Source organism: Amblyomma mixtum, chromosome 3 (assembly GCF_055824585.1).
Source record: "Amblyomma mixtum isolate Tamu chromosome 3, ASM5582458v1, whole genome shotgun sequence".
Taxonomy (NCBI): Eukaryota; Metazoa; Arthropoda; class Arachnida; order Ixodida; family Ixodidae; genus Amblyomma; species Amblyomma mixtum.
In genome coordinates this window covers 240529249-240600636 of record NC_143014.1, presented here as the reverse complement: position 1 = coordinate 240600636, position 71388 = coordinate 240529249, and the positions used below count along the sequence as shown (strand labels likewise).

The 71388-nt window shown below is 45.5% G+C and overlaps 2 protein-coding genes and 1 long non-coding RNA gene across 6 annotated transcripts in view; 2 read left to right on the top strand and 1 right to left on the bottom strand.

Annotated features, from left to right (window-relative positions):
- Window positions 1–2444, top strand: part of LOC149354147 (uncharacterized) — a 15149-nt gene extending 12705 nt beyond the window's left edge. For both annotated transcript variants that reach the window (XR_016291182.1, XR_016291181.1), the window contains 2 exons: window positions 343–436; window positions 2101–2444. This is a non-coding gene — a long non-coding RNA (uncharacterized LOC149354147). The remainder of the gene's footprint in view (window positions 1–342; window positions 437–2100) is intronic.
- Window positions 2445–15574: 13130 nt separating this feature from the next.
- Window positions 15575–24396, bottom strand: LOC149354146 (uncharacterized). 2 transcript variants are annotated; one of them, XR_016291180.1, is made up of 4 exons: window positions 23987–24396; window positions 21746–22072; window positions 17783–17868; window positions 15575–17696 (listed from the first exon to the last, which is right to left on the bottom strand). XR_016291180.1 is itself a non-coding variant. In XM_089583087.1 (3 exons), exons 2-3 carry the CDS (start codon window positions 21852–21854, stop codon window positions 17332–17334), a joined length of 474 nt encoding a protein of 157 aa, XP_089439213.1. In that variant the 5' UTR covers window positions 21855–22072; window positions 23987–24391; the 3' UTR covers window positions 15575–17331. The 2 variants fall into 2 exon arrangements, 1 of the variants encoding a protein (XP_089439213.1); XM_089583087.1 differs by lacking the exon at window positions 17783–17868 and having other exon boundaries at window positions 23987–24391.
- An 816-nt stretch (window positions 24397–25212) lies between these two features.
- Window positions 25213–66116, top strand: LOC149354145 (translocon-associated protein subunit alpha-like). Of its 2 annotated transcripts, XM_089583086.1 has the most exons (8): window positions 25219–25529; window positions 30719–30816; window positions 33813–33918; window positions 35482–35609; window positions 51550–51681; window positions 60474–60553; window positions 64032–64125; window positions 65775–66116. In XM_089583086.1, exons 1-7 carry the CDS (start codon window positions 25469–25471, stop codon window positions 64123–64125), a joined length of 699 nt encoding a protein of 232 aa, XP_089439212.1. In that variant the 5' UTR covers window positions 25219–25468; the 3' UTR covers window positions 65775–66116. The 2 variants fall into 2 exon arrangements, with proteins under 2 accessions (XP_089439211.1, XP_089439212.1); XM_089583085.1 differs by lacking the exons at window positions 64032–64125; window positions 65775–66116 and adding an exon at window positions 61355–63015 and having other exon boundaries at window positions 25213–25529.
- The last annotated feature ends 5272 nt before the right edge of the window (window positions 66117–71388 follow it).

The window sequence follows — 71388 nt, the reverse complement described above, 5'->3', positions numbered from 1 at the left end:
ACTGCTGTAATAATGTAATGACAGTCGGCGAGCTGAAGACACTGTGCCAGGAGACTAAGGTTGGCGAGGTGGCAGGGCCTCTTGGTCTCCAGTCTGCACACAATGTGTGTCCATAGCAGCGGAGCAATATTGCCAATATGTGCTGTTGAAGACATTTTAGCTAACTCCGCTTATACTAGCCAAGCTTGAAATAAGTTGCTGACAATTGTGCAAAGCCTTTGACATTTCTGTTATTTCAACTTTCTGGCTTTTGCAAATTAGCTTGCATGCAGCTGCGAACCCTGTTGGTAGCACTAAGCTAGAATATGCACTCTTTTCTCTGCTGTTTGATTTTATTTACAGAAGAAGCCAGCCAGTAAGCAAAAGGTGGAAATGGGTACTACAAATGCCAGTGATGTGGACTATGATTGGCTCCCCAAGGAAACTCTTGACCCGAGTGAGTGGAGGTTTTTTGTGCAGTTGTGTAGCCCTAAAATGGTTCACCTACTGCAGTAATATGAGGTTTTGCATGGTGGCACTGCTTTCACACCAAGTTTCTCTCTTGTTTCGTTATTGTAAAGGCAACATGCAGCGTGCCGCAGTTCAGCTCTCTGTGTTGCGAATGCTGTCTCGCTAAGCTGAATGTTGTGTGCATATAGCGTCGCATCAGGTGGCTGTAGCTACTTCTTCGACAGTGGCCTTAGTTTTGTTCTTTTTGTGCTACAGCTATTGGAACTGCTGTAGTTTACCCAACATGTAAGCGACAAGAAATACAGCATTGATTTGAGTGCTCTGCCAGTTCCACCGAGAGGTCAACCCTGCAACTTGCAGCTGAATTTTGGCAAAATGTATTGAAGTTATTCCCACCTTCTTTGTGAGATTACCGTTCCTCCATGCTAAGCCCACAATCACCACTCTCTAGCATCAACAAATGATGTGCATGCAAAGAAAGAAATTTTGGTCTCTCAGGCATTGGATGCAGTTCTCTTAAGGGGGGACGAGGGTCTTAAAACTGACCTTCTTGTTTATGGCTTGAATCATGAAATTTTGCACATAGATGCGGTTTTCTCTTCTGATTCCAAAAATATAGTCATAATTGAGCTGGTGGTCTTTGATCAAAAGTTATCTTAAATTCTAGAGTGTAATTAGGTAATTTCTTGTGCAGCTTTAATGAACTTTCTCACTGCATTTTGTTGATCTTAATTCGTCAATTGATAGCCAGCGAATTCCCATACCCGATGACATTCTTCCTTTTTTTGTTTAGGCCACATGTAAATTGCTAATTGTAAATTGCTATTTATGAGTTGCAGCGTCAAATACTGCGACCTTTTACTCTCGTCATAGTATATCACGATGACATCCCTTTAAAAGTAAACAAAGAATGTCACCAGGTATGGGAACTCTCTGGTTATCAATTCATGTAAATAAACGGAACAAAAAGCAATGAGAACATTCATAAAAGCTACATAAGAAATTACCTAATTACATTCTAGACTTTGTAAGATTTAAGACCACCAGCTCAAATATGATTACGTATTTGGAATCAGAAGAGAAAAATGCATCTGTGTGCAAAATTTCATGAGACTATATCCATAAATAAAAAAGTTAGTTAAGACCCTCGTCCCCCCTTAACCACAGAGCAAAGTGGAACTAATAATTCGGCGCACAAAAATTGGCTTACTCTAGCTGTTGTTCAAGCCGTATTTAGCTACCACATTGAGGCAGTATCCTTGACTGTCACACAGTTACTGTCACAAAGCGGCTTTGGCATAAATTTTTGATGCAATGAGTTGTGAAGATGTTGAAAAATCTGAGTTTTAAAACACCTATATAGTAGACACTCTTGATGTTAACGCCGTTGGGGTTCCTTTGGGACTGCACTGCTGCCACACCGTACAGAGTGCTTGGGTGTAATCAGATGATGGTGTATTGAGGGCAGCTCATAATTCGTTGCATGTGCTTTCTCTCTCTTTTCACCATCCTCGTCCCCCCCGCCCCCTTTATTTTTTCTTTTTAAAATCTTGGCTCTCAGTGTTTCGTATCTACTAAGATACAGTACAGCTTGGGTTTTGAGTAATGAAGTAAAACGAGTAACTTGTTACATTGCTTGCATGCGTGCAGACCGGTCACCAAAGAGGTCACCACGTCAGTCACCAAGGCCACGACGACTCAAGAGGGGCACTGGATCAGGAGAGGAGTAGTGAGCCATCGAAGTTATGACTGTTGCCCGTGACACTCATGCTGAGCACCACATCGCATCACAGTCGCCTGTCATATCGTTGCATCTACTGCCACAGGCATCCTCTTTGAGTGCTGAAATTACGTCCAGTCATCGCTGTGGGAGTGGTTCTTCATAATTTTGTTGTATTAAATTTTGGTCCTGACATTGGCTGGACAGCAGCCTGGTTGGAGACAGGAGCTGCAGTGGGCTGTGATAGGCCACTATAATAAAGAACTTTTTTTTACTTTTGTTTTCTTGTGTAATCACCTGTACTTGTCCTTTTTGGCATCAAGGTACACCTCCACTGCATGTGTAGGATAGGGCTACTTATTCCATATCACTAGAATTTTGTGGGCCTTCATTTGTCATCCAGGTAATTTTTCATAACATCCACTAATTTTAGTTACATTAAGTGTATTAAGTGCCCTTCATACAAATGCATCATTACAGTACTTAAGTAGAATCTTGTTGATACGAATTTAGCGGGGCCCTGGAGAATATTCCTATCATCCTGATTTGGTGATCAAAAGCAAGCCAAGTTGAACATGAGAATGAAACACAGTTTATTTGGCTCAATTATTCTCTGTCTAAAAAGGTGGTAATATTTGTTTGCACCTTCTTGGCTTTGATTTCCCTGATAAGCCCAGCCTGGAAAGCATAAAACCGTGCCACAGTTTCGTCTCTCGCACTGCCGGCTCTTGCGGTACGGTGCAGAACATCGAGGGTGTTGAGAGTTTCTGCCCCCAATGACAATGGGTCACGCTCTTCTTCATTGCTGTCCAGTGACGACAGTTCATTTGTTCCATCAATCATCTTCAATGTTCCTCAGCCCGCTGGTTGCAATGTTGTCCGAGGTGACGAAGTCGTGAGAAGCTTGAATGTACAGCATACCCCAGCTTTCGGTAGCCAAATCCTCGTTGGCCTCTTTGTCAATCAGCAATGCGACTGGTGCCGTTGTAAATCCACATTTGCTGTGGTAGTTTGCGATTGTATTTGTACTCACAGTGTCCCAAGACATGGCCAGAAAATGAGCATCAAAGAGACTAGTCTGTAGATTCTTATCTCTGTGATTGATCTTTGCGGAACCAATCTCTCAGAGACCAACCTGGCGGCCCCACGCGCGTTCCAGCTTGTGTGTGCGGGTGGCAGTTGTGCGTTCGTATCTGTGCCAGCCTGAAAAACTTTCCGTACAATCCCGAATCGTAACGTATTCTGTACATACTAGACCATCCGAGACACTTTCTAAATCAGATCAACCGTAATCGTATCATCGAGGTTCTAATTATTTTGAACGTGTCTAGCTTTCATGCGAGGATAAAGGAAATAACGCAAGCTTTGTGGATGCAAGGTAATTGATATGCACGTGGTGAAGTAGTGGTTTTTCTAAGGTGCTGTACAGTGTGTGTTGGTGCACCAGTGTACTATTTTTTAAATTTTACTGAGAACTAAAAAAAGGTTTTGCTTAGAGGGTTGTTTCACATGATGGTTTGTAACGTTCTAGTTACAGACAGCTTCACCTCATTCTGTGTGAACTGGTGTAAATACACAAATGTTTTGAGCACTTTTGCTAAGCTGTGGAACAAAGGATGTGATATGGAAAGGAGGTACAGTTCTTGAGAAGTTTAGCAAGGTCTCCAGAACAGACTGGGGCTGTCACACTGCCCCCTTCTTTCATACTCTTCCTAACCCTTCCCTGATGGAGCATTACCTTTCGAAACAGACCTTTGAGGGTTACTGGAGCCTTGGTATTTGAAACAATGTGCACCATATGTGCATCAAAAGACTTCAGTGCTGGTAGGTTGTGAATGGCTGGCTAGAATCAATTGCCACACAATCTCGTGTGAAAGCTGCACTCAAGTATGGGCCGCACTCTGTGCTCTGGACCAGATAATTGGGAAAAATATAGAGTTATATGTTTTTTTTATTTGTCTATGGGACACACCTTCAAAAGTTCACACCTGGATTTTTTAAAAATTGTGGCCATTAAAAGAGAGTATATGGTAGCTGTGCTAACATAACTATAGGTTCAGTAATTTTCCTCTGTATACAGATGAGATGATTCTATACCCGTTGCTTTTGAGGCACGCATATTGGCAGTCACGTAGGAATTACACCAAGAAGAAACTACGACATTCAGATGTTCTATGTCCTGCGCGACCACATGACCATATAGAAAGTGCGACCGGAGGCTGCAGTTCACTGCCAACGATCGTACGAGACCAACGTTCGTGTACAGGAATCTGCCTTCGGCTCTACGCGGCGGCACGACCATGCTCCTCGTAGAATGCTTTGATCAGGAAGCATGTTGAACGTTAACGTTGATTGGCGTGATGCATACCGATCTCAGCTTAACATTCTGATGCAATCACCACTTCGCGAGGCACCGGCATCGACTTCGCGTTCGAGAACATATGCCATGCACAGTGCACGAAGTAAGGCACGTCCATATGCTACTACGATCGCAAGGCGATGCTACTGTAGACCAACTGCAGGGATCTGCCGTCGCCGGAGCCCATGTTGGCCCATGGGCGACGACGGCGACGAACAAGATGCAACGTGCTTCAGGTACCCATCGGACGACGACTACGCCATATCCCGGCTATGAGGTGGAGTTCGCGCCTTCGAATCCGATGAAGAAATGTGGCAACATCATGGTGCTGCTCGGAAAAGTACTCTAATCGCTCGGTAACGTGGTGTCATCGAGAACACTACTCTAATGAGAACTCCGCATATAAAACTCGGCTGAGAGAGCGCAAGATGGCCGGTTCGTCGTCTTGCGTTTCGCGACGCCATCAGCAGCAACATTACACTCGGAAACACAGAAGCACTTAACTCCAAAACATTTCTTCGTAGCGACAGGTAATGTACTTAGACGCATTGCGTATACAGTGCTCCCGTAAGTATACACTCGCATTCCCATAATCCCGAGGACTGCAGTTCACACTCACTGGTGTTCAGCTACGCGGCGCCTGAAATTACTTCGCCGATTCGTGCACCGATTACGAGCAGCATCAAAAAGAGGTTTTTTAGTTTCGATTGTAGGTAAAAGGTAATACGTGCTACGGTTACAAGCAGTACCGTAAAAACGGCGGTCTTCATTTCACACTCAATGCCTTACAAAAACAACCCACGGTGTAGATGTGAATGATTCTTTTTTTGGATTGAATATAAGGGCTCGTATGCCCACCACTTGACTTTTTGTATTGAATATAAGGGCACGTATGCCCACCGCTTCACAAAATACTTCTCATATAAAGGCACGTATGCCCACCATTACTTCGTGCTTATTCATCGTGTCACTCACTGCCCTAACCCCGAACCGGAAACTGCAACCTGTCAGCACCACACCCAACATGACCACAGTTGAAGGCGTAAGGCTAAATGGAGGAAGACGATCCTCATGTCACGTGACTTTTAATGACGTCATAACAAAATGGCGTTTGTTTAGGTACATTTCTGGGTACTTTTTGTTGCAAAATTAGGTAAAAATGGCGTCGCAAAATTTTGAAACGTCCCTAGCCATAGTTTCTAGGTCGCTGGCGTCTCCACGGTTGCCACGGTGACCATCGCTGTCATCGCCAACGCCACGGTGGTTTGTTGACATGGCTGCGATGGCTGTTTACCGCGCGGTGCATTGACGCGTGGTGTAAGTGCTGCCGTGAAAGTCATCAAAGGTTGGTGCAATGGCGAGTAATATTGACCGCGCTAACGTCCGGACTTGTACCCCAGTGCCCTAGTGTTGTCTTTATTATGCAAGTTTGCAGTGCGACCTGTTCCAGCCGTGGTATGATATCGGAAGCCCCTAGAGACGTTTTGCAAGGCGGTGCTTGACTGAATTTGAGGTCACTTCAGTTCTCTTCGGCACCTTTCGGTATTGTATCTCGTGTTTGAACATTGCCTCCTCTAGAAGGAGGCAATGGTTTGAAGCATTGGATGAGTGTCGAAAATTATGTTTCCTAGTGTTGCGCGTAACTGATTCTGACCTGTACGTACGTACTGATAGGATGAGCTCGTATGCATAAAAATGGTGGATACTGCGAGCCATTTGGCAGTTGCGGTACATATAAACTATGTTCCTGGAGTCCTGCATGTATGCCCACTGGCGACAAGCTATGCTAAAAAAAATTAAAATGCGGAAGGAAGGCGGACTGGACGTACTACACGCTAGCCTTTGAAAGGACAACACATCTTCCGTCTTAAAGTTTAATATGCCTGCAGTGTCTACCCACCAACTAGCCAAGCTGTAATGGATTACTTCGCGTTGACACCCATGTTGCGCAAAGCACACGGTAGGCCACAGCTGCTTTGTACGACGCCGTAACGTTGCCCACGGAGAGACTTAACGCGACGCATCGTGCCACATGAACTATGATCCGTACGCCTCTTTCTTCGCTGATATATGCATTTAGCGAATGTCGTAGTATAGTCACACCACCGAACCTTTGAATATGTAGAAAGCTGCTTTTCTTTTATCTATTTGGTGAAGTGTTTTTATACTCATTAAGTAGAACGTGTGGTTCTTGGTGTATTTCTTGGAACGTTCAGCATTGGAATAAAGCCAGACAAGGCCGAAACTTGTTTTGCTTGCTCTGTCATTTCTGTAATGGTTTGTGATGAAGTGGGAGGCTTGACTTAGGCTTTCAGCATCCGCGTAGCCAGTGTGGCCCTTGGGTTTGTTTGGGAACGATGTTGGGTTATTGCGGGGTAAGTAAAACACAACACAGAGAGAAACGTAAACACTCGGGATGATCAGTTTCTTGCACCTTCTGTGTGTTACATTTTCTGAGCTTCAATTTCTAGACGCCATGAATGCATTCCAAATTTCACAGCTAGCTGTTTTTTCTGCTGCACCAGTTAGTGAAAACACAGACTGATGGGCAAGTTGGTATGACATAATAAGGCAAAAACAGCACACCTGCATAAGGAAGATGCTGCGTTTTGTCTCATCTTCCTTCATCCTTGTGCAGGTGCACTGTTTTAGCCTTATTAGTAAAAGTATGTTGTACAGGGACGTTGGATGCCATGCATGCCGTAATGCGCTGCGTTAACTTTGTGCTAGCATTTGTAGCTAGAAGGGTTTCTTTTTGACATTAGCATTGTATAAGTGAATATAATTTGTGCGCATACATGAATAGCATGCTGGCTTGGCCTTGTAGGCCACTGCATCATTATGAAGTGTATGAGGTGTCACATTAATTGCACGCCTGCTTTTACTGCACGTTGCCAGTTTTGAGGGGAAAATCTGTTTTGTGTGGAGTCAGCAGTGACTAGGCAAGCGACCTTTAAATGCAAATAAGCTTGCTCCATAGATGGTAGCTCTGTGGGGCAATGGACACACAAAAAAAAAAAAGAGTAGCCATGACCTTTCAATATAAAGTGAAGAAGCAGCATAAACCAAACATCTACACACCATGCATGTGACATGCTTCTCTGCATACAGTGAAGAGCTTAAAAATGCATGAAATGTAAACATGGCTTGTCTGCTTATATTTGGTTGTTCCTTTTAGAGGGAAGCATGTTGACAAATTTTTCTCTGCTTTATGGCAAACGTCTAAAGGAGTGTGAGATTTCAGTAAGGAAACATTTACAGTTGGCCACATAAGTTTGAGGTATTCAAATTAGAAGGTCTGAAAAAGCTGTATGCCTTTTCTTTCTAGCTGCATTCTAATTTTCATTCTTCGCTTGCCATGCTGCTGAATGGGTTGGTCTGCTGGTTCCTGAATTACTGTTTTTGTAATGTGCACAGTCAGAACATATGTATATGCCGCCGCGGTGGCTCAGCGGTTATGGTGCTTGGCTGCTGACCCGAAAGACGCGGGTTCGATCCCGGCCGCGGCGGCTGGAATTTCTTTGGAGGAGAAATTCTAGAGGCCCGTGTACTGTGCGATGTCAGTGCACGTTAAAGAACCCCAGGTGGTCGAAATTTCCGGAGCCCTCCACTACGGCGTCTCTCATAGCCTTAGTCGCTTTGGGACGTTAAACCCCATAAACCAAACCAGAACATATGTATATCACGAGTATGAGGCAACATATTTAAAAGCACAATGTGAAAAGAGCTTGTGGATACATTTTTGAAGGTTGGCAGCTCAGTTCGCTGATATGTTTAGGTGCTTTTTATATTGTCAAGGCCCAGTAGGTATTAAAGGAGTAGAGACAACAAAATTTTAGTTGTTTCTTTCGGTTAGAATGATGCGCAGTACTTTAGAAAGACTAGACAGCTGCATGGATTGCGACAAGAGGCAATATATTTATAATTGCATTTTTTCTCTCGCACTGCTTTAGCTTAAACAACCGAACGACGACTGTGATGTCAGGGATGTGTTCAGGTCATGTGAGGCATACAAAGACAGCAGTATTGTTGCAGCTTTGTTCATTGTTATTTGCATCAACTCGTACACAAACCTGTCTAAGAGTTGGAGTCACATAAAGTGAACAGGCAGAGATTATATCTCTTTTTGCATGCCTCATGTGACCTGAACATGTATCTGACTTCAGAGCAGTCATTCGGCTGTTAAAAACCGAAACCAGATGACACGAGAAAAAAAATTCAATTGTAAATTATTTAGCTGACAAAGTTAAAATCCACATGGTGGCTTGTGTACAGCATTGCCTAGTGCATCAGTGTAAAGAGAAATGCGCATCCAAAAATTTGGTTTCTCTACTCCATTAAAGATGTAGCCCATGACATGCTTGTGGCAGACCTTTGAGTTCATCATTCTTTTATGAGAGTTGTGAAACTGGCTCACTAGAGTGTAGCATATCAGGAGTCAGAGTGTTACTGGAGTACTCTGACCTCATGGTGATTAAAATAGAAGAAAACTAGTTGAGTCCACAAAGAATGAGGTGCTCCTTTCAGAAGCAGAGCTGCTGTGAAGAATGTTCTATGAAAAGATAACCATCAGCTCTTTGCTACATTTCAGTTTATTATTTTCTTGAAGACCTAGTAACGGGTATTACAGAAATGATAAGAGGTACGTTACAGAAATAATTGGTACCTGCATATTAGCATGACAAGGGGTGACTAATAAAATTTTTGTAGGGGTCTATAGAATTTTGCCTCCATCGAAATGCGACCGCCACAGCCGGGATCGAACCCATGTCTTTCGGGTCAACAGCCAAGCACCATAACCTCTGAGGCACCGCGGCGGCCAGTGATTTTCTATTACTGGCCCTCGGTACGGTGGGTTCACGGTTTTGCGGTAGAAACGTTATTGGTGTATGCCTGTTGTGCATATATTGGCTGAATATTTTTGTTCAAAGTGGTGCAAAATTTGTGAGTTCTTTTTTCTCTTAGAATCCACAATTCATACTGTGGCAGCTGTTACACTTGTATGACACCTTGATAAAACTAGCCGAAAATTATAAGCTTAAGTGTGTAGCAAACCAAGAAGGGCATGGGACAATTATAGTAATTTAGATGGAGTGGGGAAGTTGTTATATAAGTGTGTAGCAAACCAAGAAGGGCATGGGACAATTATAGTAATTTAGATGGAGTGGGGAAGTTGTCTATCGTTAGTTTTTAGATTGCAGATTTAGTAAAAGTAGACGATACCTAGGCAACATGTAAGACATAAAGCAGAGACCTGGACTTTTGGTTGCTTATAATGTGGTCAGCCGTTGCCCCGCTGCAATGGCTGAGTGGTTAGGGTGCCCGCTGCTTTCCCAAGGACGGGTTCGATCCCAGTTGCGGCAGCTGCCTATCAGTGGAGGCGAAATGCTAGGCGCCTGTGTACTGAATGACATCAGTGCTCGATAAAGAGCCCCATGTGGTCAAAATTAATCCATAGCGCTGCACTATGGCGTTCCTCATAACCCATGTTGCCTTCGGACGTTAAACCCCATATTCTATACCATACCATAACATTGACGTGTTTTGTGTGCTTGACCATTTAAGCTGCAGTAATTGCTGAGCACTTGTTGAGTTTTCATGAGTATTTTTATGTGTAAATGCACAATGTGTGACGGGGTGCATATCGACAATTACGTATGCATGGCACTCATGCTAAGACTGGCGTGCATGTGAATATTCGTGTCCATCGTGCAAATAAACGGAAGTTGCATAAATAGTGAACTAAATGTAGTGTCAAAATGTCTGTGAAAAAAAACATTCTCATGTTTGCATGTGCTGTTGAGTCATTTTGATTGTAATGGCAAGCGTGGTTACGTTCAAGATTGCAGCAATATCTCGGCACATTATGATTTTGAATGGTAAAATTTTGTCTGTCTTGCATCCGTTGCAGTTTCAAGTAAGGTGGACGCACACAGTTTCAACATTGCTGCCAACATGATTTGTGTGAATGGCTTTATTGTACACTGTTGGGAGTAAGGCTTCTAGCCCATCCGAAGTGCTCTGATGAAAAATACCATTTATAATGGTACTTGTGGTTCTTTCATGTCATTTAAACTAAACTCAAATAATAAATAATGTGAGTTTGAGCTGCATAAGTGAAAGTTATGTGACCGCTTTGTTCATGACAGTACATTTGGTTCGGTTCAATCCGCTACAATGATAGAAGACCGTTCTGCTTTGAAACAGCACATTGACATGCATTCAAGCTTGGGATGAGCAGCAAGAGAGAAAGCGTGCATATTGTTGACGATGCAATGTTGACCCTTAAGTGCCCCTGTTACGTTTTCAGTTTTCTTGCCTTAATTTTCTTATGGTCGCACTGGGCGACCCGATTTAGAAAACTGCCAAAAAATAGTCGCACGTCCTAGCTTTAGTCAAAACCAAGGAAAAGAAAACATGCATATTTATATTTTTGATTTATTTTTATGAATCAATTTTATTGGCGTTTCCTTTGAATGAGTGTGTTGGTTTTCGTCAACTGCATAAATGACTTTCTTATTTATGTTGCAATTTTTAACGTTTAATGCTTTTTTTTCTAGTTTATTGCTGGTTTCGGCTATTTGTATTTAATTTTCTTTGAGGGAGCGCGCGATGATGATGATGCTAGCGCTCTTACAGCGCCCCCTGCAGTCAGTTAGCAAAGAAGAAAAAAACATCATGGCGGTTGTTTACGTACGTTCGAATCGCGGTCGGCGGCTGTTGCGAGTGAAGTATTCGTCGGTGTCTCGTCTTTGTGGCGTGTGTAGTTCTTTAAATTTGCCCCTTTTTTGTTTGTGACCAGTAGACCGCCTATGGAATGCGTGTTTACCTCCCATGCGTCCCTAAAGGTGAGTGAGCAGGACGCAAGCCCGCGCCGTCCAGTACTGGCGTCCCTGATCTGGGTGTTTCCAGCTCATTCTGGAAAATATCTGTGCATATAACTCTTGTTATAATCATCACGATGCAGTGCGTGGGCTGTGATATGTCGTCGCATTGACTTTCTCGTGATGCAAGGGTTGGAGAACATTGCAGCATGTCGTTTCCAGCCAGCCTTCGATCCTTCAAGACACTGATCTGGACACCGAATGGCGACAGTACCAGTTGACGACTGTTGTGGGTGCGAGGTGGCGTAGATCTGCTAGATCACAGAGAGAATCAATTGCCGGCAGAATAATCGCAAGACTAACCCACCTGTGGCTCGCAACCACCTCAGTGGACTGAAAAATGCTCGGGACAGAGCGAAGCAATAAAGCTGCACGGTGCGAACGCTATAGATACGTTGCTTACGTCTCTTGTAGTACCTATCTGAATTAAATGTTCTGGAATGCACTGGCAGTGTGTACTTCTGCTCTTGAGACCGAGTCGTCCTTCATGGCGCAGAAAGAGTGCACTGAACGCATGTGCATACGCTGGGCGGCGCACCTTAAAAATAAAATTGTTTCTATGTTCACTGCATGTTTTCAAAGGCACATGAGTTCTAAGGTAATACTCCGAGTTCTCGTTCTGCTGGTATAGTCATATTTGGTCTGTGCAATCAATGACTCTGTGCCCACATACTGTCAAAAAGCAAGATTTGTCAGATCTTTGTCAGCCAGAGATGATGTGCTGGCATGCGTAAATTGATATATAGCATCGTAACAGTGTGACACTGAACACTTTATTAAGATGTAATAGTAAGTAATTTCGATGTTTGTGTAAGCCAGTGTATTTGCCTTCATTGAAAAAGATATTCAAGAAAGTGTTTTGGTGTTCGTATGAGGCGGGACAGAACTTGTGTACAAAGTATGTGATAGCCAAGTGCTCAGGGCGAAATGTCACCTATCACTGCCTCTCGCCGGGGCAGGTGGCTCTCTGGAATTCTTTACTTCAGCATACTGCAAAACTAAAATATGTGAAGAGCTGCGCTCAAATTTCGCTTTACCGACTGTAGTTATTGGCTGTCGTTTTTTTTTTTTGCACGTGGTTTACTGCTGATACAATAACACACATGGCTCAGTCTGTGCATTGTACTGTGTGCTACTTACTGCATGCAATGTGCAATGCTTCAAAAGCAAGGGTTCGGGCAAGTTGTTTGTTCTAGTTAAGGTTGGTCGCCAAACAGAAAGGGACGACACGGGAACCAGACACACAGCACCGACTATCGAGATTTCTGTCAGTGCTGCGTGTCCGGTTCTCATGTTCATGCTGTCTTTATTTCTTTGTAATGTGACCAACCTTAGCTTCAAAAGCAGTCTTTGCACTATGTATAGGGAGAGTGCACAGAGAGGGCCTGGTAATAAGCGTGTTCATTTTGTGCTTGTGTCTGTGTACAGCACCTGGTGCTAACTGCTCGCTATACTGCACATTTAAATTTAGGTGCCAAATGTACTTCCTTGTGATGCAGTGTGTGCACACCAGGGAATGATCTCGCATTTTGCATGGTGCAGCGAGTACCCTTCTCCTTAACATGTAACAAACTGTAGCTGCCTTTCAAAAATATCATTTTAGTGCATCAGCATCAGAACCCCCTATGTTGGAATAATCCGTCGGTCTGAAGCCTCAGGTGACAGAGTGGAGGGAGTGAAATCCACCTTCACGAAATTGCAAGGAAGAGGGAAGAAGAGAGGGCGGGAGGAGGCGGTTGGCAAGCGGTTGAAAATCTGATTCGAAGGGTGGAGAGAGTGGATGTGTCACTGATGGATGGGATTTCATCGGGTGAGTGGAGTGGGGGTGTCACGTAGTGATTGATGGTACCCATTCGTACAGTCTTACCCTGTCAGTGGCTGCTCCGTCCGGCAGGAACATAATGCTAACTTTGGCTTATGGGGTTTAACGTCCCAAAGCGACTCGGGCTATGAGGGGCGCCACAGTGGAGGGATCCAGTAATTTCGACCAACAGTGGCCCTTAACGTGCTCCGACATCGCACAGCATCTGGGCCTGCAATGTGTCACCATCGGAATACAACTGCCGCAGCCGGGATCATACCAGCGTCTAATGGAATTTGTTTAATTTTGTCGTTACACTCACAGTAAGATTAGTCTTTCCCACGTACAAGTTGTATTTAATGTCAGAGTCCAAGGAAGGGCAGCTTTCCAAAGCCACAGCTGGGCTTGTACGGCGTAATTAAGCAGCATTAACATCCTTTAGAATCAATTAACGTGTTTGTACTATGATTACACAATGGACACGGTATTTATCAAGGCAAACAATGGCAGCGTATATATGCCTGCAAATGTTTAAATCAAGAATAGTATCTGCTAGCTTATTAAAAATATATCATTTATAAAAATGACCGTCCAACTTCTCAGAAGTACCAAATCTGTGGAGAAATACAAATTGCAGATTGCCAATATGCCTAGGAAAATACATTTTGGCTGTCAAAAAAGGATTAGGAGCACTTTATTATTAATTACGCGAGGATTGTGGAGAGATGGGTCGGGTCACACCCAATAGTGCAAAACATGAACCCTTAGAAAAGATGCGAAGTTGTGGCGCCTATGCACTCATATGCTGTGCATAATGGGCTGCCTTGCATTACCATAACCTGTCCAGGTAGACTGCCACAAGTCAATAAAAATCTCCGATATATACAACCGCAGTTTTCAGTTAGGTAGACATTTTATTTGCGACATTCTTAATCTAGCTGGCAGGCTATCACCAGCCCGAGGTGAATGTGACGTGCAGGATGAAACGGGTGCCATATCTGGATACTGGAGTAAATGTGATGTGATGAGCCTTGGGAGCATTCCTCTTCACATGGCGCCAGGCAGTCTTGCGGCCACATAATACGGCTGACAGTGCTTCATTCTGTAACCTGTAATACCGCAGTTACTTGCATCATGGATGCAGTTTCTTGTGGGAAAAAATTAGAATGGTAAGTTTGGTGCATTTATTACATGGTGTAAAACATGGTGTGGTCAGTTGAACTTTCCCCAGATTTTGATTATTGATGTAGGGAAAGCATTTATTATGCAAATGCATCCATTATTTAAGTAAATATGGTGTACAGAAACCTGGAATGGAAACAGAAATCAGCATCTGCAGGATTGAAACAAATTCCTAACAACTTTGCCACAGCACCATACCCATGACTGCCAAGCCACATTTTAGCCCCTAGCCTTTCACTCTACACTGTCCTTAATCTGTTCATTCCCAATGGGCCAGACATGAGGCCGTATGGCACTCGGGTATCCGTATCTGCCTATATGGACATGCCACGTTGTCTACTACACAGCTTTTTAAACACTTGTAGCAACAGTGTCAGTTTTCTCAGAAGCATGAAACTTTGTTATGATTAGTTTTATGACACACCCAGCACATTAACAGGCATTCTAGCCAAATTATAATTTCGTTGCAGTTGGGCTTTGAAGCATTTTTCATTAATGAGTAAAAAGGAAATGACATTAACTGGGCACTATATGTTTCATCTAAGCTGCCTTCTCGACAAATAGGGGCATTTTAGAATTTCTAGGCAACAAAATTCGCACAGTGTTCCCATCACACAACAGAAGGCTCATTGCTTGGAAGGCTGGTGGAGAGACACTGTGTAAGAGCCAAGCAAGTTCATTTATGAAGTGCTTTATCATGTGAGGGAAGGCTATTCACAGCTGTTTCTACCATGGCAATATAAGTTCGTGTCACAAATTGCACCAGCAATGCTCTGAAAAATGAGTAATACTGTTTTTCTGTTGCAGCAGTATTCTCTTTGCAACATAAGATGAATAGTAGTTTTGCGCTGCAGCTTTCAGTGTGCAAGATGACAGCTACGGCTTAGCCTTTTGTCAAGAATACTTTTTCTCATATGCATTGCAGAACTGTAGAACCACATATTGTCAACTGTCCTAAAAAGGCAAGGTGTGTTGCTGGGCGAGTTGGTTGGGGTACATCTTGAGAAAAACAGCGCTTGCAGACAAAGGAAACGAGAAGGACACACAACTGCGCTGTTTTTTTTTTGTGTGTCCTTCTTGTTCTGGTCCTTTGTCTGCAAGCACTGTTTTTCTCAAGATGTCCTAAAAGGGCGGTGCACTGTGATAGCACGACGCAACAAAGAGGAATGCAGCATGGAGCGACACTTCATACTAATTTTATTGAAGAGCGCATGCCTCTCTGAGTGCATCACATGCAGACAAAATGAAATCAAGCAGGGATGACGAAGAAATAAAATTATAGTGAATGCAAGGCAGGTATGAACAAGAAAATGAGTGCACTAATTTCCCAAAGATGAAAAATGTTTGCCAATTGTCAGAAGTTCTCTGTTGAGCAGTGCCAGAGAGGGCGTACTCACACAAGCAGATTCTGAGTAGGGAATGAGGGGCCTGAAATATCTCCATTTCTTAATTGTCGGGTTTAACATTCGGGAGCGACACATGGGCTATGAGGGACACCATAATGGAGGTCTCTGGATTAATTTACACCACCTGGTGCCCTTTAATGCACGCTGACTTTGCACAGCACATGGCCATCTTTGTATTTTGCCTCCACTGAAATGTGGCTGCCATGGCCGGATCAAACCCACAGCCTTCGGGTAAGCAGTCTAAGAATGCCAGAGCCACTGAGGCGCCGTGGCGGGATGAGTTCTCCATTCCTAGGAGGAAAGTTTCGGGAAAAAGGAATGACTAGAAAAGAAATACCAGAGGCCTGTAGTGCACCCTCAATGGTGCTGCTTGATATGGGATATGATGGCGCACCTTTCTCATGACCATGTGGGCTTCAAGAAAATTAGCAAATGGCACTCCTCTTCCCTGCTGTGTCTTGAGCTTGCTATGCTAAAGCACTTTGTCAGAATAGCCCGCCAACTAGCTCATAACATAATCCTAATCCCTCACCTGAAATCTGCCATCTTCAGCTGGCAGGGCCTACAAACGCCAGCACAGTCAGATGCTACTTTCTGGCTGCTGTGCATCTGGCACGAGTGTAGCTCCATTATAGCAACAGCATGCATGTGCTTGCACATGTGCACATGCGTTGCATGGTCAACACGTACATGTGTACATGTTGTGGCAAGCCTCGCACTGCTCACAATGAAGCTCGCAGCCACTGCACGATTTGCTAGTTCTTTCCACTGTGTGCTTGAAGTTCACCAAACTTTGTGACTTTACATGCCACTGGCCATCTCCCACTCTCTCAGTACTGGACTTAGAAAGCTCAATCCCCACTTTATGCTTCCTAAATAGGGCAGATTTGCGGTGGTCTGCTCCTCCTTTGACACCTGTTGTAAAGTTTTTCGGATGTGAAATTGAAGAGTACTTTGATTAATGTATTCAATCACCCATTTACCTAGCCACCAAAGTGAGAGTACTTCAGTGCCTTGTGCACTGACTCCAAGTGATTATTTTTTGTTGATCCAATGTACTGCCTATAGCAGTAAGCCCACTGACATGCCCTCATTGCGTATGTTTTCTCAAAATTTCTGACGAAGCCAAAGGCAATTAAGCTGATGCTCTTTGGAGTGGATACCAAGAAGTGCAGGGAGCAACTGTTGAGAGTCAGTCTCATCTGTCCACTTCATCAGAGTGTGCAGCATGTCCCTTGTTGTACTCCTGCAGTCCTTGTTTGTGACTGTATTCAGGTGCGTGCTCCAGTTGTGTAGCACCTGCCAGCTGCAAAGCAATCGACTCCTCAAGGGACCCATCACCTGCTCCCATGCACTGCCATAAACAGGGGCATCATCAGACATAAATGCCTGACATGGTATTGTGTTTTTTCTTTGATGGCCTCGAAAAACCTCACCACAGTGCCCGTGTTCACCCTTTTTGAAATCAAGTAGGCACACGGCATACCAAAGGCATCTTGAGAAATTGTAAGCAGGGTTGTCAGTTGGAATTAGTACTTATTTATGCCATGGGTGGAGTCAATGCACAGTTTCGCTGCCCCCAATTCATAAAGGAGCTCTCGTTGTGGGAACGTCATTAATGCTCGCTCAAAGTCACCATCATGACTGTTGGGGTCACCCTTCTTCCTGTAATACAACAGTGGCGACTCATTTTCTGCCCTCCTTTCTTCGACCCATAATTCAACACTCTTAAAATTGTCTGCATCTCTCTGCTCTGTTTTGCCAATCCTAAACTTATCTGCAATGTTACGGAGGTCCTTAGTGGTCACAAGTTGCATCCGTGGGCTTGATCCACTTGTACCTGCTCGGATGTTGTGCACAATGGTTTTTTCTGGCACTCCTTCTGCTAACCGGCCTGAAAATGGTACAGAAAAAAACTGTTAACATCTCTGGTGGTTCATCTGCCTACAGCCATGTAATAAGTAATAAAGTGACAAATACTTCTGGTCGGATTCCTTCGTTTTGCACTTTGTTCCTTTTCACAGGTGACACACAGTTCATCTTACTTTCATTTCACTTCTGTGGCACTGCAAAGCACACGACAAAATGGTTGTTTCAAAGCCAGATGGACTTTATTTTTATGAGCTTGAGTGTTTAAACTTGCATACTGCAATGCAAAACAGGGAAGTTATATACAGCGTGTTATAAATGCAGAATATAACAGCACTGAAAATGTGGACAAGAAAAGAATAAGGACGTGTGCTTCTCATCCTGTCCCATTTCATTCTGCATATTCAAAAAATGCACCAATTCGCCTGACAGCAACCTTTAAAGGAGTAGAGACACTAAATTTTTGAACGCGATCTTTGTTTCTTTGGACTTTTGCACAAGACAATAGTGTACACGAGTCACAATGTAGAATTCACTTACGCCAGGTGAATAATTTCTAAGTGAATATTTTTCTCATGCTGTTTCAGTTTCAACACCTAAATGACTGCTGCTAAGTCAGAGACAATTGGAGGGCATGCCAGTCATACATAAACTGAAATATAAATGCTGCTTGTTCGTTTTTTTTGCAATTTCAACTCTTGTGCAGGTTTGTGTTTTATATTAGTGGTTTTTCAGGAAAGGAAATGGTGCAGTAACTGCCTCAACCATGCCATTAAGGAAAGAAGGAATGAAAGAAGCAAGAGAGAAAGAGGTGCTGTAGTGGAGGGCTCCGTAATAATTTCGACCACCTGGGGATCTTTGGGCACTGACACTGCGCAGCACGTGGGCACCTCTTGCCTCCATCGAAACTCAGCTGCCGCAGCCGGGTTCTAACCCCGGTACTCCAGCTTAGTAGCTGAACACTCAAACCACAGCCGTTCCTCCGAGCATTACTGATGAAGAGCCAAAACAGCCAAATAATTCTAATTAATGAAAGTTCACTGCAGACGATCTGTCTTATGAGAAAAAACATGGCCCTTATACAACCATTAGACTGGTGGCGTTGCATTGATCAGCAACAAAATGCCTACGCTTTTGACAGGCAGCCAAAAAAAGAGGCTAGCATCGAGTGCAACTGTCAGTCATTCAAGACACGTTTCATGGAGCTCAAGCCGACTTCTTACGGATGAAGTTCAACGTCAGCCGATTGAGCGACAGACCTAGGATAGTCAATGAAACCAGCAGAAAAACAAAAGAACAGACATTGGAGTAGTCCAGTGCTAGATGACATTCCTAATTATGTTCAGTTCGAAAGACTGGACCCCTTCCACAAAGCATCTCTAAACTAAACGGCATGAAGTTCGTACAGACTGTGCTGTGCATGCAATGTGCCGTGGATCAATTGTTTTCCACCCTTCGATGCGACCAAGTAGGCTGAAGTGAATTGCACTGCAGTCAGATACAACTCGAGAACGAAGTGGCAGATGGCCCTTAAGAGGGTTCACCAGTGGCAGTGTCCATAGGAAATACATGGGAACTTTCAGAAGGTATACCGTGTCTAAACATGGCTCGATTTTCACGAGGTTTGTGGCAGCGTTTTCTTCTTTAGTGAATAGAGGAAATGTTGCGGGCAGATTTTATTGTTTGCATTTTTTTTACCAATTAGACGCAAAGTTCCAGAAAAATGCTGCTTTTAGATATGTCGAACTTCCCTGTCATCTCTGGAAAAAACTCAGCCAAATATCAAAATTTCGTCCGCAACATTTCCTCCCTTTTTCGTTCTTGATTGTTAAGCCGCAATTTCTATCCGTATCGAACCTAGTGTTTGCGTTTTACAGGCTCTGAAAGTTGTGTATGTATTTTCTGTGGGGATTTGAATTTCGCGCTAAAATATTACTAGTGCGACGTGGCTCCACCTGGCGACAACTTATTTTGTCGCTACTACACTCTACCACAAACTTCTTGCTTGTCTGTGTTCATGCGCACACTTTTTTCTTATAACCTGGACGAACTTTATTTCTTTCGTTCCTTTTCTTCTTGCTTAGGCTGTATTTGGAAAGGATTTCTGCTTTTCTTTTTTTTCTCGAGCTTCTGGTGCCAAAAGGAAGGGGGATGCAAGGCCACACCCAAAAGCACCTCACTCTCCCCCCCCCCCCCCCCCCCCCCCTTAGCTCACACAGTAAGGCATTGTTCGCCCCAAAACACTCGTGAGTCGAGTTATCGGGTCAAAAACCGGTTACTGGGTCCATGTAAACGTGCCGAGTCGAGTCAGGAGTCAAGGGGTCGGGACCAGTAAATTCCTTTTTTTTTGACTGAACTCCATCCTGCCCCGATGTGCTTGCAAACTCTATCGAGCCGAAAAAACGGAGGGGAGAGGATAAATGCAAACTTGTTTTTCACTTGCGCCGTCGCACCTGCGAAGCAGCGGTGGTGTGCCTCAATCTTGGATGCTACCACCAGTGGCGTAGCCAGAAATTTTGTTCGGGGGGGGGGGGGGGGGGGGGGCTCATGTTGCAGCGCGGCCTCCTGATAGAATTTGTGGAGAGATCAAACGCAATAATAAATGCATTGCAATTGACAATGCCATTGTGTATTAGGTAACGCTATGCACTGTCTAGACAAGTGAAATATGTATTTTTTAAATAAAAAAAATGTATTCGTATGTTCAAAAATCGTGGCAGACATAACTGATACCAATGCTTCCATGTTTTTGCGTATTTAATAAGTAAAGAAAATACCACACGAAGTCTAGAGCTATATCAGTCCGAAACGAGCAAAACAGTGCATGCCGCTGATATGAAAAAACCACAGTTCTCGTCCTTTTAAGTTTCATCCAACTTTGATTTGCTTGGTGCCTTGTTGGTGCTGAGAAGCGGAAGATGGGTGTTCGGCGCTGGGAAGGCTCGTACGAGACTAGGCATAGTAAGCTACAGGCTGTCACTACAATCGAGGACATGCTTCTGTAGCTATGTAAGGAAGGCGGGAAAGGGATGAAAACCAGTCATAAGGCCTTGTGCTAGGAGCTCCTTTCTTTCCTATTATTTGGAGACTGACTACACAGGTGTTCAACACAATGGGACCTTTTCTGGGTAATGTCCTGGGGATGCACCAAGCCTCGCTTCCGTCATTTTAACCAACCACACCTGTCTGCTCAGCCGAAACCAGTAGCCCCCCTCTACCATTGTAAAAGAATTTTCTCAGAAAAGAAGGAAGAAAGCTTAGGCAACCCAAACCGGAAACGCTAAATTGGTGGGTTACTGGGAAATGGTCTATTGTCTGACCCCCACATCCTTCTTTGCTCAATGGCTTGAGAGGGGTTAACTTTTTTGTGCTTCGGTCCCAGGAAACTTGGCCACATACCTACACAAAGTTCTGGGCTCTACTTTTTGTACGCGGAAGAACGAATACTTTCGTGTCGCGGTGTGGTTTACACACCTGGAGGGGGTATAGAACTTACCTCCTTTTTGGGGTACTCAGGTGCTGCCATCTATCGACAGAAAAAGTTCAAATCTGAGTAGCCTTGTAGCTGGTGAACCCTCTTAAAGAAGACCCCCCAGTCAATGGTGTCAGCTGATTTTCATCAATTAATCCAATTAAAGCCATAACTAAACCCCTTTCATCTGCCACCCTCCTGCAATGCTACCCCCTAGGATTAACCATGACATCATGAGAATCGGTCGACGCCATTGGATGGCAGGCTTCCTTTGAGGGGCATTGGCCGCTGGGTTCTTAAGCTGTGTCCTACTATAACTTCTTCCGCCCCCTCGTTTTGTGGGACATGCCTTCTCCCACTTTACAATAGGCATTTTCGTGTTGTCCCACCTCTTTTGTGCCATAGATGCATCGCAGAAGAATAAAAATCATTGAAATGATCACTCGAGTTAATGAACAATATCTTCCCCCTAAAATACATTTCTATTGCACCTTCGTCTCCCATTTATGAAAGGTTGGTGGAGTGTAGCCTCTAAACGTTTTCACATTCCGGTACAGTCAACACAGCATGCACAAATGCTTTGTACAAGAGGAGTGGCTAACCTGCAAGCACTCTGGCGTCATCCTGGGACAGCCTTTGGTGGCAGGCCTCATTGAAGTGTCCGTAGTGTTTCTTTTGAAACACTACATATCCCTTGCCCTCTTTCTCCATGACCTCTAGAGTAGCAAAGCAGTGTTTGCCGATTTTGCAGCTTCCTTGCCCCTTTTCCTGCCTTTGGCGCTGTTCTATAGGAAGCTCTTCATACGAGCCGGAACGGTGGCAGTGCAGGTAGCGTTTAAAAACCCTTGGTGCACATTCCTTCTTTCCTGTAGAAGCTGTAAAATGGCAGCAAGTTTTGCTTTCTTCTCTGTCTTTCCAGGCGCAAAATCCTGAAATGGAAAGATTGTAAACATAACTAAGCACTCCACATAGTCTTAGTTAATTATTAGTGTGAAAGCACAATTCCGAACGGTAAACCCCGAGCAAGATCCTGCGATGTATGTGGGTTTGTGCCAAGAGCATAGCAACGGCGACATAGCAACCACAGCCTCACAGCAGAATTGTAACATAGTTATGACACGATGCCAACATATGATGTTAAGTCCATGACCACTCATGACTAAAGCTTATGCGCCAATAAATCCAACACAACAACAACTCATGACTAATATGAAATTTTTAAAAATTGAGGCGTGAACAAAGGTGGGCTCCATTTTGATAAAAACGTGTACACAATGATAGCAGATGAATAACGACATAAGGCATCCTTAGAAAGCCAACAGTAAAGTAACAAGACAAGGCAATGTTCATGAAATTCTGCTTTTGCACGTTTATAAAATTTCGGCAAAACTTCTCTGTCAATTTTTTGTGTATCACACTACTTTCATTTTTTGAAAAGCAAGGCCAAATTAAAGTTTGTACTTTTTACATACACTAATGAAAAATGCATGTGCTATGGAGTGGGCACATATGCAGTACTCTCGCACTACTACTGGCGCTCTGCCAAGTGCGCATGACAATCACAGATTTAGCTTCACATTTTTAGCCTTTTGCCTGCAGTGCAGAACTGCATTTCCCAGCTTTTTTATTGTTAAAAATTTATCAGTCATTCGCTTACTGTTTTTTCCTGCTATAGCGCATGGGGAACAAGTTTTGGAGAAAATTATTAAGTTCAGGTTAAGTTATTACACAGACTGTTACATGGAAGTTTGGTTTGGTTGGTTTATGGGGTTTAACGTCCCAAAGCAACTAAGGCTATGAGAGACGCCTCATGGAAGTATTTCAATTTTCATGGAAGTATTTCAATTTTACTACATCCTGCAAAAACTCATTCCTGCACAGCAACCTTTTACATGGCCCTGTCCTTTGACCACAAATTCAGGTCAGCGCTGTTGACTTCTGAAGGCAGAACAATGCTGGGCATTCTTCCTACACACTTCTGCGTGTTGCGATTGCCATGGCTTCAGCGCTGCTAAGCTGGTGCATGCCGCGACAATGTTGTGTGTCCTGTCGAGACATTGCAGGTGCCTGCAACAAAGCATAAGCAAGGCCTGTAGCAGCGAGTCTGCTCCAAGGACCAGTTTTTTCCTGCAGTTTTTTTCCACTTTAAATATGAAAGAGAGTGCACTGCTTGTCACTTTGCTTATGGAGGAGCTAGGACACCAAAAAAAAATTCTGCAGACACACATAAGACTGCTTACCAGCGAGAATGCCAAAGCATTAAAGTGCACAGTCATGCTATGTTGCAGAATGATGAGTCATGAGTGCAAGGCATGACTACGCAACTTTGTACAAACTCTGCACACCTTATGTTACTAGTAAAGTGCTGAGTCATGCTACACTTCAGAATTACTAGGAGTCAAAACTATGACTACCTAAACTTTGTACAAACTATACCTTACATTACAAATAAGTGCAAAATGACTATGACAAGTCATGGCTTTCAAAGGTTATAGTACCTTACGATTCACATTTCACTCGAATGCCCGCAAAGGCTACCTCTGCAGATCTGTCGCACTAGACTAAGCCCATTGAAATCTTCATGGTTCCTTTAAAAACGTGTATGTCATCGCTAAGTTTTCGTGCACAAAACCACGTGCAAGTTTCCCCAGGTGAGTGCAAGCCCGTAAATAAAAAAAAGAACGCGCTTTGTGTTTACAAACCTAAAATGCGCGCACTCTTAAAGTCAATAAACTGCAACTTTTCAATCGGTAATCTAAGCGCGCGACTGCATCCCGCTTTGGCCCTTTATTGCTTTGATCACTGCGTGCGTGCATGCAACAGTTATAAACTTCGTTTCTTACCTTTATTATTAGAGTCGAAGACTAGATTCTCCACCTCTTCCTCGAAGTTGTGGTGCCGTCGCAGGTCACGAAGGGCGACAAAATGCTTCGGACGTAAGTCGCACAAGAACGGCCGTGCCTTACTACATGTTGTTATTGTTGTGACTGGGAGAAGGATGAAAAGGAAATTGCATGGGCCTGCCTACTGGCTGGAGCCGAGCCACCACCGCTGCCGCGTACAGATAGAGAAGAGATCAGAGGAAAGAGAAAAAGAAAAGACGCGTCGCAGCAACAACTGCGTCCTTCCCCATGAATATCCTTGATGGGTGTTTTTAAATTACTAGTATTGAAGAACGCCTTGTCGCAAACCGCTGAAGCAACGCCATCGCACGCGTCCGTCTCCATGCTCAAGGGAAAAAAATAAACAAGCGAGCAAGAAATGCACCTTGGGATACCTCGGGATATTGAGCAAGGATTTTCACGAAGAGTTGAGATTTTTCCTGTCGGTTGAAGCGCAGTGTTCCCCAAAAGTCCCCACAGAGTGACGTAGAGTAGAGGAGTGACGTCTTTTCTCGGTTGGCCAATCGCAACGAGGATCACCTTCCTCTGATTACGCCCTCCGCAGTTGAAGTAGCCAGTGTGGTTGAAATACGATTTCGTTTTTTTTTTTTTTCGCATTGCATTCAAAGGATCACCAAAATTGCTAAGGCTTATTTTGCGCATTATGACACGTCGGATGTTTATTTCACTTTGATAGCAGAGACCATTGCAGCAGACCGCAGCGTTCGCGCTGTCCACAGATTAACCGTTACCTGCAGCCACGTAGCCATGGAGGAAAGTTTCTCATTTACCTAGAGGGAGAGCAGGCGGCGCTGCACTTTATTACTGACTCCATCCGCCGTTTCTCTATCCATTTGTCTATTCACCATAAAGTGTCGCAATGCCGGGATAGCCGGGAAGAGGAGGTTGGCTCAAAGCCGGTAGTAGCTTGGCTGTCCTTGTCTGAATATTTTCGACATCGTGGCGCCATTCCTGCAAGAAACTTCTATCATTCCGTACGAAACTGGAGTTCCACGCATATTCCACGTTCCATCCTACCGCATGCTTTATAGCTCTTCCTCTCAAGCGTTTCAATTTCGCGCTTTGAGCAACCAGGGAAGCCTAGGGAAAAGCAACGCTTTTGCAAAACTGGCTGCCAAACTAGCCAAACGTAGCCAAACGGAGCGCCGGTCGTGGTTGCCTTTTCTTCGCTGCGTTAGCTGCGTGTTGACACCAACGTTTTGTTGACACGGTAGTGACGCCTACATTGCCTGGCGGGTTACTCCCATAGAGCTTATATACCAACTGTTGCTCCTTCTGGCCGTAAACAGTTCTCATAAGTTATCCCACGAAGCAGTAAGAACTATTTAATTCATTGCCAATTCAACGCCGCACAATGCCTGTTACTGTCGGGCAACAAACGACGACCGTTTCTTCATCCGGCGGGAATGAAAGACTGGCATTATGCGCTTTCAAGTTCGGCTACCTGAAAACACCGGATGGCTGGGTCAAACTAGCTCAAGTGGTAAGTGAAAGTTGGTTAATAAAAACTCCTAGGGTGTTCATAAAAATATTGACAGCTGTAGTTACTGTGAAGTATGCGCTGTAGTGTTTGCGTGAGGCGCGGACAAACGTGTCCGTGCTTTGATAAGGACACAGCGAACTTGCCTGTAACTCGTGTAAAGAACCTCTTCCGAAGGCGCCCATCTCTGCGCTGAAGTCGTTTTGTGCGTGCGTGCGTTCCTGCTTGCGTGCGTGAAGCTGCCTCGCACTGTTGCGTTGCTTACGTATGTAGTACGACACCTGTGGAGTTTTTTGCTCACAACTGCTTAGAATTGTTTATCCACGCGACACCTGAATTAAAAGGTACGCAGCCGTATGGCTGGTAAGTCAGATATGTAATGTGCGGATTAGGTTGTACGGGAACAGATTATAAAGTATCAGCCTTTTGGAGTAATAAAAACATTTCGCCTGCATCTGCAAAGATGGGCGGAGCTTTCCCACCGCCTCCGCATGTGCACGTTCCGTCGTCACCAGGCTGACTTCTTTTCTTGTCTCAGTTCCGCTACCTGGCAGTGCTCTTAAATTATTTTAAAATATATTTATATAATTGTTCCCGCCTTTTAACTTACCTGGCGCGCGAAACGCCTTCATTCAGTTGTTACGATATGTGCTACGATTGATAAGATATGTGTCCGATTATACAGGGTGTTTCACCTAAGACTTTCTGCAATTTTTAAAAATAAGCTATTTGAATTAGATGCGCGCTTTTTCTGGCATGGCATTGTCAGTGGTGTAATACATCAAATGCAGCTAAGACGTGCTAACTAGCAGGCTTGTTAACCAATATTTAATAGTTAACTTTTAAACTATTACCGTTGGGCTCCTTAACTATTGAGAGGCATGCAGCCCACCGTAAGTAATGTCCATATCCGTTTTTAGAATTTTGAGAACGCGATTATCCTCGGCGCTGTGGCCCAACAAATTTTGGCTATTTCGACGAGTTACGTGCACTGGAGAGGTTGCTTTGCCTGCAAGCTTCTCAAACCGCATGTATTTTGGCGCGATGTAGGCGAAATTTGTTGGGCCACAGCGCCGAGGATAATCGTGTTCTCGAAATTCTAAAAACGGATATGGACAGTACTTACGGTGGGCTGCATGCCTCTCAGTAATTAAGGAGCCCAGCGGTAATAGTTTAAAAGTTAACTATTAAATATTGGTTAAAAAGCCTGCTAGTTAGCACGTCTTAGCTGCACTATGATGTACTACACCACTGACAATGCTATGCCAGAAAAAGCGCGCATCTAATTCAAATAGCTTATTTTTAAAAATTGCAGAAAGTCTTAGGTGAAACACCCTGTATAGTGATACCAATGACTAATGCTCAGCTGCCACGCGGAACGTACTACACTACAAAGGGGGAACAACGTATACGTACTTTGTCTTGTTTCATATTCACTTATATCCTGCATCATATTGAAATCTTACAACGTGGATGTTGCTTTAGGACGGCTTGGGTGTTTCCAGAACCTTTTATTTGCAAGGCATGGGTCGGCCTGAGCCAGTGATTTACCATTTACCTTGCATGCAGAAGAAAATTTTCTGGGGAAGAACCGGGGTGTCAAAAGTTGCACAGAAAGTTGATTGGTTAGGTGCAAGTTGGTGTGCATATCTGGTGGAAGAATTAAAAAATAAGACCTAAAATTGAGTGCTGCTGTGAAAAGTGGTTCCGCTATGTCAGCGGCTGCAGAATTTATCCAAAATAAGGGTCAGTGGTGTCTTATGCTGTAAAGTGTGTGGCAAGAGAATCCTAGGCAGCAGTACATTGTTTAGAGTGTGGGTACTATTTTCAGTTGTTGAGAATGTTGAATCGCGACAAGATGGGGTTGGAACTATGAATTGATCTCCATGAGACCTAGTGCGGACGTGGTAAAATGAGGCATAGACGTCGTCCCCATCAAACAACTGTGGGTCATGCAACAGAATACTTAAGCACAGCCTAAGCAGTACGAAATAGGGTTACATAATACATTAAATATGCAAGATGACCGTCTTGCAGTGGGCGTAGTCAGGCTGATGATGATGATGAATACATTAGAACATCAGTTTTGACAAAAATGACAGTGTAAGTAGGATGCATTAATAGGAAGTAAAAAAAGGAGTATTCTAGTTATGTATACGTATAAATGGCAGCTCCGAAAAAATGGCACGAAAAGGAACTTATATGAAGGTAATGGCAATTTAAATCAGTGTGAGGGGAAAAAAAATCTAACAGTCACTGAGGGTAGTCGGATTATCAAGCAAATATTGAATATATACCTTGACATACGTGCTCTCTATAGTCAGTCCTGTGTGAGAACTGAATTGATTGGAATAGCAAGATTTTTCAGAACTGTAGTGTGGTTTAAAAAGCCTTCCTTATAAAGGGGCACCAGGGTGTTTTCCTCAGTGCCAGATAATCTGATGAAATGGATTCCTCACGTGTTCCCGAGACCAGTGCAAAAAAAGATTTAATGAAATCAGAACATGCAAACGAAAGTTACTCCACTTAGAATAACTCTAAAAATCAGATGAAAACGCATTTCACTCACCCATTTCACTCACCCAGTGCTGGAATTGGCTGGTACCAATCAGAACCACACTTAGCACAGAAGCAGCAGAGGCTTGCTTGCCTGCAATTGTTGCTTTCACAGCATTGTCTCCCCGTCCCCACCCCCTGTGTATACACTGTAGACAGGGCAAAGGTGACTAACACTACTAAGGAAGCTCCCTGATCTTTGTTGGCAGCCCCAACCTTCCCTCCTGTCTCCTGTCTGGCTTCTCTCCATTTTTGGGCAAGGTGTTTCCACTGGCTTTTCTTTTCTTCCTCTCTCTCCCCCCCTACCTTTTTTTTTTTACTGCCTACTTGCCGTGGTGTGAACAGTACTCGCCTCTACGAAAGTTTGAAGCGAAATTGAAAGTGTCGTTTCTAGCGTTATTCTTATTAGCTTTCGATTAGCTTTCCCTGCTTTTTTTTTAGTTTTTGTAGCATGCGAAAAGCTTACAGCACTCAGAGACATATTTTAGTTTCATTTTGGGAGTATAAAAAAACTAGGTTCAAACTGGACGCCCAACCAATCAGAAAGGCAGCGCCCTCTCATTCCTGCTGCCGAAAATGGCCGCAGCGTAGCGGCACCATTGGCTCGAAACAAGCATATTTAGAGAAGATTACAATAGAATGAAAATGAAAATTGGTTTCTGAGGAAAGGAAATGGTGCAGTAATTGTCTGGCATCTTGGCGTACACTTGAACCGCACCATAAGGGAAGGGAGGAAGTGGGAGTGAAAGAAGAAAGCGAGAAAGAGGTGCCGTAGTGGAGGGCTCCGACCACCTGGGGATCCTTAAAATATTAAATATTACCATTCCGGCAATCTCTTTGGCCGTCCAAGCATCACAACGTTTCCTACTTTGCATACAAAGAATAAAGACCTCATGCTTGGTTTGCATCACAGGGCACCTTTAAGCTGTTTTAAACTCAGGCTGAAGCATCAGTTTTATTATTTAGGTTGGTGTTTAATAGCTGAAGAATGTTGTAACGTAGAGTTTGCATCGCATAATTTGTGCGGTGAGGAAAAGTCTTCCAATGTTCTGGATTTCATGTGTCATGACTTGAGTATTGTTCAGTGGGAAGTTCTGCTAGGCTCGTTAGCATAGTATTGTTTTCTTTTCATTCTGTTATCAGTGCTGAATACAAATATTAGGTGTAGATGTCTCCTGCCTATATTAATACTAACATTCGGAAATGTTAATCTCTGTTGCTATTATATGGCAAGTATGTTACAACTCAATAATTTTGCGTTGTAACGTGGCAAGGTTTTGTATGTTGTTTGTTGTAGTCGTTCCCCTAGACCATAGCACAGTAACTTGAGTGGGATAAGAACAGAGAATTGTGCAGCAGCAACATAGTTTTTTTTGGAGAAAATCTCTGTTTGTATAGAGCGCCCATCACTGAGGCAAGTTTGGATGCTATATAATCTATGCACTTGTCCAAGTACATATTTTGAGTAAATACAGCTCCCATAGTTCTAAGTTCAGGCACGGTTTCTATGTTATTGTTGTTCAAGATAAGTTTGAGAGCCGATGCAATATGCTTTTCTTTAGCACAAAAGATAATCTGTTTTGTTTTAGAGTAATTGGCTGGCCCACACACCTAGTTTTGACAACATTGAATTGGCTGTACTAAACTGTTTTTTCACAGGTATCATAAACACAAAAAATACTTGTGTCGTTGGCATAGAGCGTCAACTTCGCCCTAGTACCAATGATAACAATAGCTTTCAAGTACATTCAAGTACAATCAAGTACAGCTTTCAAGGTGTGTTTAACATGGGTCCACTAATTTAGATTGTTATGTGGTGGTTATTCAGAGTAACTAAATGTTTCTATACTATAAGCTACCTGAAAAAGTTGACGTGATTTTGCTTGGTAGTTGTTCTAGAGTTCACTTGTAATCTCTGGTGGATAAGGGTACGTCTTGCAACTCGACGAATTTTTGGGGCAGTCTTCACTTTGAGCACAGGAATCGATTCAGGCAACTAAATGCTGATTTGTATAATATATCGCCTTTGATCCATCAACTGAATTATTGCTGCCGACCAGCGAGCAAACACCGCATGCTATCGTCAGCCCTGATGTCGTCGGTTTAGATTGGCAAGCTCACTCTTGGTTGAACTTGTGGTGTATATATATGGCGGGCTGATTTCGCGCTTAACTAGCTGTGTGTCGCAAAAGAGGTATGATTTGACCTCTGAAAGCACCAGCAGCCAGCTGTAGTGAATGGCACTCTCACCTGCCACGAATTGTGCGAAATGAGGCGAACCAGTGAGCAGCGTTTGGCAGGCCCTATTGTAAACTGTTGTTGTAGGTCTGAAAACTTCTCAGAAAGTGATTGAATACTCAAGTCGTATTCTCAGATTTCTTCCCTGAAGGTTCCGAAAGCACAAAAGTCTGAAGGGAAAAAAAAAGATATTGATTCTCGTTTGTCATCAGCATCCTTGTGAGAGCGAACCTTATTCTTTGAAAGAAGAGCCTGGCAGCCTATTTTGAAATTGCCAGTACCTTGTCTAGAAAAGTATCAGTTCTAAGAAGGCAGGCAGCCATTTGTAACAGTCTTCAGGCACTCGTAAAAACGTGTCTTGCAGTAGTGACCTTGTTTTAATGTGTATTTTTTTTTAGGCCCACCCTATGCACTAGCACAAGAGGAGGACGATGTTGTTGTTGAAGATGGTGCACCAAGTGGCTCTGAGCAGCAAGAAGCAGCAGAGAGTGAACAGGTTAGTGGCACTGACTTTGTTTTGAGCTTACCCTTTAATTAACCATATGTAGCAGTGCTCATATACCGCTTGTTAACTGTAACGGTGCCTGGAGCGCCATTGTGTGGTCTTTTATGTTTTTTCACGCAGAATTCATCAGCTAATTCGTGTTCAAGCCTTGTGCAACTTCTCCGTCGCAGTATTAGTGTCCAAGAACTGCTTACGGCATTTGCACATTTGTATAGTCGCTGTTTTTCTGTAAAAACTTTTAAAATATGGTAGCAATGACCGTACTGTCCTTTTGTGCTGTCATCTTTCAAATCAAATTTGTCTGTTTTTTTGTTTGGAACAAGGCCACTCTATATGGCAGCTTTTTGTAGCCAAGGCATTCTTTTGCTGACCATCAAAAGGCTGCCACAGTTTCAGTGCATGTTAAACGAATGCGTCTTCACAAAAACTTTTCTGCAGCCGTTCATTGCAGTGTCCCTTATAGTGCAGCTTTGGGACATATTTTCCTATTTTATGTGCTAATAAAGTTTTGCGAGTGCTCGCATTGTGCTGCTGTCATCAGGTGGTTTGCATGAGGTCTCACGTGCTCAACCAGTTGATGAAAATGCAACCTTTGCTGCTGCATGTGCAAGTTCCCTGGACCTTTTCAAGCTGCACCTCCAGGAAACATACCAGTGTATTCTGGAATATAAACATAGATTACTTTTACAGCGTTGAAATAGTGCTTATGTTCACCATATGCCTTGAAGAGTTGATGCTGTAATGTACGAGTGATATTTTTCTACTGCAGGTTATGCAGAGGTGGCAGGAAAATATTTTAATGTAGTAGAGACTATGTAGTTCATACTTCAATCATTCAAAGTACCTTCTACCCTTTTTGACCGTACTGTCAACCACAAAAGTTTGTGGGATCTGCGATGCGTGGCGGTGCAAGACAAAACTGCATTGCTGCGCCATCTGCCGTCACAGAGCGTGGTGTCGAGGCCCACGGCGCTGTGGCCAACAGTACATCATTGGCAATTGCCTGCTTTAAACTGGCATCCACTCTTGCGCATGCATGTGCGGTGGGGGTAGGCTGACACTGTGGTCTACCTGTCGTATGCAGTTTAACTTGACACTGTTGAATATGGCAAAATGTAATTCTGAGGAGTACAGGGCCAGCCTCTAGCTCTTTTCTGATGGGTGTCCAGTGTAGAGGTTGTTGATTGGAGGCTCCTACAAGGCAACCCTGCCGGGATTGAGGGTCGCCCGAGCTGCTTCCCAGAAGACGGGAACTAGAGGGTGCCAGCATAAACTTTCACCCTTCCCGGTATTGCTTGGAGTATTCCGGACCACCAGATTAGCCCACTCATGTAGCCACGACGGATGTGACCACCTGCGCATTCAACAGCAAAATCCACATCACATGAATAAGCTCTGTAGCCCCAGAGGCGTGTGTATGAGTCGTGGGGAATGTTTCATGTATCCTTTCTTATAGTTTGATTCTATCAATGCAATTCTAAATGCATTTTCTCATGTCAGCATACATGAGCAACTGCTGTAGTATTAAAAGTTGATCTACTTTAAAGCAGCTGTTACAGCTTGAGCAACCCAAGAAACTGCTTAGTTGCACAGTGCTACTGGAGCAACGAGTGGTCTTGGTATATACAACTTGAACTGTGTGGTGGTAGTTTGTTGCATGATACCATGCCATACCATGTCTTACCATAGAGGCAGACTACAGAGTGCACCCTCGGCAATGCAACTTGGTCCTAAAAAAATAAATGCCGTAGTTGCATTTATTAAATTAAGGTGGCATGTGTGTGTCACAAAAGTGAACAGAACGACTCAACCTTTATGGAGGGTTCCGTGCAGTATCTTTGCTTTGACCAGCTGCTCATTGGCTCTCCTAAAGGTATCTGACTGCGAAAAATCTGCATGAATATAGACAGTTGTTACAAAAGAAACTGGGCGATGTAACGTCCCAAAGAGACGTATGGGCTATGGGGGACGCCGTAGTGGAGGACTCCGCATTTCGACCGCCTGGGGTTCCTTACATTGCGGTGAGATTGCACTGCACACGGGTGCCTTTTGCGATTTGCCTCAATCAAAACTCGGCCAGCATGTGTTAAAACAATGTTGTAGTCAATCACTTTACTAGTTTGCATAAAGCTGGTTAGTCTGCCGTGGCTTCATTTATAACTTCCTTTTTTTTTGTGCTTTTGGTCCAGAACCAAATGCAGGCGTTGCCTATCAGAACACAACTCACCCACTCTTTTACTCCGAGTTATAGTGAGCAAGTACTGTTGTTCTTGCTTCTAAGTTAAAGGGGCTGTGAAAGGGGGTCTCAACAAAGATGCGAGATGCCTAGTATGCTAACGGACGCAGCGTCACGAGTATCCTCCAGCAAAAATTTTATTCATGCGTTTTGTGGACGCTGAGTTATTTGTAGTCAGAATTTGAATTTCCGTATCTTCGCGCTTTTGCCTCTCTTCTGGTCACTTTTAGGACGCTGAAATGACAGTCCGCCGGCTCCACGCACTCGGCCCCTCCGCCAACCGCCCACGCGTGTGGGAATTCCCCAGGGGGCGGAGCCAACGCCTCCTAATCTGGTTCGTCGTCGATGGCGCTGGCGCGGCAAACCAATGATGGCATTCCACTGCTGACGTAAACAGCACTACGTGACGCAATGCGCGTGGATTTGGGTGAAAGCTCGGCACCGCTGGTCGCCGCAAGGCGCGGAAGCGGGAGTTCTTAAAATTGTATTGTAGATTATCAGCTCGAATTTGAGGTCTGGTATGTGGCATGAACGCTCGGTGGCCTGTACTCTACGTAATGCTAGCATTCTATAGCCAACCTTTAACGCCCTCTTCAGGGACCCTTTAAGGGTCCTGTTAAGTGCTTGTTTCATCAGCTGGGTGCACATCTGTGGTATCTTATTGGAAGCTTTCTAATATTTAATTTGAGAGGGCCTTTGTCACCAGCGTGCAAGTTTCTATGTCTTGGACACTTTGGTGAAAATTGTGCAGGATGACGAAGATGAAGGTGATGACAGCACATCAGGTGGACCACTGAAACCCTCCCCTCATGGCGATACTTACCTGCTGTTCACAAAGCCTCAGAACTTCCAGTCAAGTTAGTTGGTTGTGATCTTCCTTGTGCCTCTGGATTCTTGCTTTCCTGTGGAATGCTTTCAGGCAGCTCAGTTTGTGAATAAGCACCAGGTATGGGGATCCTGGAGGTAAATTACTCTGTGCAGTGAATGGAGCAACACATCATTTTGCAGCTAAATGTTCTGCTGCAGATTTGCGTTGCACATAGGGAAATTATAATTCTATAGTTGCTTGTGATTTTTCTGAATGTCAGTTTTCATTCCTTTTTTTTTTTCTTTTTTCTTTCTTTCTTTCTTTTTGCCTCGCATAAGAAGTGCGCGTCTGACCTGGGCCTGTGTTCAGCATGTTTGCTTTATCTCGCCATGATTGGCCAGTGCCGTCGACTCTCACAAAGTATATCAAGTCACACAGTATATCGAACTCAAATTGTGGTGGTCATTTAAATATTTATTGGTGCCGCGCACCTGCAAGTGGCGCTTTCCCTAACGACGCTCTTCGATTAGTGTTTACAGACCGAGGTGGGTGAGTGGCGCAAACGTGGGGTGTGCTTCAGGGTGGCATTGGTCTCCTGTGCTCTATTTCTGCGCCACTTTCCTGTCATGGGGTGAAACCAACCTGCGTGCTTCGCTGCTGGAGGCGTTGCAGAAACCGACTGTACCATAATTTTAATGAGCGGTTACTGTATTCATAGTGTACTGGCAGCAGGATTAGACATCTTAAGATAGGCTGCTAGTTCCAAAGCACCCTCTACTGCTGCTTCCTTGCGAAGCAGGTTAGGCCTAGCAGCGCCAAGCAAGCGGTGTGCTGCCAACACGCCAGTCAGCGGCTCGTCTCTACATTGAGTCACTAGCGCGGGTGCAGCATATTCTTGCTTCCAGGTTACAGATACGCTATGCAATTCTCATAAAGTAGAATCGCTATCGTACAAATCTCACGGGGTCGCAAAAAGTATTCCTATCTTCCGAAACAAACTAAATTCAGATGCAGAATTTGCGCAAATGTGTTTTTGGCTGACGGGTTTTTGCATACACCACGCACTGCCGCTCAGTGCTAGCGGTGCGCTCCGCACAACTGGCGATCACGGCGTCACCAATGTACGGGATGCGCTGCCACTCGCTGTTTGCAGTGCGCACCCTGCGACTGGTGGTCCCGGCATTCGGCAATGTGCAGGCAGCTAGCAGTTCGTGCTTGGGGGGGGGGGGGGGGTCGCGGCCCGTGCAGCTCTGTCATCCACAGTGGGGCGGGAGGTTGCTTATAACATCTGAATTGTGCCCACCATGTGGCCAGGGAATTTTACGAATTCATGTCATCCTCAAATTCGTATCAACTGGGATTGTATTGCCGAGATTCTGCTGTGAATCGAACTATCAATATATTGAACTATTTTGGGATCTTCGAGTTCGATATGTCCAGGCTCAACTGCACATATAAAACTTCCTAAACCATGAGAATCCACGTTTTCAGTAGAGCGTGTGTGCACTTTTGCTGTGTTTTATTTTGTAATGTTTTGCAGATGTGCTTGCACATATGTAGAAATTAGGTGGCGTGTTACTTTTCAAATTAACGAGTTTCCTCTTTTATGCAGAGTTGCCTGCTGGCAAGGAAGTACACTTTCCTGTGGGCTTTAGCAACAAGGGTGAAACGGACTTTGTGTTGGACACCATGGACGTGTCCTTCCGTTACCCAATGGACTCCACTTTTTACAGCCAGAATGTGAGTATTCAATAAGTGCCTTTCTCTCTGGGCAAACCTGGAATATGTCAGCCTCGACAGGTGGTGACCATCGAAATTGAGTGTGCCACATCAGCATTTCGCTTTCAGATTTCATAATGGTCAGGATGTTGATCTCTACTCAGCAGTGTCTTGTTTCAAGTGAAGAGAGGCCACTTTCAGGAATAACAAAACTTCGGAAAATTGGTTAGCAGTTTGCGTAGTCCTCAGACTGTCCCATTAATATCCTTGATATGCTGTTTTGCTACGCACATGAAAGTAGTTACTGAAGGAGTGATCTAATAGAGCTGGGCTTAAATTGTTTCAAACTTCTGCTATACGCAGTGATTTTTCTTCTAGTTGGCACCATTTTTATCACAGTGATGGTAATTTGAGAGCACGTGTGTACTTTTGCGATCAAAATATTACAGGACGCGTGTTCTTGGAAAAAGAAAAAAGTGATAGTGTTTTACCATAGTTAAGCCAAGTAGATGTGCGAAAGCGTATGTTTAGCCTGGTTGACTCATTGCTTTGCTTCGCTGGGTCGTGGTCACATCTGGCTATGGTATTAGACTCGGGTTAAGCTCTTATCAAGGTTAAGCTGATCTGATCTGTTTGTGCTGCAGATGGAAGTTGATGAAGAGAGCGATGTGCAATGCAGAGCACGAGAGCAATTTAACACAAAGCATGATCGGCTGCGGTGATTGCATAGTGCTCTCGTGCAGTGGCTAGCGAAACTGATCTGTTCACGCTGCCGTGGGTTCAGAACCCAGTCGTGGCAACATTTATTTTACTTCTGCACCCTCGAGGTCAGGGACGCCTCAAGATTCTTGTTTGGGTTTCATTGTAGCTCTTCCTTGCACCACAGTCGCGTGGTAGTGTGGCCAGCGGAAGAGCATACTTGTCCCCTCACACCTTGACACATTTCGGGCGGCCGGATTATGTGACTGCGGCAAAAATATTTTTTTCTGCACACTCGCGTATCGTCAACTTTTGATCGCAACAGTGCATGCATGCTGCCGTGCCTTCTCTGTAGCAAATGAGGTTATGCTCAGCCGTGATGAAGTTTGGTGCCTCGGGGAATGCTAGGAAACATTTATGCATGTATATGTTTGTGTGGTGCATGCTCATATGCTGTAAAAAAGCTTTTCTTTCTGGGACTCAATTTTTAGAAATTTCAGGCTTGGCTGAAATTTCGCAATATGGTTAAAGGGGTGGAGACACCAAATTTGTGGTTCGCGCGTTCTTAGTTTCAAACGTTTCTTATGGCTCCAGGAAGCATGATACACACTCAAAGATTCATATATTCACAGTGAATAATTTATTATAGCATTTTTAGGTGAACGATTTTCGGTTTCGGTTTCGGAACGCCGAGTTGTACAGTGACGTCACAGAGGGGGAAGATCAACTGCTTCGCTTGGTCACGTGGGCCCACAAAAGTTGTGACGCACCTACTGCTGCATCGTCTGCTTTCCCACACACGTGCTGACCAGCGCATATAAAAACAAACAACTGCACGTCTAGTCCCAGCAGCTCGGATTCTGACAGATCTGATTCCAACGAGTGAGGACATCGACTTTTTTTTTTGTTCGCACGCTAATATCGCCTTCGCGGGTTCGCGTGAGGATGCGAAACACTTTGCAAAATGCCAGTAAGCATCGCTGCGCCGCTCTACCCAAGCTGCGCCCACAACCGGTGTCACACTTCGCTGCCGTGCAGCAGTACCTGAGCGCTACTTGGGATGGAGTACAAATATCACAAGAAAAGACAAGATCGCCTTGTTATCAGAACTGCCAGCTATACTCGAGCAGCGACAAAGCATGTCTGCTTATGTTGGGAGCTTTCGGCAACGGCACCGCTCGCGGGCGCTCCGGGCGACGAGCTCTGCTGCTGCCTGGCTGCCGTGGTCGTCGCTAGGCCTATAGCCTGTTTAGCGAGCGGCCGGCGCTTCGGAAGTCGCCTGCGCTATAATAAAAGGCCTACTTTTCACAAATAGCTGTAGTGTTAACAGAATCATCTCACAATAAAATAATAGTATGGTCAATCTCCTCGACGCCTTCGGCAGCGGAGCTAGCGGGCGCCAGGCGAGCCGGACCCCGACGTCGCGCCAGCGGCAGCTGCTAGGCGCGGTTGTGAGAAATTTGCTCATATCACAGTTGTTACCTCTACTAGCAGCTCAGTATTGGTCAGCGATCCTCAAAAATGACACTTTTTTCACATTTCTTGTCCCATGGTTTATTATTTACGTCAAGAACACTCTTTAGCTCGCTTTTATGACGTCGGCAGACGGTATCCAGGCTGACCTACCGGCCGGCAGACTCGGCGTACTTCACGTCCGCACAAGAAAATACAAAACAGCCATGCTACCAGAAAGGATGCTTTCTAGATTCGAGATACGACAGCATGACTGTGCTAAAAGTGGATCTTTCGGCAGCGACACTGCCTGCGGCAACGCCGGCCGACGACCTGCGCGCTGGTCCCAGACTGCCCTAGTCGTCGCTAGGCCTAGCTGCTTTCGCATATCGACTCCGCAGCTGAGGGCGCTTCGGGACTGGCCAGCGCTCAGAAACGTGCTCCGCTCGGCACCCATTTACTGTGAATTCGTCCCATAATAAAAGATATGCTCGATTTCCACGACGTCTTCAGCAACAGAGCTAGCAGACGGCAGGCGAACCGCACCAGGTAGCAGCAGCACAAAACCGGCTATGGGATGAAATTTGCTTGCATCGCAGTCATCACTTCTACCAGGAACTCGGTATTTGCCAACGATCGTCACAAACGATGCATTTTTGATATTCATATATCCCAGGGTTTGCTATGAACGTGAACAAACAATACTATCGCGTTCTTCAGATGCCGGCGTTCGGCACGAAGACTGGCGCAGGCCGCCCGTGTTTTGGTATGTGTTTTGGTATGACGTCACTAAAACTTTATTTTTCTACACCCCTTGTGACGTCATGGTTGATGGCGCTAGCGAATGGGTCTAGGTCGTGAGAGTGAGCATTTAGGTAATCTTTGGAACCGAATTAAAATATTTTTTAAACGTTTGTTGCGTCCAACACCTGGCTGTGACTGCCCTTGCATACATAGGAATCCCATAGCAGGCTTTTTATAGCTTCAAAATTTGGTGTCTCCACCCCTTTAAGCCTGAATGCAACAAAGCTCCATGTAATGAATTCGTCAATATTACGAAGTTCCCAATTCCCCAATGATGCACTCATTGCAGCGTTTGTATTTGTGAACTCCTTGTAACAGAGGTTTGTGGTGATTAATTTTATATGTAATGAACTCGGTATTCCAACTATGTCTCAGCGGGTGCTGTGGTACTTGTAATTGGGCCGAACCATGAGAAAGTTTCTCAACAGTAAAAACAAACACCACTATAGGAAAGTCTATGATTTCAATGAGCGAATGCAGTTGACGCAATGCGCCATGCTGCAGTGTTCTCAACACCTCTCTGTGGCAAATGCAGCAGTCTCCAGAGCTGTCACTTTTGTAACGTTGCACCGAGTGGCATTGCAACAGTTCATGCTCAAAAGCAGCCCGAAACAACAGGACGTAGTAAAGAAGGCACGGTACGAGCAATGCGCACCCATCGCTGCCACTCGATTGCTCGCGGGATTCTGGCACTGACCGATGCTGTATGCCAGGAGTGGGTGGAGAGCGCTGGGGACTTGAGTTGTCGGTTGATCAGGGCGATGACAGCCGGCCAAGTTGAGAGAGGGCGCATGTGGGAAGAGGCCTCTGACTACGCTGCCTCCTCCACTCTCTCCACCCCACGCATAGTGGTACCGTGCGAGCTGTGGCAGACAGAGATGGTGGCAGTGGCTGCCACAGTCTCGTTATCAGGGCGATGACTTAATGGCTTCTTCTTGTGTGACTTCGAGTAACGGGGGTTTACTCTGAATATTTGAAGATGATTTCACCTACACTTTTTTCTTGCCGACTGCGTGTTCACGTGAAATACCTTAAACGAAGTTTGGAAACCTGCACCATGAAAGTTGTATATATTATCTGGATCTATGTAACATTCACCTGGCATTCAAAGAAAAAAGAATCCGCTTAACCAAACCACAACCATGGAAACTACAGTTCTATCGTTGCCAGGCCACCTACTGTCCTGACGCGCCACGCATTCTCGCCATCTCTCCTCCTGACAAAGACCTTTGCATTCCTGTGCCATGCATACTGGAAGTTGTGGCTTTTCGCCCATTGTTTCGCGTCCCAAAGAAGAGCCCTGCAATGCCTAGTCAAGTTTTCTTGAATGTAAACTGAAGTTCCAGATGTCTTTAGCGCATGCCTTTTCTGAAACCATTCGTCCCGCGTGTCTTGTGCAGCAAGCCGTACGATAACACCGGTCGTCTTATCTGGCTTAGACGGCAGTCGATGAACTATTACAATATCTGCTGTCGAGAGGGGTGTGACTTCCAGTGACTGCGCTACATCATTTACTTTTGCTAGCAGGTCCTCATTTTCTGTTTCCTTGATACCGTGTATTTCTAGGTTGAGCTTGAGGTTCCGCCATTCCAAATCATTCAGTTGCTCCTGTACGGACGGCAATGCAATGTCTGTCTTTGCTTCTAGCGCGTGGACTCTGTTCTTGATGTCCTTTATCTCATTGTCATGACACGCGGTGTCAGCAAGAATTTTGTCATATTTATCCGACATTAGCTGTGCAGATGCTTCAATGTTTTCAACAGTGTCTTTCAATGACATGAGAGCGCTGAGCTTCTCTTGAATGTCGTATAAGACATAGCTGATGTCAGGCCTGTCCTCATTCTGCTGCGCAACACTGCTCTCAGCTGCGTCAGCCTTGTGCTTTCCTTTCGCATTACCTCTTGATTTGCTAACACGACATGTCTGACATCGCCATGTCTTTCGTGTCACTTCCCTCATTGCAATATATTGCGTTTCTGAGGTGCCGCAACACTTTCCTAAGTGGTAGACGTATTCACACTCATTACATATTAGGTAACTGTTGGGCTCGACGCGCCGTCTGCAGAGACGACAGTGGCGCCAGCGGGACTGGGCTACGTGAATAACGGCCGGTTTCAGCACGCTGAGTGTGTGTGTGTATTTGTGTACGCGTTTGCTTCCGGTGTCCCGTTCTGGGAATTGTTTTGGTCGCGCACACGTGCGCCCGCCGGTGGCTCCTTACCCTCTCCTTCGAGGTCGAGAAACGGCCGTCGCCCCCTCCTTCACGGCCGAGAGACACTGCTGGCTAACCTTTGCGGCAGCCTGTGTCGGCGGCTGCGGCGGGGGGAAAGCGTGGCGGCGCAACCAGGGGACGGAGGCCCCTAAATCGGCTGTCGGCGGAAACGCGTCTGTTTGGATTCTCAAGTTCGCTCAAAACCGACAGCGGACCGACAACGAAAGGGAGTCCATCACGGTGCGAACGGCTCCGACTTGACAGCGAGAATGTGTATATCACCTTAGTTGCCGCCAAAGGACTCCTAATTCCACGGAACGATGGGTGAACAAAATACACAAATCGACCATCTGTGCGTGGGAGGACCGGCGAGAGTGTGAATGTCCCGCCTTTTTGTCACGGTGGCGAGAGGGTGATGTTCCGCCCTTTTGTGGGCGGGTTTCGTCAAGAAATGTGATTGGCGATGTTCGAACAACCAAGTTTCCCCCAGATAGGTACCTGGGGAATTGAAAATGTATAAAATGTGGCTTCAGTGTGCTTCTAAGGGAGACTCCTGATAACCTGCTTTGTAAATAAAATCGTCTATCTTGTCTGGCAGTAACCGGCTGCATCTTATTCCGCACGTTGCTGGAGAGAAGAACTTCGGAGACCATCCCGAGGTACGAACCACAGTGCACTAAAACATATCTGGCGCAGTCGACAGGATCTCCAGCGATGGGCGAATGAGAGCAGCAGCGGTGGACGGCGGACGAGACTGGTGGCGTGGACGGCGGACCCGAGAACGTCACTGAGGAGCCAGCGGCCTGCCAAAGCGAGTCCCTCCAGACCTGTGGAAGAAGAGAGCACCGCGGAGCGACTCTTCAGAAGTCAGGCGAGTGCCTCTTGGTTTCCTGTCGGGCGCAGTTGATGACAATGCCATATAACTTGCAAGACAGGGAGGTTAACACCACAGAAGCGGAGTCGGACGGGGTAGAAAGCTTGCAGGAGTTGGCGGTGACCAGTGACGCGGTGGGGGATCTGAGTAGCGCCATGGAGGAAACAGCGTCGGAGCAGCAGATGAAAATGCTGGAGCTTCGATTTAAAATTGCTGAAGCAGAAAAAGAAAAGCAACGATTAATTCTGGAGAGCGAGAAGTTGCGAGCCCAAGAGCGGGCGGAGTCCCACGAAGAAGGTAACAGCGGAGCGCTAGCTGTGGATAGGTCAGAGGAGGATAGGCGCCTAAAGTATGCATCCTTATTGAAAGGAGTACTAGCACCGATGCCGAGTCGGGAATTCCTAGTGCCCGGGTGGTTTGAGGATGTGGAGGCGACTCTTGATTCTTATGACGTCCCGTCTGAGTGGCGGGCCGGGCTTGTCTTGCCACAGTTGAGTGAAAGAGCACGCGGATTGCTTTCTACGTTGACAGCCGAAGAAAGAAAGGACTATAATAAAATGAAGCAAAGTATTCTAGATGGATTGAGGTTGTCAGCAGCAGAATATAGAAGGATGTTTGAGAGGTCGGCAAAAGCCGCAGATGAGACATGGGGCCAATTCGCAATCCGGCTGGGAAACTATTTTGAATACTATATAAAAACCTCGAAGGCTACCACTTTTGCAGAATTAAAGCAGTTAATGGTCACAGACAGGTTGAAGGACTGCTTAGCAGCTGAGGCACGGGCTCATATTGTTGTCAATGAGAATCAGAGGTTCCTTTCTCCGGGCGAAGTGGCCAAGCTGGCGGAGAGTTTCGATGAAAGCGTGAGATGCAAACCAGGGTTAGCAGCTCATTTGGGAGGCTATCGAAAGAGGCCGAGTGGGGACCAGAAGGAGCGGGCCGGTGCAACACCTCATCAAGGGGAGAATTTTTCTTTAAGAGGAATGAAAGGACGGTGCTTTGAGTGCAAGTCACCAAATCACTTCGCTAGAGATTGCCCTCTCAAAAGGACAGGGGATAAGGCAGGCAGACGAGGCCAAGAAAAACCAGGAGCCCGCGCCGTGGTGGCTAAAGTGGATGCTCATTTGGAAGAAATAGCTCCCGCGAATGAGGTTGGCATGCAGGAAACAGAGAGGGTAGGTAGGAATTGCCTCGAAACTGTAACATTGAAAAGTTCGGAACAAAGCATTAATGCGGTGATTGATTCCGGGACTGAAATGACTGTTATCAGGCGAGCTCTAGTGCCGAAGTATGAGGCAGCTGGTTCCACAATAAAGCTGAGGGGAGCTTTCGGCGATGAAGTGAGAGCTGAGCTTGCATATGTGCCTCTCAGAGCAACAGAAGGTGCACCGTTTGTCTCGTTCGACAGGGCACAACCAGCTTTGCTATGTGCGCTGACAGACAAACTGTTGGCCGGAATAGACGCGCTCATAACTCCCGCAGACTACAGACAACTCCTTGAAGAAAGGGCAGTTGTAAACGAAGTTGTTTCAGAGGCAGAGACCGAAGGCGGTGAAAAGGAGACGACAGAGCATAAAAATCAGCAGACGGGTGCGTCCTTGGCGGTTACGGGAACGGACGAAGAAGCCGAGAAAAAGAAGAGCGCGCGGCAAGTTTTCCGTGAGGCTCAGGAAAATGACTCGTCGCTGCAAGAGGCATGGAAGCAGGCTAGAGCTGGCACACATGGAATGATAATCCCGGATGAGTTACTCTATCACCAGGAGCACGTAGTGGGACGGATGTGCACACAGTTGGTGCTGCCATCGCATAAACGACAGGAAGCACTAGTGAGGGCACACGATTCGCCTTGGGCAGGACATTTGGGAGAGCGAAAGACTTTGCAGCGCATAAAAATGTCATTTTATTGGCCGACCATGGGCCGGGAGGTCAAGGAGCATTGTCAGTCCTGCCACCAGTGCCAAATCAGGGCCCCTATGAAAACACAGGACCGCGTACCGATAACGGCATTGGCCAGGCCTAGTGCACCATTCCAGGTGGTATACATGGATTGTATCGGTCCACTGGATCCACCATCAGCAAGGGGACATCGCTATGCACTATGTGTAGTTGATTTGCATACTAGATGGCCTGAGGTTGTTTGTTTGAGGTCCTTAACAGCTAAGGCTACCTGTGACGCGCTCACCCAGATATTTTCCAGAATGGGAGTGCCAGAGACCATATGCTCAGATCAGGGCACAAATTTTACATCAAATTTAACGCAAATTATGCTGCAGAAAATGGGAGCGACTCCCAGATTTTCCACTCCTGATCATCCACAAAGTAATGGACTGGTAGAGCGGTGGAACGGCACTTTTAAAAGGATGCTGTTTCACATTGTAAGCGAGCATGGACGTGAGTGGGATAGAATGGTGCCATTCCTGCTTTGGGCTTATAGAGAGGTGCCACATGCCATCACGGGTAAATCACCGTTCGAGCTTATGTATGGTAGGATGCCTGTCGGACCTCTGGCTATACTGCAAAAGACGTGGTCAGGAGACTGGGTTGTTCCCGACTCATTGGCAGTGCCAGCAGCAGACTATCTCGATAAATTGAGAAATGATCTCGAGGAAGCCAGTAGGGAAGTGGCAAAAAGTAGCGAGCTCACGCAGCAAGCTTATGTGGGGAGGTACAACTTGAGGACCACCGACAAACAATTTTCTCCAGGTGACCAGGTTCTTTGGCTGGAGAAAGAAGGCGATGGGAAGTGAATGGCACACTGGAAAGGTCCAGTAACAGTTGTGGAAAAGGTGCGGCCATATAGCTATACGATTGAGCTAAGTGATGGCACGCGCCGATCAGTGCATGCAAATAAGCTTAGGCCATACAACGCAAGGGTCAACACTGTAGGCATAGTATTTGAAGGCGACACGGAGTTTGGAGAACTTCCCGCATGGTCAGATACAACGACAGCAGTTGAGCAGCTGGAACGGGTAACTCTCAGCCATTTAGATCTGCTGCAGCAAAGGCAGGTAAAGGAACTAATCGGGAAGCACTGTGAGGTGTTCAGTGATAAACCTGGCCGCTGCAACTGGGGAGTGCACAAAATAAAGCTAAAAGATGGGGCGCAGCTGAAGCGTGCGTACCCTTACAAGGTGCCCATGGCACTAAGAAAGGAAGTTGACCGACAGGTGGCAGAGCTAAGGTCGTGGGGTTTGATATATCCGATAGAAAGCTCCCATGCACATCCCGTGGTGTGCGTTGCTAAGAAAGATGGCAGTGTCAGGTTATGCTGTGACTATCGCAAGCTGAATGAAGCAACGGAGCCTGATGCGTTTCCTATGAACCTGCCAGGTGACCTAATTTACGAGGTAGCGCAGGCAAAGTACATAACCCTGCTCGATATGCTAAGAGGATATTGGCAGATTCCGTTGGACGAAAAAGCCCAGGAGTACACAGCATTTGTCACCTCATCTGGACAGTACGCTTGGAAGGTTATGCCGTTTGGACTGAGAAATTCGGCAAGCACCTACCAAAGAATAATCAATCAGATCCTTGTACCACACCGTGAATATGCGTGCGCATATATAGATGACATGTGCGTCTTCTCGCAGACATGGGAAGAGCACCTCGAACACCTCGGAAGGGTACTGGCTTCGCTAGCGGCCGCAGGGCTCACAGTTAATGTCACTAAGTGCCATTTCGCGCAAAAGGAAGTGCGGTTTCTGGGTCATATCGTGGGGTCAGGAAAACACGGCGCAGATCCAGAAAAGCTTAGAGCCATTCAAGAAATTCCTGTACCACAAACAAAAAGACAGCTGCGTAGCTTTTTGGGGCTAGCAAATTATTACCGGGATTACGTTCCGGAGTATTCAAAGGTGGTGCTACCACTGACGAACCTGACCGGAAAGCGCGTGCCTCAGAAGATACCGTGGAAGGAGGATGCCGAGGGTGCTTTTATAAAGGTAAAGGAGTGTTTTACAAAGGCCGCAGCGTTGAGCGCACCCGATCTGAACAAAGAGTTCATTCTGGCCACTGATGCTTCAGATTATGCCGTCGGAGCATGTCTAGCACAGTTGGATGACGAAGGAAAAGAGCAACCCATTTCATTCCTGAGCAAGAAATTAAGCCCGGCCCAGTCACGATGGGCTACAATCGAGAAAGAAGCCTACGCCATCATTTGGGCGCTGGGAAAGCTTGACACGTGGCTGTTCGGTGCACGAATCAGGGTAATTACCGACCACAATCCCTTGAAATTTCTTACTCTGACCACGCCACTAAGCGCGAAGCTGACAAGGTGGGCGCTGGCTCTCCAGAAGTACAACATTGTAGTGGAGTACAAAAAGGGGTCTCTAAACGCAAATGCCGACGCTATGTCGCGTATGGTCGCCAATGACGAGAGCGAGTAAGATACCGTCGTCCGTTTTCGCGGCCTCGGTTTGCGAGATGTATGGCATTGTTGGGTGCTGCGTTGGCAGGGGACCGAGGGGTACTTGTTGACAGATGAAGTGGGAGCAATGCGTCGAGCTCCTGCGATTGTTGTGTGCAGCAAGTTCGAAGACTGTGCCGCACAGTTTTGTGGGGAGGTGTTGGGCTCGACGCGCCGTCTGCAGAGACGACAGTGGCGCCAGCGGGACTGGGCTACGTGAATAACGGCCGGTTTCAGCACGCTGAGTGTGTGTGTGTATTTGTGTACGCGTTTGCTTCCGGTGTCCCGTTCTGGGAATTGTTTTGGTCGCGCACACGTGCGCCCGCCGGTGGCTCCTTACCCTCTCCTTCGAGGTCGAGAAACGGCCGTCGCCCCCTCCTTCACGGCCGAGAGACACTGCTGGCTAACCTTTGCGGCAGCCTGTGTCGGCGGCTGCGGCGGGGGGAAAGCGTGGCGGCGCAACCAGGGGACGGAGGCCCCTAAATCGGCTGTCGGCGGAAACGCGTCTGTTTGGATTCTCAAGTTCGCTCAAAACCGACAGCGGACCGACAACGAAAGGGAGTCCATCACGGTGCGAACGGCTCCGACTTGACAGCGAGAATGTGTATATCACCTTAGTTGCCGCCAAAGGACTCCTAATTCCACGGAACGATGGGTGAACAAAATACACAAATCGACCATCTGTGCGTGGGAGGACCGGCGAGAGTGTGAATGTCCCGCCTTTTTGTCATGGTGGCGAGAGGGTGATGTTCCGCCCTTTTGTGGGCGGGTTTCGTCAAGAAATGTGATTGGCGATGTTCGAACAACCAAGTTTCCCCCAGATAGGTACCTGGGGAATTGAAAATGTATAAAATGTGGCTTCAGTGTGCTTCTAAGGGAGACTCCTGATAACCTGCTTTGTAAATAAAATCGTCTATCTTGTCTGGCAGTAACCGGCTGCATCTTATTCCGCACGTTGCTGGAGAGAAGAACTTCGGAGACCATCCCGAGGTACGAACCACAGTGCACTAAAACATATCTGGTAACGTTCGCTGTCGACCTCTACATTGCACGCTACACACGTTAGGCAGTCATCATCACTCATCATTCAAAGCAAAATACACACTTTTGGCAGCAGCAGGGATGCGGAGGAATGACAGAAAACTACTTAGAGTACACGGAAAGACACCAACCTGTGAGGAACAGGAGTGCGGCTCAGAACGATGTTTCCTGTGTCACCGCTGCTGCCAGAGTGCAATTGAGTGCTTCTCCCTTTTTAGTTTTCATTCTGCACTGACCTTTTGAGTCATAACATGAAAACTTCTTGTAGTGAAAAATTGCACTCTTCTCAGTTTCGCTATATCCAGCTTGAATTGTATGCTGGCACTAAATTTAGTTAGATGGCCAAATCTTCTGCAGGAGTGGGCCACCTACATAAATCATGTCTTTAGCATAACTAGCTGCGCAGCATTTGACAAGGGAAATGAGTTCAACATTACCAGCATGCTCAGTACATCAACACTGAGCACAGATCAAAGTTGGCCTGTATCGATGGGTTGGTGCGTTTCAGTGACGAGGCGGTTACTTCCATGCAAATGGAGCTGTTGAAAGCTAAAAATGGCTAAAAGCCGAACTGTAGATATCGCCACCACCGGTCATTCTCGCAGGGAAATTGCGGTGCAGTGAGACATTTTTTCTCAAACGGTCCCCTGAGGCCAGGCATACACTTCCAAATTGTTATCACTGAGACTTTTTCGCACTGGATATCATGAGTTGAAATCAGTTTGTGGGGAATATTTTAAATCCAATTTCTCAGCAATAAATTCATTTCATGCAGCCAGACTCGCATCAACATAGCAAGAAAAAGCTGCAGCATCAATTTCTACGGAGAATGGACAAACAAAGCTGATGTCAGCGTGACGTGCTAGTGCAATGAACCCTGCACATGCAGGAAGGTATGTTTGTCTGATCTGTTAAGGGTTATTTCTGGAAGTGTGGAGTTGCCTGTTGAAATTCAGCCTAGGCACCTTGTCATGAGTTGGGTGAATTAAGTAGGGAAAAAGAAAATGAAGAGAAATAAGGAGGTTTATAGACGGAGAAAGAAGACTGAGTGGAGCAGTAAGGACTCATGGAACATGGTCAGAAGAGGAATGGGAAGCCTGAACACGACTTTCTGCAGGACAGAAAAAGATTAAGTCAAATATTTGTGTCGAATAAGCAAAAGACAAAGCAAGGGCTGCAAAAAAATTAGCCGACAGTCACGGCTGTGTAACGCGACATTCTGCAAAAGCAGTTTGTGGGACCTTCTCGTTGAGCCTCTGCTCTCACGGCATGGAAGCAGAGTTTTCTCGCTTTCACGTTTTTGCCGTAATGTTTCGTGTGCCACAATGCACCAAGGATACCACAGACCCAAGGAGCGGCAGTTTGCGCAAGTGCTGCTTTCTTCTGCTGCACACAGATACACTAGACTCCTGTTTAGACGAACTCGGTGAAGACAAATTCTCGGGTAAGATGAGTAATGCGATACCATGTGGTTGGTTCCCATTGGGATTCAGTGTTTTTTTTTAAGAAAGTCTTCTAAAGACAAACTGTTTCGTGCGTGATTCAGTTAAGACGTGAACGTTCATAGCAACTGCGAACCCCAGCAACCCCATGCAACGATATTCGCGGAGCGTCTGTGCAACACTGTCGAACAAAGGAAAAGTATATAAAAAGCTTCCCTGCAGTGAGCACACCCTGACAGGAAGACTTCTGCCCAACTTCACGGCGTTGTGGGGGGAACCTGTCTTGCAAGGCACCTTTGCTGTTGCATGGGTGGGGTGCAGATTGCAGATCTCTGCACCGTGCATGCGTCACCTGCGACACATTGGCACCGGCAGACTAAAAGGCGTGTAGGGGTGGAGTAGATCATTGGTTGACTTAGAGCTTAAACAGTTTGGAGCCGTACTTAACTGTAACTGAGGCACATGGTGCACCTGCCCGTAAAGTTGACAACAGCTACACTGCAGAAGGATCGAGATAAGAGAGAGATGCACGTCTGCCCAGGTGGGCGGCACCTTCAGAGCAGTTGGAGCCTCAGAAATTGCCGGGAACAAAAAATAACAAGTAGAAGTCTCTCTAAAAGAGAGCGAAAAAGATTGAAAAGAAGAAAATTAGCCCAGTGCGATTTTTAAGAAGGATAACGTGTTCCATGCCCTGAGTGTTTAGCCTACTTCATGCGTAATGCCATTTATGTTCCGTTTGCAATTATCCTCTCACCGCAGGGTCGTTGTATTTATTTTTTACTGCGCTAGCACAAAGAACTGCACTCACCGATTTCACCACTGTCTGTCTGGCGACATGGATTGCTCAGGGAGAGCAAGCTGGGTCACACAAGCCTCGCCAGTGGCAGCAGCTGCCATCACAGAGCCGTGGCGCATTGCGTAACCGCTGCACCACTGTGCCAGCAGTGGTATGAGGTCTCCCAGCGGGCAAGAGTGTAAAGTAGAATGACCAGTTCTGCATAAATGGGCATTAACCTATTAAAGCTATCAGGTGATACAGTTAAGGCGGAGCCCCCACTCACCATTTTTGGCAGTCTTTGTCTGAAGCCATGGTTGACCTTGAAAACCGAGCCTCGAACCGAAGTGAAAACCGAAGTGCTCACCTAATTCACATTTGGCGTAACCACGCTAAGTGGTCAGCTATTTTTTTTGATGTAGCACATATTTCGACATGCATAGCATGCTCACATATCTCCTCTCTCTCTCTCTTTTTTGAGGCGCTTCTGATAAGGTGAACAGAATTTCTGATCCCTTGATGTTCAAGTCTACTGTATTGTGTTCAGCCAGCTCAGTAACAGGGCATCTCAGCCTTCCTCTTCTCATTCCCTCGCTGTCAGTCTTCTGTGTCATTGTCTCCAATGCCACAGAATCGGGAAACATGCCCTTAAGTAGTGTTGCACTGTGAGAGAAGAGGTGACTTGCCCTGGGGGCAGGCTGTTCCAAATGTCAATGGTGCTGCAAGGGAGCAAGCTGTCTTCGTCATGTCCCTAGGCCTAACAGCCGGGCGTGGATGCCACTCGCTTCTGTGCTGGTCCGTTGCACAGACTCGTGTCAACACAACATAGGCCCGATGTGAGTGCCTCCGATCATTGATGTGGTGAACTGCTGGCCATGGACCTTTGTCGTTACTACTAGAAATCCGTTTCCAGTGCCGTGGTACTGCTGACTTGGTGCAGACTCGCTAGCACCACCTCTGCCGGAGCCTCGTCACTGGAAAAAGGTTCCTGTACATCTTCAGCAGTGCAACGCAGCAAGTAGAGCCAAGTGTCTTTTTCTACCCGCGCTAGTTTGTTAAACATTTGGTTTCAAGCTTTAGGACTTCATTGGCTTATTGTCAGTAGCAGTTTTCTTCTTCATTTGGTGTGGCATATATATGTGCTTTGTGAATTGTGTGTCATATAAAATGTTTCATTCCATATACAATCACTTGGCCGACTCTTCAGCTTATGGCTCACTCTCGTGCAGAAGGCTTCCCAACTTCGTGACTATTTTTGATGAGCCTCCCATCAAATGTCACAAAGTTGCTAAGCTTCATTCTTTGTGTGAGTGGATTATAATCTGAAGAGACAGATCAGGTGGTTGCACAGGGGACAAAACATTTCATACGACAGACAATTCGCAAAGTGCAGAGATGCATGTCAGCTGCCACCATGTGTCGCTTGCACCTGTCACCGGCATGAACTGCATATGTGCGCTAGAACTGGTAGTTTGTTTTCAACCGGTGGAGCCCAGGAGAGGGTGGAGGAGAGGTGTACATGTGCTGAACAGCCGTATGAAAAAGGCAGATTAAAGTACTAATGCTTGAAACCAAAGTCCTACAAACTGGCTCGCATGGAAAAAAGAACCTTGAGGCCTCAACATGCTATGCCATATCGGTGAACACATACAGGTACCTAGTTCTAGTGATAAGGTCCCGGCAGAGGTGGTGGTATGTGGGTCTGTGCCACATGAGCAGTAGCACGGCGCTAGACCCATTGATCCCTCGTAGCAGCAACTAATGTCTGCAGCTGGCAGGTCATAACGTTCCGTTGACGGGGGTGTGCAGTGGGTGGGAAGGACTGGAATGAAAGCCAGTGACATCCATGCCTGGTCAGTGGGCCTCGGGACACTGCAAAGCCTGCTTGCTGCCTTGTAAAACCACTGATGTCTGGAACAGTTTGCCCAAGGTTTTGTCTTTCTCTTCTGACCATGCTCCACGAGTCCTGTTATAATTATTATTCTTCCTCGTCTCTTTTGTCTTCTTCCTTCTTCTATAAACCTTCTTCTCTTCCTTATCATCTTCTTTCTCTCTCTCCCTACTTTATCCACCTTAATTCATGACACACCTCCACTGGGTCCTAAGAACTTGACTGAAATGAAGTGTCGGGGATGGGATTTATTACTAAGATTTTATCCTACGGCCTGTGCATTATCCTATTTTGATACATGCAGTGGGCTGATTTTTCTCTTTTAAAAGGGACTTTAATTGATAACACATTTCTTTTTGCTTCTAGTTCACTGCCATTGGTTGCAACAGGGTGGTAAAGCCCAAGCAGCAGGCCACGCTGTCTTACAGCTTCTTCACCAGTGAGAGCTTCAGTGCTGGGCCCTTTGGTTTGGCTGTGGATCTTCGGTACAGAGGAGCTGTAAGTATCGCATCTTGCTGCATTATCTTTTCGCTTGTGAAGGTAATGCCTGATTAGTCAAAGGTGAAACACAGAAGATACGTATAGAAGCACCTCATTGATACTTATTGTTCTTTAATGCTGGAAAAACTTGTTTTCTGGGATAACGTATAATTGGAAGTGCCTAAGATTTTGAAAAATATAACTGTTGAGAGGTACAAGGGCATTTATTTACAATTTCACTTCATAAGAATGTAAATTGTGTTGATTACCATTTCTTGGCACAAGGTCTGAAAAGACACTTTTCTAGTGTTAACGCAGTTCAGCCCATATTTACGTTGTCCTTAGGACGGAAGAAACTTTGCAACGCATCCGGTCCGTTGACAGCGGTGGTGTAAGTAACCGGGATATCTTCCTCCACGATGATCCATGGTAAAATAAATATCATCCATCTAGAAATCACTGTTAAAGCTATGGAAGTAGTAGCAGACAAGCACGAATGCATTTTCGTATGCACGCACGACTGCCAGGTGTCTAGTGTGGCCTACTCCAACAAGATTACCGCCAAATGCGATTTGATGAAGATGGCATGCGGCTGGGTCACAAGGAACGAAAATAAGGCAGGTTATCCAGGTGGAAATTTTAATCAGTTAAACAGCTTCCAGTAGGTTTATGTAACATTTTACAGTTGGTTTCAATTGGAACCAACTGGGAATTATTTAGACGAATCTATAACTTACTCTGTATACTTTCCGAAATGTGGTACCATCTGGTCAACTACCACTTTAACAGCCAAAGTCATAAACAAGCAGCCACAATAAAATGGCAGAAAATAGGAAAAAGGTTGCTTCGATATTTTTGGCTGACGTGGTATTGTGTCCACAGCCGGCGTAGGTGCAGTGTTCACCACAGCCAACTGACGAGGCCATTTAATGTTGCCACGTGTGTGTTCTACTCAAAACCGAAATGGATTCGAAAGGAAACAGAATCTGAAAGCAAAACCACAGCGTATTTCAGGCCCCTTTTCTGTAAAATAGGCCATTTTTAGGCACCGACATCGGAAATAGGCATTTATAGGCACTGACACCCAAAATAGGCATTTGTAGGCATTATAAAAAGAGTATTAAACACATTGTCAACACCTAATTCGTGCTCATATGTAAAAATGGTGCGCCTACGAAGCGTTGAAAAAAATAGGCATTCGCCTAAAATCCGGTCTCTAATTATTATTAATGAAGTTTGGATTGGTTTGGTTTATGGGGTTTAACGTCCCGAAGCGACTCAGGCTATGAGAGATGCCGTAGTGAAGGGCTCCGGAAATTTAGACCACCTGGGTTCTTTAACGTGCACTGGCATCGTACAATGCACGGGCCTCTAGAATTTCGCCTCCATAGAAATTCAACCGCCGCGGCCAGGATCGAACCCGCGTCTTTTGGGTCAGCAGCCGAGCGCCATAACCACTGAGCCACTGCGGCGGCTATTGTCTGCATAGTTGCTTACTTCAGGTTCCATATGTGTCCTTGAAAACCTTTGAGTGTAAAAAAAGGTGTTTTCAAGGGCTCTTAAAAGTCCTAGTATTTCTGTTGGTCCTTGAAAAATCCTTGAATTATGGCGTGCTAAAGGGTGTCACATTTTTAAATGGTAGCTGTAACCGTAAGGAGCAGGAAGAGATGAGAGCGGATCAGGGCACCAGTGTGATTTGGTGATATCCTGGCTGAAACAGAGGGGAGGCAAACTTTGGCAGGGAGTGGCAGAGAGTCAGGCCGCATAGCCTGAGTCGCTTTGGGACGTTAAACCCCCATAAACCAAACCTCTTGAATGTAGCCATGAACAAGCTCCGAATGCTTACCAGAGTCTGAACATTCATGATGACCCCCGCAGGGAGGCGTCTGCAGCATGCAGACGTTGGTGAGTGGCGACACCACGGGGTTAACCCGAGCATCCGCAGGGACATCCCCGCAGGGGGATGATGGTGAACAATGCGTCACCACGGACCCGAGCATCCGCGCTTAGCCGTGCGTGGCATCGCCGTGTCCGGGGAAAAGGGGATCCTGGTGGTTGAGCCGATGCCGAGCGTTTGGACCCTTAAGGCCCCTCGGCGGAGGCAACACACCACTTTGGCCCCAGCTTCCTGTAGACGGCACCTCCGGCCTGACCCGACCGGGGGAAATCGGCAGTCGCCTTTTCCTGTTCTCCTCTCCATCTTTCACTTTCCTATCTCCTTTCTTACAACTCTCCTGTATCCTCCTCTTTTCTTCGTTTTTTCCTCTTTTTCCTGGCGGCGAGGGTTAACCGTGTGTGACCAACTACCCTGAGTTGAGTCATATTAGGTTATAGTTAAGGTGTACAGCTGGCGTGGGCAGGACTTGCTTTCAAGTTCCTGTCGCGTCCCCCTGTTGGACTCCATGGTGGGTGGCTGGCACCATGACCGAAAAACATCAATTTTTTATGGCTCCCCCCCTTTCAAAACCTGATCGCTCTCTTAAAAGAGTGCGGAACGAAGCATCAGACTTTTTTTCGAAAAAGAAACCTACATTCTCAAAGTTTCATGTGATACATAGCAACAGTGACCAAAAGCAAGCTCGAATAATATCCCCATTTCTTGTAACCAAATGTTTAACAGATACCTTAGGGCCTGGCTACAAGGTATCCAAAATGTCCAGCGGCGACCTACTCCTCGAACTCCGTGAGAGCATCCAATGCTCGAAACTCTCAAACATTGCTTCCATAGGGGACATCTCTGTCTCCGTGACTCCCCACCGATCTCTTAACACAGTTAAAGGCGTTATCTCAGAAGCTGACTTCATCCATCTAACAGAAACCGAAATGCTTGAAGGACTTTCTGATCAAAATGTAATTGACGTGCACAGAATCAAAATCCGCAAAGACAACAAAGAAATAGACACCAAACACATGGTCCTCACGTTTAACACCAGCAGTTTGCCCGAAACAATCGATGTTGGATACCTGAAAATCACCGTCAGACACTACATACCCAATCCCCGCCGCTGTTTTAACTGTCAGAAGTTTGGCCACGGCTCACAGAGTTGCCGCGGCCGCAAAACCTGCGCGAAATGCGCTTCGAAGGACCACCCTTCTGAGGAATGCGACGCAGCCCTACGCTGCGCGAATTGTGAAGGAGATCACGCTGCATACTCCAGGGCGTGTCCGTCCTGGAAAAAGGAAAAAGAAATCATCACCATTAAGACCAAAGAAAACATTTCATTCAAAGAAGCGAGGAGGCGTTTTGCGCTTACCAATTCATTCTCCTTCACAGCGAAACCAAACTTCGCTGATGTGGTGCGCGGGGGCGTAGCACCACACAGCGCTCCGGCACCTGCCGCGGCCACTTCCACCGCGTCTGTGGCAGTGCCATCCACGCCCCAGGCAGAGACAGCGAAAGCTGCTCTGCCAACTACAAGCCAGGGAGTGCCGGCCCACAAGTCAGCATCCCGCAGGACTTCCCCCCGTCGGGGGAGGCCTGACACCCACACACCCGCGGCTTCTTCGCGGTCGTCCAGCACCTCTTCCGAGGTGATGGACCAAACTCCCAGCCCGCCTGCTCTACAGCGGCGGAACAGCTCTCTTGAGCGAAAAAAAGGCAGGGCTACCATAACGGCCCCAGAACATAAGTAAACCTCTCGTTGCTCCTACCCCAAAACATAAACATGGCTTTTCTAGTTCAGTGGAACTGTAGAGGAATACTGAGAAATTACGATGACATAAAAAACATTTTAGGGTCAATGTCACCCGTAGCCTTATGTCTCCAGGAAACCAATCTAGGTCCGCAACATATGAACATCCTGAAGCATTATAAAACTTTTAGACGAGATCGTGAACAGGCAAATAGACTCTCTGGAGGCGTCGCGATTGTCGTGCAAAGCGGCGTCCCTGCTCGAGAAATCGCACTCAAAACGAAGCTTGAAGCTGTTGCGGTCAGTGTCGTCAGCCATAAAACAATTTCTCTCTGTTCTGTATATATTCCTCCACATTCTACATTAACAGTCCCCGATTTACAAGAACTTATCAATGAACTTCCAGAACCGTATCTAGTAGTTGGGGACTTTAACGCTCACTCCCCCTTTTGGGGAAGCGAGCACTGTGACTCTAGGGGTCAAATAATCGAAGATTTTATCCTCACAAACAATGTATGTCTTTTAAATACAGGACAAGCCACCTACTGCTCCCCTGCCTCGGGGAAAATGACCTTTTTAGATTTGTCTTTTAGCTCACCTTCTGTTTTTAATGATTTTAAATGGGATGTCATTGACAACCCATATGGCAGCGATCACCTCCCTATACTAATCACTTTAACGTCCCCACCCGAAATAATCCCCACAAGGCCACGGCGCTGGAAGCTTCACCTCGCCGACTGGTCACTTTTTAGAGCAAAGGCAAATTTAGAAAATATAGTTTTAGATAATCTCTCCATCGACCAGATAAATGAAAAGTTCACTAATTGTATCATAACTGCCGCACTCACAGCTATTCCACAGTCGTCAGGAGTGGTGCAACATAGTCATAAAATATGGTGGACAAAAGAGTGCAAGGAAGCAAAAAAACTACAAAACAGAGCTTGGGGTAAATTTCGCCGGTACCCGACACATGAAAATCTCGTTAATTTTAAGAAGGCAAGAGCCAAAGCTCGGTACGTCCGTCGGGGTGCCGAGAAAGCATCATGGCAGAGTTATGTTTCATCCATTAACAGTCAGATGACATCTAAAAAAATGTGGGAGCAGGTTCGCAAATTAAACGGTAGCTTTTCACCATTCACAATTCCGCTTTTAACAACACCTGGCACACAAACAAGCATACAGGAACAGGCAGACATATTGGGGGAACATTTCACTGCAGTTTCAAGTTCATCACACTACACGCAGTCCTTTTTAAAATACAAAAATACAGCTGAAAAACAGCGGCTGCCAACAACTGGAGGTGCAAATGAAAAATACAATAGTCTAATTACCCGCCAAGAAATCAACAGAGTACTGTCTGCCGGAAAAAAAACTGCTCCAGGACCCGACCATATACATTATGAAATGCTTGCACATCTTTCTGAGCCTGCCATAGCAGCACTTTTAAGATTCTTCAACACAGTTTGGATGTCAGGGAAAATACCTGTAGCCTGGAAGAAAGCTATTATTGTACCGTTTCTCAAACCTGGTAAACCCCCAACCTCTCCTAGCAGTTATAGACCCATAGCCTTAACCAGTTGCCTCGCCAAATCCTTCGAAAGTGTCCTAAATATAAGACTAACCTTTGTTCTTCAATCCTGTGAACTGCTTGATATCCATCAGTGTGGATTTAAAAAAGGATGCTCCACTACAGATCACATAGTCCGCCTTGAAAATACTGTCAGAGAAGCTTTTATACACAAACAACACTGTCTTAGCGTCTTTTTTGATTTAGAAAAAGCATATGATACAACCTGGAGGTTCGGGATTCTCCAGGACTTAGCTGAGCTCGGCATCCGTGGCAGAATGCTCAACTCCATTAAAGACTTTTTGTCTAACCGCTCATTTAATGTCCGCCTAGGCTCGACCCTTTCGAGGGACTTCATTCAGGAAAATGGAGTTCCTCAAGGGTGCATTTTAAGCACAACTCTGTTCGTTGTAAAAATGAATTCTATTAGAAAAATAATCCCAAGGTCCATTATGTACTCCATGTATGTTGATGATCTTCAGATAGCGTGCACATCTTCCAATATATCCACATGCGAACGACAAGTACAGCTTACAATCAACAAAATGGCAACATGGGCAGACAAGAATGGTTTCCAGTTCTCAACACAGAAAACAGTAGCCTTACTTTTTTCACTCAAACGAGGCTTGCACACAAATCCAACATTACACCTCAACCAAACCGAGCTGCCTTTCAAAAACGAACACAAATTTCTAGGCATCACCTTCGACAAAAAACTAACTTTCCTGCCTCACATAAACACACTGAAAAAGAAGGCGTCGCTAGCACTGAACATACTGAAAGTCCTATCACGCAAACACTGGGGTTCTGATCGGGTATGTCTTCTACACATTTATCGCTCTGTAGTACGTTCCGTTTTAGATTATGGTTGCATAGTGTATGGATCAGCAAGGCCTTCGTACTTGAAGCGACTGGATCCTGTGCACAATTCGGGATTGCGCCTTTCGACTGGTGCTTACAGGACGTCACCCATAAATAGCCTGTACGTCGAAACCAATGAACCACCACTTGCAGACAGACGAACAATGCTCACATGCTCATACATTTTAAAGATCCGTTCCCAGCCTAAACACATCTGTTACCCACTCGTTACAAAGTGCCCATCCCGAACACTATTTACCAACAAACCTCTAGCAATCAGACCACTTCTTCTCCGCTTTGAAGAGAAATGCCAAGAACTAGACATAATAAACGTATTACCTAATATTGCCCGCAAACCTGATCCACTCCCGCCTTGGTACTGCCTACCATCTGTGTGCGACTTCACATTAACACAATTTCAGAAAAAACATACTCCACATGAATAGATATTACAAGAATATTTAGCACTCAACGAAAAATACGGAGAATACGAAGCATTTTATACCGATGGATCAAAATCGGCGCACTACGTGGGAAGTGCTGTAGTTCAGAATAATTGGGAAAAAATAGTACGGCTACCTGAGTGTACATCCATTTTCACCGCCGAGTGTTACGCAGTCTTGGTGGCTGTAGAAAAAATAATAAATGAGAACATTCAGAACAGTATCATTTACACTGATTCTCTGAGCATACTAACCTCACTTCACCATAGCAATGCAGTGACACCACTAATCGGGGATATCATACACAACATAACAAGCGCGATAATACAGGGACAAGACATAAAATTTTGCTGGGTTCCCAGCCACATTGGAATCGCTGGCAATGAGAAAGCAGATGAATGTGCTGGAAAAGCTCGGAACAAAGAAATCAAGAAAGTGAACATCCCCTACAATGATTGTATGAAGTTGGTACAGTGCAAGCTAAGAAATAAATGGCAGTCGCAATGGAATATTGAAAGAAATAATAAGCTACATTTAGTAAAACCCATCCTAGGCGAATGGAAATCATGCTCACACCAAAAACGATTCATCGAAGTTATTTTATGCCGTCTCCGTATTGGACACACACATCTCACACACAACTTCCTACTTACAAAAGAAGACAAACCTGTTTGTGAAAAGTGCGGAGATGAACTAACAGTAACCCACATATTATTCTCATGTACGGAACTTGAATCTATAAGGAAAAAACATTTTACTACCTTTTACAAAGAACAGATTCCTTTTCATCCAGCATTGATTTTAGGCAAAGATGCACTTGTCAGTATACCCTGTGTTTTTAGCTTTTTAAGGGAAGCCAGTATTCTTCACAAACTCTAATTTACTCACCCTGTGCTTCACTACATACAGTTATACACCTCAGCCACTTTCTCAATCATGAGAGGGAGGCTGAGGTCTTTATCTGAGCTGTTGGGAGCCTCGAAATCCTTGCCGAGCCAAGGATGTCTGCGGAGGCGACCCAACCTTTAAAAGTTTCTGCTCTCAGACATTTTTAAAATTCTTGTCTTTCATCAGCTAGTTAGTAAAAATAACTTTTAGGCCCTTTACACCACCGTTTTTATCCACTTTGTTTTCAAACTCTGACCAAGCCAATTTTTCCATACCTTGTTCTTGGCGCATGATAGCCTTAGCTGCTTATGCACCAATAAATTCAACACAACAACAACAACATTCATGATGATTGACAAAGCGCGACAGTAAAAACTGGCAAAACGTGGCCAGCAGTCAAGCCATATGTGGCTAACAGAGCCAAAGAGAAACTATGCGTAAGCAGTGTCTGCAGTTCCATCAGCTAACAAAACTCCCCAGAAGCGCTGCTGTTCTGAGTGGCGGTGCCGCCGCGATTGGAACTCCGGCCTTTCCATCAACTATCAGCACTCCCATAAGCGGCAAGTGTGCAGTAAAAGTAAAAAGGAAAAAACCTTCCAAACAAGCGAGCAAAATAGCCGAATGACGAACCACACTATAGCATCCCTGCTATCTCGCTTGTCTCACCTTTATTAATGGTGCTATGCTTTGGTTTTGATTGTTGGTCGTCCCCGCAAATTCGTAATTTCAAAATGGAAAAATAAAAAAAGGTAGACTTATAGTTCTGCTAATACAGTACTTTTTGTGTGCAAGTCGTGTGCCACCTCTAACACAGTTAACTTGAACGCGCATTAATAATGGCGTAGGTCTTGCTAGTACAGTGCATTTATGCCAGAGGACTGGCTCTGAACTGAGAAGCAAGAGCATAAAAAAAGAAAAAAAGGCTTGGAGTATAGCCTCATTTCATTTTTTTCTTTACCTTGTTGGGCCGTTATGAAATGGGATTGAGATGATAATTTGCACCAAATGACGCATCATTTTTTCACAGGCGGAGGTTTTTTTTACCTGACAGGCATGTAGTAGTTAAAAACCACTGATACATACTGCTTAATGCACAAATCGCAAGCTAGTGTGGAATAGTTCATATTCAAAGTATGCACGGTGAAGTGATTAAAACAGCCTATTGCTACTTTGGATTCATGATGGGCAAGTGCTGCCGCTTTGTGAGGATCATGTTTGAGTGCATTATGGGAATAGGTCAGGATGCTCCCCTGCGTACGTGGAGCAGAACATTGCTATAAGAAAGCAGTAGCGAGAATTTTTGAACAGGAGCCTCGTTATCCCGGGACTCTATAGTTGCCTAAGGGTCCTGAGTGTTTTTCGTCTGCACAATTTGTTGCTTGTTGCCTGATATGTGCTTTATTTTTACCTCCTTTCAAGGATGGTAATGCCTTCCAAGATGCTGTCTTCAACGAAACAATCGAAGTAGTGGAAATCGATGAAGAACTTGATGGAGAGACGTAAGTGATTAATTTTAGTCCGAATTCACTACTTCACTAGCAATCCTGTACAGGCAGTATTTGTCTGAAGCCTCTCAGATACCTTACGGAATAATATTGCCGCAACTGGGTTTCGAACCCACTTCAGCTCAAGCAGATCAGCTTCGCTGGCCACTGCATGAGAGCACTGTGCTGTGGCCACAACCGATCAAGCCTCGTGTTTTACTGCCGCACTTTCGCGCTAGGCATTGCATGTGGTCCCCTTCATAAACTTCCATCTGTGTGCAAAAAACACTGTAAGCCTCCGATCCTACGAAATCTGCTGGTAGACACGAAGATTTTGAGACAGTCACGAAAGGAAAGGAAAGATGCATAATTGGTTCTCCCTGGCTCAGTGGAAATGTCATTCGTGTTTGGAGCTATGTGGCGGTAGTGAGTGAGGTGTGCGCTGCATGCTTTGGCAGAAACGCAGCAGTGGAGCAAAATGTGTGACAAGAGGCAGAGAATTGGCATTGGCAGCGTTGCAGACTCCGATGATATTGAGGAAAGTAAAGGTGCATGACTGGCTCCCTGGGTCAGTGGGTACCTTAATCGCGCCTTTAGGTATGTGGCGGTGGTGTCCACTTCAAAAAAAAAAAAAAAACTGCTTTTGCACAATATTCTGTGGTCAGCAATAGTAAACTACCGACCAAAATTATTTCGTGTCGCAAAGAATTCCTCTTTTCATTGTTCCGTATTGAGGATTGTTTGAACTTGTAGTAGTTTTGCTTTGCGCTGAGTGCTGAAAGCTGTGTTAAAGTAAACTAGAGTTGCTCTCTTTAGGCACCATGATGGGCTCCTAAGTGTGTTGGCAACTGTGCTCTCCGGCATGAAAACTATGCTGAAAGGTGCGTTTGCTTTATTTTCAAAAAGAGCTGTGCCTGATGCAGTAGTTATTTATATCAGGCTTCTGTTTCGTCCAGTTTTTACCGCCTCTTATTCTGAATATTTCACTTTGCGTAATCAACACACGTCCCAAATTTTTGTTTGTTTTTTAATTATTATTTTTTTCGGAAAAAAATGTGCATTCATCATGCGAGTAAATGTGGTAATATGGCTATAGGTAGGGATGCTCTTGTCCCTCTTCTGAGCATTTATACGTTAGAAATATTTACTCTACAAAGCTATTTGCGACATCCAGAGAAGCTGTTATTGATATGACATGAGTGCTCAAGAAACTTGTGCAACAATAATGAGCATATTCTGCTGCTGAATGGGACAAATGCCTTAATGTTATGAGTACAAAATGAACATGGCTGAGAGTGAAGCCTCAGTTCTCAAGCAAATGTTTCAAGCAAGAGGACTTGTCTTCATCTCAGGATCTGGTTTTATGAGCGAGATATTATGAAGAACTGTTTGCTGTGAAACAACACACTCACCTGTGCCAGCAAATGTTCATACTGCCCAGAATTCATTTGCATGATCTTTTTTGATGCAGGCACAGAAGTGGCTGCTAGTTAAAAGCTAAGTGATCGACTTGAAAAGGCACCGAGGACCACTCCACGCTAATTTTGGTCACAATAAAAATTCTGTACCTCTTTCTAGCCGTATTGATAATATGTAATAGCAAAAGACTTTTATTGCTGCAAAAATTGTGTTTATAAAGATTTTCCTGCCACTCGATTCAAGCTTGTGTCATCTGCACTGAAAAAGTGTCTTTGATCACCATTTCCAAGTGAATGGAAGTATAGCCTATAGCCTCCGAGATCCGCACAATCATGACAACAAAGGTCTGCATTTAAAGAAACAAAAGGTGACCGCAGCAGGCATCCAGGAGGGGCCAGAGGGCCTCACATCTGCATGATGACAGCTGCGACAAATTCTGCTGAACCGTCACTGGAGCAAAAAGACACTTTTCGAGGCGCTTGTGCATAATTTCGTGCTTGATGGCTGTTTGTCACGGTTGCAAATGTCAAGTGTTCTCACTCTCATGCTGTGGAAAAACCTCTTGCACGAAGTACCGTATAAACGAGTGTAAGGGTCGCAGCCGTGTACGGGCCGCACCCTGTTTTCCCGAAGGAAATATTTTGTTTTGAAATCCATGTAACAGCCGCACCCGGACTTTCGATCACCCATGTGACAATAGCCTTCTAAATGCTTGTGCCGTGGCCTGCGATCAGCTCTGTCTGCGAGCAACTGTTGGCGGCCCAATGGTTGGCAAATAGGCCCTCGAATCCGGAAAAAAAAGTGCGGCCTGTTGAGATGGGCGTCATCGAGTCTCGCTTCGAAGCAGCCGGCACACACGTGTTTCCTGGTGGCTCCGAGCAACTCGAGGGTTGGGGGCCCCCAGGCCTGCCGTCATGGACCGCACGTAGAGGGCCCAGGTGACAGCTGATTCCAATTACCGAGTTTGCCCGGTCGGAGTGCAGGACCAAAACGAAGGGGCCAAAGTTTAAGCAAAACCAGACCCCCTTTCCGAAGTGTCTGCACGTGTCGAACACCGCCGCCGATGCTGTGGGGAGACGGATGGTATCTTCTCCAATTGCCGTGACCGTGCCGGGGAACAAAGGGCCTCGTTTCTTATGGCTGTTCGGCATGCCAAGCGCTGCAATGAGCTGGCGGGCATCATCCCCAACCCTCGCGATCATCTCCAGGGACGAGGGACCACTTTCCGGCCTTTTCGTGACCTCGCGTTCCGGACTTGAGCGGCGGGTGTCATTTGATGAAGAACAGATGTCGGTGACCCGCGGCAACCTTCGGCTGGCCAGAAACCATCACCTGCCCCAGTCGACGCTACCTCGTTGGCAACCTTCTTTCCCTCAGACTCAACACACGATGGGGGCGTGACCATAAGTGTGGTGGTGTGTTGGTGTGCACAAGTTAAAGCTCTAGGCCCCTCCCACCCCGGCGTGGGCGTCCTCAACCTAGGGAATTTAGGGAACGAGAACAGTATAAAACTCGACAACAAATGCGGCAGAGTCGTCTCATTTCTGTTCACTTGGCTTGTAAAAATGTAAATAAACCCACTCGTAATCTTCCTTCCATCACTCAACTCATTGACTCGACAGCACTCCTGTCTGTGGTGGTGGGAACGGGTGTCGACTTGACCGTGGTTCCATCAAGCAGCGACTCTTAACCCCCATTCTGCCAACAGGCCCTGACATGCGTTTATACGGTGACTGCTGTAATAATGTAATGACAGTCGGCGAGCTGAAGACACTGTGCCAGGAGACTAAGGTTGGCGAGGTGGCAGGGCCTCTTGGTCTCCAGTCTGCACACAATGTGTGTCCAAAGCAGCGGAGCAATATTGCCAATATGTGCTGTGGAAGACATTTTAGCTAACTCCGCTTATACTAGCCATGCTTGAAATAAGTTGCTGACAATTGTGCAAAGCCTTTGACATTTCTGTTATTTCAACTTTCTGGCTTTTGCAAATTAGCTTGCATGCAGCTGCGAACCCTGTTGGTAGCACTAAGCTAGAATATGCACTCTTTTCTCTGCTGTTTGATTTTATTTACAGAAGAGGCCAGCCAGTAAGCAAAAGGTGGAAATGGGTACTACAAATTCCAGTGATGTGGACTGTGATTGGCTCCCCAAGGAAACTCGTGACCTGAGTGAGTGGAGGTTTTTTGTGCAGTAGTGTAGCCCAAAAATGGTTCACCCACTGCAGTAATATGAGGTTTTGCATGGTGGCACTGCTTTCACACCAAGTTTCTCTCTTGTTTCGTTATTGTAAAGGCAACATGCGGCGTGCCCGCAGTTCAACTCTCTGTGTTGCGAATGCTGTCTCGCTAAGCTGAATGTTGTGTGCATATAGCGTCGCATCAGGTGGCTGTAGCTACTTCTTCGACAATGGCTTTAGTTTTGTTGTTTTTGTGCTACAGTTATTGGAACTGCTGTAGTTTACCCAACATGTAATCGACAAGAAATACAGCATTGATATGAGTGCTATGCCAGTTCCACCGAGAGGTCAACCCTGCTACTTGCTGCTGAATTTTGGCAAAATGTATTGAAGTTATTCCCACCTTCTTTGTGAGATTGCCGTTCCTCCATGCTAAGCCCACAATCACCACACTCTAACATTAACAAATGATGTGCATGCAAAGAAAGAAATTTTGTTCTCTCAGGCATTGGATGCAGTTCTCTGAAGGGGGGACGAGGGTCTTAAAACTGACCTTTTTATTTATGGCTTGAATCATGAAATTTTGCGCACAGATGTGTTTTTCTCTTCTGATTCTAAAAATGTAGTCATAATTGAGCTGGTGGACTTCGATCAAAAGTTATCTTAAATTCTAGGGTGTAATTAGACAATTTCTTTTGCAGCTTTAATGAACTTTCTCACTGCATTTTGTTGATTTTAATTCATTAATTGATAGCCAGCGAATTCCCATACCCGATGACATTCTTTCTTTTTTTGCTTAGGCCACATATAAATAGGAATTTACAATTAGCTTAACGAGTTGCAGCGTCAAATACTGCGACCTTTTACTCTCGACATATTATATCACGATGACATCCCTTTAAAAGTAAACAAGGAATGTCACCAGGTATGGGAACTCTCTGGTTATCAGTTCATGTAAATAAATGGAACAAAATGCAGTGAGAACATTCATAAAAGCTACATAAGAAATTACCTAATTACATTCTAGACTTTGTAAGATTTAAGACCACCAGCTCAATTATGATTACATATTTGGAATTGGAAGAGAAAAAAGCATCTGTGTGCAAAATTTCATGAGACTATATCCATAAATAAAAAAGTTAGTTAAGACCCTCGTCCCCCCTTAACCACAGAGCAAAGTAGAACTTATAATTAGGCACATAAAAATTGGCTCACACTAGCTGTTGTTCAAGCCATATTTCGCTACCACATTGAGGCGGTATCCTTGACTGTCACACAGCAGGTCTTGCATAAATTTTTGATGCGATGAGTTGTGAAAATGTTGTGAAATCTGAGTTTTTAAACACTTATATGGTAGACACTCTTGATGTTAAAGCCGTTGGGGTTCCTTTGGGACTGTACTGCTGCCACACCGTACAGAGTGCTTGGGTGTTATCAGATGATGGTGTATTGGGGGCAGCTCATAATTCGTTGCATGTGCTTTCTCTCTCTTTTCACCATCCTCATCCCTCCCGCCCCCTTTATTTTTTCTTTTTAAAATCTTGGCTCTCAGTGTTTCGTATCTACTAAGATACAGTACAGCTTGGGTTTTGAGTAATGAAGTAAAACGAGTAACTTGTTACATTGCTTGCATGCATGCAGACCGGTCACCAAAGAGGTCACCACGTCAGTCACCAAGGCCACGACGACTCAAGAGGGTCACTGGATCAGGAGAGGAGTAGTGAGCCATCGAAGTTATGACTGTTGCCCGTGACACTCATGCTGAGCACCACATCGCATCACAGTCATATCGTTGCATCTACTGCCACAGGCATCCTCTTTGAGCGCTGAAATAAGTTACGTCCAGTCATCGCTGTGGGAGTGGTTCTTCTTAATTTTGTTGTATTAAATTTTGGTCCTGACATTGGCTGGACAGCAGCCTGGTTGGAGACAGGAGCTGCAGTGGGCTGTGATAGGCCACTATAATAAAGAACTTTTTTCTAACTTTTGTTTTCTTGTGTAATCACCTGTACTTGTCCTTTTTGGCATCAAGGTACACCTCCACTGCATGTGTAGGATAGGGCTACTTATTCCATATCACTAGAATTTTGTGGGCCTTCATTTGTCATCCAGGTAATTTTTCATAACATCCACTAATTTCAGTTACATTAAGTGTATTAAGCGCCCTTCATAGAAATGCATCATTACAGTGCTTAAGTAGAATCTTGATGATACGAATTTAGCGGGGCCCTGGAGAATATTCCTATCATCCTGATTTGGGTGATCAAAAGCAAGCCAAGTTGAACATGAGAATGAAACACAGTTTATTTGGCTTAATTATTCTCTGTCTAAAAAGGTGGTAATATTTGTTTGCACCTTCTTGGCTTTGATTTCCCTGATAAGCCCAGCCTGGAAAGCATAAAACCGTGCCACAGTTTTGTCTCTCGCACTGCCGGCTCTTGCGGTACGGTGCAGAACATCGAGGGTGTTGAGAGTTTCTGCCCCCAATGACAATGGGTCACGCTCTTCTTCATTGCTGTCCAGTGACGACAGTTCATTTCTTCCATCAGTCATTTTCAATGTTCCTCAGCCCGCTGGTTGCAATGTTGTCCGAGGTGACGAAGTCGTGAGAAGCTTGAATGTACAGCATCCCCCAGCTTTCAGTATCCAAATCCTCGTCGGACTTTTTGTCAATCAGCAGTGCGACCGGTGCTGTTGTAAATCCACATTTGCTGTGGTAGTTTGCGATTGTATTTGTGTTCGCAGTGTCCCAAGACATGGCCAGAAAATGAGCATCAAAGAGACTAGTCTGTCGATTCTTGTCTCTGTGATTAATCTTTGCGGAACCAATCTCTCAGAGACCAACCTGGCGGCCCCACGCGCGTTCCAGCTCGTGTGTGCGGGTGGCAGTTGTGCGTTCGTATCATCTGTGCCAGCCTGAAAAACTTTCCGTTCAATCCCAAATCGTAACGTATTCTGTACATACTAGACCATCCGAGACACTTTCTAAATCAGATCAACCGTAATCGTATCATCTAGATTCTAATTATTTTGAACGTGTCTAGCTTTTACGCGACGATAAAGGAAATAACGCAAGCTTTGTGGATGCAAGGTAATTGATATGCACCTGGTGAAGTAGTGGTTTCTTTTCTAAGGTGCTGTACAGTGTGTGTTGGTGCACCAGTGTACTATTTTTTAATTTTACTGAGAACTAAAAAAAAGGTTTTACTTAGAGGCTTGTTTCACATGATGGTTTGTAACGTTCTAGTTACAGACAGCTTCACCTCATTCTGTGTGAACTGGTGTAAATACACAAATGTTTTGAGCACTTTTGCTAAGCTGTGGAACAAAGGATGTGATATGGAAAGGAGGTACAGTTGTTGAGAAGTTTAGCAGGGTCTCCAGAACAGATTGGGGCTTGTCACACTGCCCCCTTCTTTCATACTCTTCCTAACCCTTCCCTGATGGAGCATTACCTTTCGAAACAGACCTTTGAGGGTTACTGGAGCCTTGGTATTTGAAACAATGTGCACCATATGTGCATCAAAAGACTTCAGTGCTGGTAGGTTGTGAATGGCTGGCTAGAATCAATTGCCACACAATCTCGTGTGAAAGCTGCACTCAAGTATGGGCCGCACTCTGTGCTCTGGACCAGATAATTGGGAAAAATATACAGTTATATGTTTTTTTTTATTTGTCTATGGGACACACCTTCAAAAGTTCACACCTAGATTTTTTAAAAATTGTGGCCATTAAAAGAGAGTATATGGTAGCTGTGCTAACATAACTATAGGTTCAGTAATTTTCCTCTGTATACAGATGAGATGATTCTATGAAATATTGCACCCGTTGCTTTTAAGGAACTACGACATTCAAATATCCTGCGACCACATGACCATATAGAAAGTGCGGCCGGAGGCTGCAGTCCACTGCCGACGATCGCACGAGACCAACGTTCGTATACAGGAATCTGCCTTCGGCTCTACGCGGCGGCACGACCATGCTTGTAGAAAAAGGGCAGAAAGTTGGGCAAGGTGGTAAACATTCATGATGGGTTTCAAAGCGCGACAAGACGGAGACGAAAGGAAGAAACACACACGACAAGCGCTTACTAGCAACTAAAAACGTTTATTGCAACGCTGGGAATAAATAGGGGTCACGGAAAACATAAAGAGCTAAAAAATAACAAGACGGAAAAAGAGATTAGCCGTTACTATCTAAAAACGCTCGTTCCTTCTCAGAAAATTGAAGGCTCACTGACACAGCCCTTTGTCTTAGCAATATTATAGGCTTCTATGATTTCCCTAGTCTTCTGGTCGTGATGCGAAAAGATCACATAACGTGGGCATGCCAGAGAATAAGCGTGGTACCAGTGATAACAAACCCGAGTGCGGAACAATGGGAGGGAGTGCTCTCCAGCGATAGCTGGGTCGACCAAGAAGGTCCGATTCGGCGAGCAAAACTGGCAGCAGCATCCAGCGGAGCCCTGGACTAAGGGCAACCGACCGTTGAGCAAGATGGACGAAGCCATCTCAAAACCGCCGAATACAACCGAATCTAGAGCTAATAAAGTTTTCACTCACTCACTCACTCACTGTCGTTTGATCCAATAGGGCTTGGCAGGATTTATCTTTTTCCCGGTGCTTACGCACATGACTTGCCAGGTGCGTACCTGTGCCACTTCCTAAAGCCCGGCGATGTTCTGCGAGGCGCGTGTTAATGCATCGACCAGTTTGGCCGATATACACAGCCCCACAGCTCTTTGTTTTTCGTCGTAGAATGCTTTGATCAGGAAGCATGTTGAACGTTAACGTTGATTGGCGCGATGCACACCGATCTCAGCTTAAGATTCTGATGCAATCACCACTTCGCGACGCACCGGCATCGACTTCGCGTTCGAGAACATATGCCATGCACAGTGCACGAAGTAAGGCACGTCGACATGCTACTACGATCACAAGGCCATGCTACTGTCGATCAACTGCAGGGATCTGCCGTCGCCGGAGCCCATGTTGGCCTATGGACGACGACGGCGACGAATAAGATGCCACGTGCTTCAGGTAGCCGTCGGACGACGACTACGCCATATCCCAAGACTATGAGGTGGAGTTCGTGTCTACGAATCCGATGGTGCCGCTCGGAAAAGTAATTGCTGGCAGCGAGAACACTCAACGCAATATGGGTGAAAACACTACTAATATGAGAACTGCGCAAATAAAACTCGGCTGTGAGATCGCAAGATGGCCGGTTCGTCGGCTTGCGTTGTCGCGACGCCATCAGCATGCAACATTACACTTCGAAACACAGAAGCACTAAACTCCAAAACATTTCTTCGTAGCGACAGGTAATGTACTTATACGCATTGCATACAGTGCCCCCGTAAGTATAAACTCGCATCCCCATAACTGCAGTTCACACGCACTGGGGTTCAGCTACACGGCCCCAGAAATTACTTCGCCAATTCGTATACATCGATGTTGTAGCAACATATAGATCACTGTTCCCTTTGATAGTAGGTAAAAGGTAATACGTGCTACGGTACTAGAGCAGTTCCATAAAAATGACGGTCCTCAAACTATATTACATGTTTGGAAAGAAAATGGCACATTATAGTGACGAGGTCTACCACACGGAGTGAGTGTACACAGCTCAGTTTTTGGATTGAGCAAACATTTGATGGGCACATGAACCCACACCCAGACAGCACTCCACCGACGACGACCACACTGAAGTAGCCAGTGCCTTTGAAATACGATTTCGTTTTTTTTTTTCGTATTGCATTCGGAGGATCACCAAAATTGCTAAGGCTTTTTTTGTGCCTTATAACACGTCGGATATTTATTTCACTTTGATAGCAGAGGCAAATGCAGCGGACAGCAGCGTTTGCGCTGTCCACAGATTAACCGTTACCTGCAGCCACGTAGCCATGGAGGAAAGTTTCTCATATTACCTAGAGGGAGAGCAGGCGGCGCTGCGCTTTATTACTGACTCCATCCGCCGTGTCTCTATCTATTTGTCTATTCACCATAAAGAGTCGCGCAGGAACGCCGGGAAGAGGAGGTTGGCTCAAAGCCGGTCGTAGCTTGGCTAAGTATACATGCTGCTGGTCCGTCCTTGTCTGATATTTTGGACAATCAACCTTGAAGCAACTTCCATCATTCCGTACGAAACTAGATTTCCACGTTCCATCCTACCGCATTCTTTATAGCTCTTCCTCTCAAGCGTTTCAATTTCGCGCTTTGAGCAACCAGGGAAGCCTAGGGAAAAGCAACGCTTTTGCAAAACTGGCTGCCAAACATAAGCTGCCAAACTAGCCAAACGTAGCCAAACGGAGCGCCGGTCGTGGTTGGCTTTTCTTCACTGCGTTAGCTGCGTGTTGACACCAACGTTTTGTTGACACGGTAGTGACGCCTACATTGCCTGGCGGGTTGCTCCCATAGAGCTAATATACCAACTGTTGCTCCTTCTGGCCGTAAACAGTTCTCATAAGTTATCCCACGAAGCAGTAAGAACTATTTAATTCATTGCCAATTCAACGCCGCACAATGCCTGTTACTGTCGGGCAACAAACGACGACCGTTTCTTCATCCGGCGGGAATGAAAGACTGGCATTATGCGCTTTCAAGTTCGGCTACCTGAAAACACCGGATGGCTGGGTCAAACTAGCTCAAGTGGTAAGTGAAAGTTGGTTAATAAAAACTTCTAGGGTGTTCATAAAAATATTGACAGCTGTAGTTACTGTGAAGTATGCGCTGTAGTGTTTGCGTGAGGCGCGGACAAACGTGTCCGTGCTTTGATAAGGACACAGCGAACTTGCCTGTAACTCGTGTAAAGAACCTCTTCCGAAGCCGCATATCTCTGCGCTGAAGTCGTTTTCTGCGTGTGTGTGTGTGTGTGCGTGTGTGTGCGTGTGCGTGCGTGCGTGAAGCTGCCTCGCACTGTTGCGTTGCTTACGTATGTAGTACGACACCTGTGGAGTTTTTTGCTCACAACTGCTTAGAATTGTTTATCCACGCGACACCTGAATTAAAAGGTACGCAGCCGTATGGCTGGTAAGTCAGATATGTAATGTGCGGTTTAGGTTGTACGGGAACAGATAAAGTATCAGCCTTTTGGAGTAATAAAAACATTTCGCCTGCATCTGCAAAGATGGGCGGAGCTTTCCCACCGCCTCCGCATGTGCACGTTCCGTCGCCACCAGGCTAACTTTTCTTGTCTCAGTTCCGCTACCTGGCAGTGCTCTTAAATTATTTTAAAATATATTTATATAATTGTT

Excerpts from the sequence above, each read along its gene's own strand:
- LOC149354146 (XM_089583087.1), bottom strand. The coding sequence starts at position 21,854 with ATGGAGAAAGAGGGCAAGGGATATGTAGTGTTTCAAAAGAAACACTAC. Across the intron at positions 17,697-21,745 it reads TGACGCCAGAGTGCTTGCAG|GCCGGTTAGCAGAAGGAGTG; the intron begins GTTAGCCACTCC and ends TACCATTTTCAG.
- LOC149354145 (XM_089583085.1), top strand. The coding sequence starts at position 25,469 with ATGCGCTTTCAAGTTCGGCTACCTGAAAACACCGGATGGCTGGGTCAA. Across the intron at positions 25,530-30,718 it reads GGGTCAAACTAGCTCAAGTG|GCCCACCCTATGCACTAGCA; the intron begins GTAAGTGAAAGT and ends ATTTTTTTTTAG. Across the intron at positions 51,682-60,473 it reads ATCTTCGGTACAGAGGAGCT|GATGGTAATGCCTTCCAAGA; the intron begins GTAAGTATCGCA and ends CCTCCTTTCAAG.